This window comes from Gadus macrocephalus, chromosome 2, assembly GCF_031168955.1.
Source record: "Gadus macrocephalus chromosome 2, ASM3116895v1".
In the NCBI taxonomy this organism is placed as follows: Eukaryota; Metazoa; Chordata; class Actinopteri; order Gadiformes; family Gadidae; genus Gadus; species Gadus macrocephalus.
Genome location: NC_082383.1, coordinates 9,607,074 through 9,679,162, shown reverse-complemented (window position 1 = coordinate 9,679,162; position 72,089 = coordinate 9,607,074). Strand labels below are relative to the sequence as shown.

Below are 72,089 nucleotides of genomic sequence, written 5' to 3'. Positions count from 1 at the left end.
CACCTTAAATCGGAAGTCCTGGAGTGCCAGGAACCACCTAGTCACCCGGGCGTTGGTGTCCTTAGCGCCCGCCATCCACTTCAGTGGCGCATGGTCGGTGACCAGGGTGAACTCCCGACCTATGAGGTAATAACGCAGTTTGTCAAGTGACTTGATTGCTTGACACTTGATTGCCAGGTCCTCCTTCTCCACGGTGGAATAGTTCTTCTCATTCGGTAGGAGCTTCCGGTTAATGTGCCCGGATCTGGGACAGAACTCCTCCTAGCCCCACTTCCGAGGCGTCTGTGTGCACAATGAGGGGGGAAGCGAAATCAGGAGTTACAAGTAAAGGTCCCCCCGCAGCGTCCCGAAAGCTACCTCGGCCGTCTCTGACCGCCTGATCCGGTCGGGCAGGGCCTTCCGGGTCAGGTCGTTGAGTGGGCTGGCCAGCGTAGCGAAGCCGGGTATGAACCGCTGGTAGTACCCTACCTACCCCAGGAACGCCTTCACCTGTTTCTTGGTCGTATGGCGGGGCCAGTCCCGGATAACCGCCACCTTGCTTTCCTGCGGCCGGGTGTTCCCCCGTCCTACCCGGTACCCCAGGTAGGCCGTCTCTTCCAGACCTAGTCGGCACTTGGCCGGGTTGGCTGTGAGGCCCGCCTTCCGCAGTTCCCCCAACACGGCCCGCAGCTGCCTGATGTGGACGTCCCAGCTGTCACTGTGGATGATGATGTCGTCAATGTAGGCCGCGGCGTAGGCCTGGTGGGGCCATAGGAGCTGGTCCATCATTCTCTGAAAAGTGGCCGGCGCCCCGTGAACGCTGAAGGAGAGGACGGTGTATTGGTAGAGACCCCCCAGTGTCGCGAACGCCGTTTTCTCCTGGGCGGTCCGGGTCAATGGCACCTGCCAGTACCCCTTGGTCAGGTCCAGGGTGGTGAGGTACCGGGCTGGCCCGAGTCGCTCGATCAGTTCGTCCACCCGGGGCATGGGGTAGGCGTCGAATTCGGACACCTCGTTCAGCCTCCTGAAATCATTACAGAACCTGAACGTCCCGTCAGGTTTAGGCACGAGGATGACCAGGCTGGACCAGGCGCTGCGTGACTCCTCGATGACGCGGAGCCGGAGCATTCGGCCCACCTCCTCCTGGATGGCGTTCCGCCGAGCCTCCGGAACCCTGTAGGGAGGGACTCTCACCGTTAACCCTGGCGCCGTCCGGATATCGTGGTGGCCGGTCGTCGTTCGCCCGGGGAGCTCCGAGAGCACGTCCCTGTGCTGCATCACGACGTCATCAAGGTCGTGCTTTTGTGCCGGGCTGAGGTCCTCCCCCACCGGTACCACCGGGACTCCGCCTCGTGCCGCCAACGCCAGGGGTGCCGGTTCCGGGGGATCCACTCCCCCCTTCCACTGCTTCAGGATGTTGACGTGGTATAACTGGGTGGGCTTACGTCTCCCCGGTTGTCGTACCCGGTAGTTGACCTCTCCGACCCGTTCGACCACCTCGTATGGGCCCTGCCACTTGGCTAGGAACTTGCACTCCGCCGTCGGTACCAGGACCAGTAACAGGTCCCTTGGTCGGAAGACGCGTAGCTGGGCTCCCCGGTTGTATACCCTCGCCTGGGCCTGCTGTGCTCACCGAAGATGGTCCCGCGCCTCCTTGGCGATGTCCAGGATACCCCGTGGTCTTCTCCCATAGAGCAGCTCAAACGGGGAAAACCCGGTGGAAGCCTGGGGTACCTCCCGTACCGCGAACAGAACATGGGGAAGCAGCTGGTCCCAGTTCTTCCCGTCCGTGCTCATGGCCTTCTTCAACATCTGCTTGAGGGTCTTGTTAAATCGCTCCACGAGGCCGTCCGTCTGAGGGTGGTACACCGACGTCCGGAGCCGCGTGACCTGGAGAAGGCTAAGCAGCTCCTTCAGCACACGGGACATGAAACACGACCCCTGATCGCTCAACACCTCTCTGGCTATCCCCAACCGGCTAAACAGGAGCATAAGCCCCCTAGCTACCGCCTTGGCTATGGCTGCTCTTAGGGGTAGGGCCTCTGGGTACCTGGTGGCGTAGTCCACCAGCACCAGGATGTACCGTGTCCCCGGCTGGTTTCGGGGAGGGGACCCACGATATCCAGGGCTATCCGGTCGAACGGGGTCTCTATTATGGGCATAGGGATAAGGGGGTTCCTGACCGTGGACCTAGGGGCTACCCGCTGACGCTCGGGACACCCTTGGCAGTGCTGCTCCACGTCCCTCTTCACCCCCGGCCAGTAGAACCTAGCAAAGGACCCTGTCACGGGTTTTGTCCATCCCTAAATGCGCCCCAAGGAGGTGGGTGTGTGCCATGAAGAGTACCTTGCTGACCTAAGGTCGTGGGACCACTAGCTGTTCCGTTACCTCCCCCTCCTTCTCCACTACCCTATAGAGCAGCCCCCCCCTGGTGCTGAAGTGTCGGTGCGGTAGGCAACTCATGGAGTCACGGGTCTAACCGTCATGTGCGAGGACGTGGCTCCAGGCATGTTTCAGGGCGTCGTCCTGCAGCTGCGCACTGGCGAACTGGCCCGGCCAGGTAGTTCCCTCTCCCCCTGCTGGCAGAAAATCCGAGAATTCGGTGAGCGGGGAGCTCTCGGGCGGTGCGTCCCGCTCGGACGCCGTCAGGGTGTCCGGGGTGCCTGGTGAAAGCCCCTGCGAACCGCATTGGGCGGACGCCCCTGCGGTGTGGACCGGGGAACCCGGAGGGGTGGGTCCATTCCCGTCGGAAACCTGGTCCTCGGCTGATGTCTCCCCCGGGGTCGCCGGGCGCCACGTGGCCCCGTAGGCTGGTCGAGCGTTCCCTCCGGCTCGGCGGGGAGGCCCGGGTTCCAAAGCCGGTTGAACATCGGGCAGTCCCGAATCAGGAGCGGTACCGGCAGATGGGGCACTATTCCCGCACGGACCGTGAACACGCCGTAGGGGGTCCGGACGACCACATGAAAGGACTCATAGGTACGGGTGTCCCCGTGCACGCAGGCTACCTCCATCGGACCCCCCCCCTGCCTCCCCACCAAGTCGGGACGGAGAAGGGTCACGACGCTGCCGGTGTCCAGAAGGGCCTGCGTGTCCTGGTTCATCACCCGCGCTGGTATCGTCGGGGTCCCGGGCGCCCAACAGGTGGCCAGTAGGCAGGGTCGGCGCGTCCCTTCGTCCACGTAGGCCGACGGCATTGACACGTCCCGGTCTCCTGGGCAGAATCGCGCTACATGCCCCGTCTGACCGCATGTGTAGCACCGCCTGCCCTCGCGACCCTCCTGGGTCACCACCGGTGGTTCTGGTGGGGTTGGACGCGGAGAGGTCGTGGGTCCCCTCCGGTCCCGGCGGGGCTCTGCAGGTCACGGGGTAGTCCTGGGGCTGGCGCTCAGCTGCTGGGCCACCTGCCAGTTCTCCAGCTGTCGGATTAGGTCGGCCACCGTGTCCGGATGGTAGTGGGCTAGGACTCTCCGCACCACTGGCGGCAGCGGGCGGATGGTGTTGTCAATGAGCACCCGGTTGAGTGCACTGGGTCCCTCTCCGGTAGCCAACCACCTCCTCACCAGCCGACCGTGCTGCGCGATCTGCGTCCGCACCAGTCCCCGGACGTCGAAGCGCCAGTAGTGGAACCAGAGAGCCCTGGCCGCGAGGTTGTGCCCGTAATAGGCCAGTATGGCCTGTTTGAGGGCGGGGTACTGGCCGGCGGTCTCGGCCGAGAGGTCCTGGCCCGCCTGCTGTGCCGGCCCGGTGAGGAAGGGCGACAGGATGTGGGCCCACTGTACCTCCGGCCAGCTCTCCCTCCGGGCGGTTCGCTCAAATACCTCCAAATAGGCCTCCACGTCATCATCCGGACCTAGCTTGGTGAGCCGGCTGGTCGGGGCGGCGATCGGGGAGTCGCGAACGGTGTGCTGGGTTAGACGGAGCACCGTTTCGCGGAGCAGGGCCAGGCTCTCCGCAGAGTCCCGCTGTGCCGCGGCGACCTAACCCTGGATCTGCTGTTGGCGCTGGGCGGCGGCGGCTCCATCTGGGTTTTGCATGTCCGTGGTGTGTACTTCCCCGTGGGTCACAGTGGGTTCCGAGTACCTGCATTCTCCACCATATGTGGCACCCCGGTTGGCTGGGAGGTTGGTAGTCACGGTAAGTAAACACGTTTAAGGCGAGTATAAAGCCGAACTCTGCGTTTATTAGAAACAGGGTAGGTTAGGCAATGCGTAAGTGTCTCCTGGCTAGGGTCTCCGCGAGCCTCGTAGCCGTCGTTGGGTTGCACGCCTCCTTCTCCTTTGTCGGTGGGTCGCCTCCCTCCAGTGAGTCCTCGACTCTCCTTTAACCCCTCCACGCGCTCCTCTCGCCGGGTGTTTCCCATCCGGCTGATGAGGACCAGCTGGAGAGCGCTCCCTGTCTCTGGCACGTGGGAGGAGGCGGTACACGCCCTGCACCACCCGCCCCCTGGTGGGGAGAGGGTTGCCACAACACACACACACACACACACACAATGCATTTCGCTGCTAAAACGACAACAAAAAATACTATGGCAGAATAAAAAATTAATTCATGCATTATCATTCAACTTGAACATGTGTTTTGGGTGGTGAGTGGTGGAGGGATGACGTATGTTGGCCAACCCGGAAGTGAGCGTCGCCCTGGGTTCCCTTGACAACAAGCCAACGGGTTTTTCCATTGGATTTTGGATGATTGCAGAAAATTTTGCATTTTTGAAGCACCTCCTCAAAAACTGAGAATAAATAAAAAATAACAGTGCTCCAAATAACGAAATGTAAACCAATCCATTCTGAATGGGAGTGTTTCTCAAATTTTTCCATGCTACACAGAACGAAATGTAAAAATGTAACCCATGCAAATAAAGGCTCCATGGTCATAATAATTTAAATATAATTAATCTCCAGAGTGTGTAGGGTATGTATTATACTTTTTTCCAATGGGGCTTCGTCCACGTTCCTTGACTGTCATGGTTGCTATGGTGGTTGCTATCGACCACCCCCTCTAATCCTTACATGGCTCTAAAAACCAAGCGGCAAAGGAGCTGCCGTCAATTGTGTTGTTTTTGTCGTAAACTAGGGTCCGATGGTTAAAAAATAGACGGATATTCCAAGGTATCCTTAAAAGCCACGTTGGCTGTTTTTATTTTCTGCAGTTTTGACTTCATCTATCAACTATTTTTGAAAGCAAAACACCAAGCTCATTGATTTAACGAGGCAGGGTTATTTGAAACAATTAATTGAATATGTTTGAGAGGTCATTCCTTCTGTGTTTGCTTCCTATTTATGTCTAGTGTACACCCCTACTGTCCACAAGCACCCCCCCCCCCTCCCCATATGGATTTGGAGAATTTTTGCCATGTCCCAGTGGTGGTGGTATCATATATATGAAAGAGGGCATTCAATTATACGACAATGATCTATTAGGAGGCCAGAGCCCTAAAGGAAGTGATGCAATAGGTGACTGAGTCGAGAACAAGTAAGCTATACCTTGGGGTTTCTTATGTATCAAAAGGGGTCTCAAAGGACGCATACGCATCAACCTGTGGCTACAGCCCTACAGGAAATGACTCAGCAAGTGCTCCATCTCGTTGCACCACACCCAGTGGCTCGCTTGCAAGATTTTGGCCTGAAGTTCTTCCCAGACCTACACCTTAGCCATCCAACATGCATGTCTGAGAATCAGGCCTCTCTTTAATAATGACAAAAAGTTATGAGAGAAATACACATTCACTTTTTGTTATCTCATAAGTGGCGTGGTGCCGGCTCCTTTTGAACCTAAACCAAAGCTGCTGCACCAACTGGTGTGTCTACATTGTCATGGCCTAGGGTAACCAGACAATGAGTGAGGACGGAGGCGTGATTCTAGTTTAATAATGATCAAGGTTTACTTGATAACCCATAACAAAAAGAGATCAAACAACTGCAGTGTGGCAAGCCACGCCGCCGCATTACCTTCAAATGCAATGGCATTTTTAACGTGGACCTCCAAATGCCGCTGAAGTCTGACTGGTCGGCATGGATTAAACATGCCTTTTGGACAAAGGGGGCGGTGGAACTGACTGCAGCATGTTGTGCAGTGTTCCACTGCAGGCTTTCCACCACATGTTACAATTGAATGATGCATCTAAAAAGGATATCAAATGCATCATGTTTGAATTATAGTTCATGAACACATATCACATCTGTGAGTTCAGAAAGACATGTTTTCAACTTTGTGACGATGCCCAGCTATGCATGGAGAGTTTACAAAAATGTTTTATAATGTTACATACAAACATGAACAGTTACTTCACGTTATGCACCAAAAAGTTAATAATCCCTGGGAATTTAAAGTGTTGATACTAACCGCCATTGGTGAAAATTCACTTTGACGTAATCTAATTTAGCTTCAAAACGACAACCCAAACCAACATGTTACATTCGGTAATTTGCATCATTAATGACTTCTACAACGTTACTATTTTACGGCACTTATATTGACAAAGAACACAAGAAACCATGCATTTACTTTTTGTGGATAAGCTAATTCAGCAACTCACGGTACTCTGGACCATGCTGTCGCTGGTCTCCCTCGAATTCAAATGCAATTTGAATTTAAATGGGTGTTTAAAAGTCTGCACTTCCGTCCTGAAAGTGGAGGTGTACTGACAGTGGAGCCTGCACCGGAAGCAACCTCACAGTGGAGGTCTGCAGCCAGGTGCCTCTCCGTCTACCTGCGCTGCCGGTAGGTGACGTCATAGGCTATCAACGTGACCTTTCACGTTTGCATGCCTGCAAGATGCGCATTGTATTGTTGTTCTTTTAAGAGACGGTTAAAAGCAGGGTACGATTACTACAGGCATTTTGTTTTCAAAACCATGTAGATGTTGAAAAATACATTTATTTTTCAACCCACGACCTTGCCGCGTCCACTCCCACCAGAACCACCGGTGGTGACCCAGGAGGGTCGCGAGGGCAGGCGGTGCTACACATGCGGTCAGACTGGGCATATAGCGCGATTCTGCCAAGGAGACCGGGACGTGTCAATGCCCTCGGCCTACGCGGACGAGGGGACGCGCCGACCCTGCCTACTGGTCACCTGTTGGGCGCCCGGGACCCCGACGATACCAGCGCGGGTGATGAACCAGGACACTGTTGGGAAAAATAACCTGATGAGCACATCATATGGCAGGCACATTAATGTATAGTCGACTCTTGCTCTAAACCCAACGAACACATAACACAAACATGATAATATATAGTCAGGTCAAGGCCGGAGCTGAAGGCCCCATCTCCCAGGCAGGCAGATGGTGGACACTCAGACAATGCACCAGTATCATCTCCAGAACGGGAGAGCCACATTAATTTATCACACAGGAGACACCTCGAAGCTCTCCCCCACTAGAAGGAACACATGCAGATACTAGGGGCCTGAGAGCCACATTAATTTATCACACAGGAGACATTTTGAGAGCTCTGCCCCGTTAGGAGGAACCAAGAGATACACCTGCCCATACCAGGGCCTCAGAGCCACATTAAATTACCACACACGAGACATTTCAGGGGGGCACTCCCCGTTTTAATTTATCACACCGGAGACACGAGGAACTCTCCCTGTTACGAAGCCCTCTCAGGGCCTGGGAGCCAAAACACACCGAACCGCACACACCTCAAACGCACACACCTCATCGAGAGGAGGATACAGCATAAGACTGCATCACACAGGGACTCTTCATCTTCTTCTGAAGCAGACCTTCCACGGAGGCGAAGCTCCAGACGAACCATCAGCGCTGATTAGGGACTTAGACATATTCGATTTCTCACGCTTTATGACTCTGTATAACCGTTGCCACTTTACTTAATAAATCCAAGGTCCTCGTGCCGATAGACTTTATTACCTCTCCGTCTCATTTTATCTGGTCCAGTAGCTAGACAGACCGTTTTTCCCTACAACACGCAGGCCCTTCTGGACACCGGCAGCGTCGTGACCCTTCTCCGTCCCGACTTGGTGGGGAGGCAGGGGGGGGGTCCGATGGAAAAAACATTTATTGCGTTTTGTAGCGGGTAAAAGTTAGCAACAGGTTTGATATTTGCCGGATATTCGGTTTTTACTTAATCCGCAATCAGATTCATCAACACAATTTCAGTGCATTACGGGTGTGGTAGGTTGAGGACTGTTTAGAACACCGTATCGACAAAAATCGCAACGACATTAATTGTTACCATCGATATCTGGGCGAGAACAGCACTTCAATCTACTTTCCGGCTGCTATCTGTCTAGGGAACCTTCTACAAATTACACCCCACAGACTGGTGGCATAGACTTTACCATGGAATTGTTTCAGGCAAGAAATCACCACAAATCAATAAAAATACATTTTCTTATTCTGATTGCTGTAGTACTTGCAAATTGTGGGCTGCTACTTACTACAGGTAACACTTTAACGATATCTCACATTATAGTGAATCAGTCTGCAATTAATAGTTTAAAATATTTAGCAAAAATCTTTAAAATACCTTTTCTCATTGTGATTTGTAGTAGTTAGCACACATTTTTATTTCAAGCACATAGTACGATGTCCGTTTGTTGCATTTTGGATGGATAACATTAATGTGAATGTAGTCTTATGCAAGGCTCCTTATTTCATTCTAAGGTGTACAGTATAGTCGATTTAGTATTTTGTAAAATTTGATATAGCCCTTCTATAGTATTAATACTGTGTGTAAAATTACACTTTGTTTTAATAACGGTTGCATATTTTATTCATGTAAATGGAGTCCGATGAAAGGCCCCATGTTTAATTTTTAGTTGTAAGTTTAGGTTAAAATTGTGGATTTATTACTTTGTAAATTGTCTGTGGGGATATAGTATGGATGCTACTATGTAAGATTGTATGGAAGATTACACAATACATTTTGTTTCAACAAGGGTAATTCATTATTTAAAATAAAGGTGACATATATTGTTAATAAATCTTGTTCTTTGTGCCCTTTTTTTAATCAGAGTCCCGGCCCCTCAAAAGGTCTCTGCACGGCCCTGGTTAACAAAGTATATTTTTCTCTGTTTATATAATTCAAACAAGTTGGTCGGTATGTTAGTCAGTAGGCCTAACTGATCAATGAATAAAAAAAGTATATAAAATGTTCCAGCGAGCTCGGCCTTCATCTCTCCCTCTATTTGTCAGCTGATGTTCATAAATAATCTATTTTGACTGATGTGTTTGGTTTAGAGCTCCCCTTCTGGAGGATTCAAGTAATAACACCTCACGGTGAAGGGTTTTTGTTCATCCTTCAGAACAGTTTGTAACACTGTCTCTCTGGCACAGTAATACACAGCTGAGTCTCCAGGCTGCATGTTTTGCCCTGGCAAAGTTACTGTTTTACTGGCCTCGTCAAGGGAAAGACTGAATTTACTACTAAGGGAGTCTTTTATTTGTTTGTTCAGAGTATAAATCTGTCCAATCCATTCCAGTGCCTGTCCTTCAGGTTGTCTGATCCAAGCTGTCCACGAACCAACATCATAAGAGACCTGACAGCGGATGGTCAGAGGTTGACCAGGTCGGACAGTCAGAGGCTCTGGCTGAGTAAGCTGTTCACAGTTCACACCTGTAGAGAATAGAAGCTTTTGGTCATTAATGAGCTTCTTAAACATGAACCAATATATTTTCTTATTGATTAGATATTTTCTCATGAAGCCTCACCAGAGCCAGCAGCCAGGAGCAGCAGCAGTACAGCTACAGAGAACATGGTTTGTGTTGAAGCTGAACTGGAGGAAGATGTCCTGTTCTACACCTGACACCTTATAAGGCTCAGTGAGAGGAGAAACACCCACAGTCTTATTTGCAAATTTCAATTAGGCGGAAAATGTTGGTTGAAATGATACGCGAGCCGGGTGGGGAAGGATCACAGATCATTTACACACTTTTTTGCATTATTTGATAGTGTGTTACTTAAACCATATTACCATAATATTTAATATGAATATTTTTAAGTGTTATTAAAATTTATAATCATACACATCATTATTAATATTTGCTATTTTTTTACAAGAAATAACATGAATAAAATGTGAAATGTCACGTGAGAATAAAGGCAGTTTTAAGTTATTTTGCGTATGCTGTATGTCTTGTAGGCTATGGATCATCATGATATATGTAGGGCTGAATTTTTTGCTTATGTTAACGTCAGGTTTCTGTCCTTTTATACCATTTTATTTCCAGGTCTAAATTTGGAGTGTTGTAAGGCAAGTTATCTTTCTAATAATAAGGTGTTATATGTGTTCTGTCTTGAATTAAAAAGATATATGTCTGGCTGATGCCAGCGGTGGAGATTTAAGGTCCCATGGCATGACAATTTCACTTTATGAGGTTTTCCAACGTTAATATGAGTTCCCCTAGTCTGCCTATGGTCCCCCAGTAGCTAAAAATGGCGTTAAGTGTAAAACGAGCACTAGGTATCCTGCTCTGCCTTTGAAAAAACAAAGCTCAGACGCGCCGATTTGCAATTTTCCCCATATGTCGTCACACGCGGACATGTTACCTCCCCTTTCTCTGCTTTGCCCGCCAAGAGAATTTGGCCCGCCAATGAGACAATGAGCTACGACCATGCAAGCGCCACGTGTGTGTGTGTGTGTGTGTGTGTGTGTGTGTGTGTGTGTGTGTGTGTGTGTGTGTGTGTGTGTGTGTGTGTGTGTGTGTGTGTGTGTGTGTGAATACACACACTGTTATGCAAGTGTTGTACACTTCTTCATTACTTGGATAACCTCGGGTTCTCTGTGACTCTGGTATCTCCAACACGAGACTCGTAGTGGGGGTTATCTCAGCCATGGTTGAGAAGTAATTGGGGGAAAGGAGCTTTTGCTTTGATTCCCTGAAGTACATGAACCGCGACATGGAGGAGAATGGGATTGATGCCCGCGATTGTCTCCCGCCGGAGCCCCGCTGCCGAGGCACCACCGCCGCGAGGCACGACCTCCGTGAGGCACGACCTCCGTGAGGCACGACCTCCGTGAGGCACGACCGCCGCGAGCCACCACCGCCACGAGCCACCACCGCCGCGAGGCGCGGCGGTGGTGGCTCGGCGCTGCTCGCTGCCAAGGCGGTGGTGCCTCTGCAGCCGGCAGCGGGGCTCCAGTGGGAGACAATGTCGTCGTTCAGTCTACTTCAGATTGATGTGGAAGTGGAAGAACCAGAGACGTCGGAGAACCCGACACAACCCGTCGTTGGAGATTGATAATATTGTCTGGAGGCGCACACAGCTTTTGGCCGTGATAATATGATATAGATATCTATGTATAATATGAAATTATTTAGATATAGAGCTCCAGGACTCCCGCCGGAGCACCCGGAGTGTTCTAGGATATTTAGAGAACACTGCCAAAAACTTGGTGTGCCCCGCCATTGCGATACATCAACTGTAACAATTAAAATGTCAATGAAAAAATCCTAATGAACGTTTAACACAAATTAGGATAATGAAACACGCAAAAATATTCACACGAAATAGTTGCATGAGTTGTTATCAAAAAATATTTCTCCCTGTTTGTGTATTTCAAACAAGTTGGTCGGTAAGTTAGTCAGTAGGTGTTAAGAGTTAGCGGATGCAGGTAGGACCCAAATGCAGACAGTTCAGGTAAAGGGCAATTTATCAAATCCAATAGGCAAAAAGGCACGGAACACCGAGAACACCGGTAACACGACTCACCACAAACCACAATGATACGACGAGGAACAGCTAAAACGCATTAGGGGAGGGAGCAGTAATGGGTAACACACCAAAACAAGACAAGGAACGACTACCAGGCGACCCACAACAAGCAAAGAAAAAGAAGAAAGTCAAACCCAAATAGGGTGGGTGGAGGGGAGCCAGGAGAAGGCCTGGCCAGGGAACTGGAATGGGGCAGTGCACAGGGTGACCGGCTGGCTCGGGACCCGGAAGCGTTAAAGGAGAATCAGGACTGGACTCCGGGGCTGGGACCCGGTCTGCTTCAGGGGACACGGGGGAACCTGGGAATCCCAGGACTGTGACCCGGAATGCTGCAGGGGAAACTGGGGACTTGGGGGACTCCGGGTCTGGGACCCGGACTGCTTCAGGGGACACAGGGAACTCGGGGAACTCCGGGGCCTGGGAACTGGAAAGCTTCGGGGGATGGGGACTTGACTTTGGGGCAGGGGTCGGAAACATGGAACTAGGGGCTGGGACTGGCCTTGATCTAGGAGCTGGAACTGGGCTGGATCTCGGAGCGAATTCAGAATGTCTGCTGGGCCCATCGTGGTCGTATCATTCTGTTAAGAGTTAGCGGGTGCAGGCAGGCAGGTCGGACCCAAATGCAGACAGTTCAGGTAAGGGGCAATTTATTAACTCCAAATGGCAAAAAGGCAAGGAACACCGAGAACACAGGTAACACACACAACTCACCACAAACCACAATGATACGACGAGGAACAAGGGAAAGACAAGGGCTTCAATACAAAACACAGGGCACGCAACGAGGAACAGCTGAAACACATTAGGGAGGGAGCAGTAATCACACCGGAGGGAAACTTGACAGGATATGGGGAGAAACAAGACAGAGATACCAAAGTAAAACAGGAAACACAGGGAAACACACCAAAACCAGACAAGGAAACGGACAACCATGACAGTAGGCCTAACGGATCAAAATATGAAAGGTTCAAGCGAACTCGGCATTCGTCTCCCCCTCTATTATCAGCTGATGTTCATGAGTTTAATAATCTATTTTGAATGATGTGTTTGGTTTAGAGCTCCCCCTCTGGAGGATTCAAGTAATAACACCTCACGGTGAAGGGTTTTTGTTTATCCTTCACAACAGTTTGTAATGCTGTGTCTATCTGGCACAGTAATACACAGCTGAGTCTCCAAGCTGCATGTTTTGCCCTTGCAAAGTTACTGTTTTAGTGGAGCTGTCAACGGCAAGACTGAATTTACTACTGAGCGAGTCTTTCACTCTTTTGCCCCCGGAAGAAATATATCCAATCCATTCCAGTGCATGTCCTTCAGGTTGTCTGATCCAAGCTGTCAAGTAGCTACTAACAGAATAAGAGACCTGACAGCGGATGGTCAGAGGTTGACCAGGTTGAATTGTCAGAGACTCTGGCTGAGTAAGCTGTTCACAGTCCACACCTGTTGAGAATTGTTGTCATGAATGAGCTTTTTCAACTATTAATCAATATGTATTCTTATTGGTTGGATATTTTCTCATAAAGCCTCACCAGAGCCAGCAGCCAGGAGCAGCAGCAGTACAGCTACAGAGAACATGGTTTGTGTTCAAGCTGAACTGGAAGATGTCCTGTTTTACACTTCAGAACTTATAAGGGTGAGCAAGAGGAGAAAACCCCAGAGTACTTTTGCATAATTCAATGCGGTGTCAGATGTTGATTGAGGTGCTACGTGACATGGGACAAAGGAATCACAGATCCTTTACACATTTTTGCATTTTCTTACAATGTGTACGTTTACTTACACACTATTATTATAATCATTATTAATAATATTATTATAAGGCTGTTTGAAGATCTAAACTTCTGTCGGCCAACCTTCTTAGTTTTCTATCAAAATGTTGTTTTCCATCTTTTGATTAAATTGTATATGCAGGTCTACAATTGGAATGTTGTAAAGCATGTCATTTATCCAAAAATATCATGTTTTATGTATTCTGTCTCATGATACAATTATATATGTCTGGCTGCTGCTATGTTTTCTGGTCCCGCCGTGAAAATCTATAAGGCAACTATATAGGTGAAACAATTAAATGGTGTGCTTTCACGTTACTTTATATTGCCTCAAAGTCTAAGGCCACAGGGATATGTGAATGGTGTGTGCCTACGGTCCACACTGAACTGGGGTGAAGGCCTTACAGTGCTCTGCTCCCTCTGATTGGAACTGTGTGGACAAAGACAAGATCTTGACTTTGTGTTCCCGTGTGTATGTATCATGTATCATGTTATTCAAAGGAAATAAAAGTACATATTTTTTTGTTTGAATGCCTTGTTATAAAATGTAACAGTCAGACTGCTGCTATCTTTTTCCTGTTCCCACTCAGAGGACCTTTACAGACACTGTTTAAAGTGAAGCAAAAAAATAATATCATACAGTAATCACTCATTAATCATTATTATGATAGCAAACCACAAAATCATCCTAAAAGAAAAAAAAGCAGTATGATTTTTTCCAATTGTATATTTGCCATCTTTAAATATCAACGAATTTGTTTAGTTTTTGTGACTGGGAAGCTTTATCCAAGTTTTCTATTTGAATTCCAGCCTTGGTAATGAAGTTATATATTTTACAATGGATTGTCATACAGCCTGCATGCAACAACACAGTAAGAAAACATGGGGCAAAGTTTCTAAGATGCGTTTGAGTAGTCCATCTTTGACCATTGTGGTCACACCACGGCAGCCTAGTGTAAGTGCAGTCGGATTATTTAGCCTACGGTCGAATGGAATTATATTCTATTTCCCTTTTCATTCCGACTTTTTTTGACCTTGATGGAAAACGCCATGAGGTCAAGGAAAGATGTGAAGGAGAATGCATTGGTGCTTGGGCTGCGAATGGAGGAAAATATATAAGATGTACCTATTTTGACGTTGATCTGTGCTGGTGAACCTACAACTTTCCGAAGATGGTCTCCTAAGCGCACATGTTAAGATACTTTGCATACTTTGTCTTGCTTCATGCAGGCTATATAACCCAGGGAAAAAAATATATCTTCATTACCAAGGATCTGAAATAAAAGTATAGGCACAAAGGTGAACGGAAATGATTGTCACATCGTGAAATGTTTTCTCAAGTTTAACCTCCTGTCCATTCATATTTATCGACATGAATCCCAGTTATGACATTGTCACATGCTGGCTCTAGCATGCAACATGAAATGGGGGAGACCACGCCGTTTTACAATAATAAAATAATTTATTATAGTAAGAAGATAATTTTACATATAATTAAATAGAATAAAGATATAGAAGTGTGGTGTAAATCAGTCAAATGTAAAGTAACCCAAAGTGTCATGCAAAAGTCAGTCTGTGTGTAACCAAACAAAGGACAAAGAAAACCAACACGCCGGGAGGAGGGAGCGACCATGACTGTTGTGAAAGCAGGCTTTTAACCTGCTGCCAACACAGGCACACCTGAACTGCATCACCTATTAAGAGAGAGAGAGAACAGGCAACCCAAACAGCCAGGGTGGAGTCAAAGACTCACCAGGGTCGTCACATCTCCCCCCTTAAGACAGAAGCCCACCTAAGTGGGATTCTGCACTTATGGTATTAAAAAAAAAAAAACCCAACCACATAAGCACTACCCATCCCCTCAACCAACACCAGTTACATCAACACTCCTACCGGATCAACTAGAAACCCCCCCCATACACACACTCTCACCACTCCTCACGCACAATCAGTCACCCAACCTCCTGACCCACAGCAATTCCGGGCCCTGGAAAAGTAATCTAAGAGGGACAGGGGCATAGAGACAGCACCTACAGAGGCCGACGCTAAGGCGAAAGGGCTACGAACGACGGACGACGGACTACGGACCTACGGACTACGGACCTACGGACCTACGGACTAAGAACCTACGGACTACGGACTAAGGACCTATGGACTACGGACTAAGAACCTACGGACTACGGACTAAGAACCTACGGACTAAGAACCTACGGACTAAGGGCGACCAAATCATGGCAAAATCTCACAACATCTGACTTAAGTCCAGGCCGAAAGAAAGAACGGAGGATACGGCTGTAGTTTTTTCTAATACCTAAATGACCGAACATGCTATGGTCATCAGCCAAACCTAGCACCTGGGGACGAAACTGCTGTGGCACTACCACCTGAGTCAGTCCCATAGGCTGGACCAGAACGAGGACTCCAGCGGCGCAGTAGAACCTCCTCATCTACCAGGTAGGACCCAGACTTATGACATTTTGGATCTCTGGAGACGGGAACACTTTACCACCGGCCAGATCATTTCCGAGGATCAGATCAATACCAGATATTGGCAACTGGGGTCTCACAGCGATTTTGAATTTTCCTGACGCAATCCCAGAAGTTAACTGAATGAAATGCAATGGGGCAAGTCCAGCACTTCGCTCCACCCCCCAATGCTATAATGTCAGCACCAGAGTAAGACTGAGCTGAAAAGGGGAAAACACCTTCACATATGAGACTGTTTCGCCCCGGTATCCCGCAGGATAGTGATTGGAACTGGCTTATCCACACCCTCAAGGGAAACAGAACCTTGTGTAACAAATGGGTGTGGGGCAGGAACACCAGCGAACAAAATAACTAACCAGATCTCTGGCAACCTCAGAGTATGTTTGTCTGTCAGCTTTCCTCCAGTTTCTAAATCGCTGAAGGTGTTGTCGGGTTTTGCTACCAACAAGCACGGTGACGCCCAACTTCCACTCCCAACTTCTCCCATACCGACCAACTCTTTACCATACCGACCAACTCTTTACCATACCGACCAACTCATCTCCATACCGACCAACTCATCTCCATACCGACCAACTCATCTCCATACCGACCAACTCATCTCCATACCAACCAACTCATCTCCATACCAACCAACTCATCTCCATACCAACCAACTCATCTTCATACCAACCAATTCATCGTCATACCAACCAACTCTACAACGAGACAAATCTCTTCACAATACCTGGTGTCTAGGACAATCATTTTTCCAGTGCCCTCGCTCATGGCAGTAATTACAAATTCTACCTTCTGCCTGCCTCAAACCGCTTTTGCTCCATCTGTAATTTTAAAAGCTGCATCTGTTGCTCAAAACTAACCGCATTTTTATCAGAAATTAACACTTCATCTGAGCCATTTGGATTTGTCCTACTTGGAAATACCTCCATAATGGACCTCTCTACTAACACAGATCCAACCCGATTTTTTAGGACCTCTTTTTTAAGATCTCTCGGCAGATCAGTCAATTGATAATGTTCAGCCACTTTCCTTAACTGTTCCTTTGTGAACTTATCAAACAGTGACTCAGATGGAGACGCATAAAATTTATCCAAATCCATTTTATACTAGGAATGTTGACTAACAAGCGCTCGGATGGATATTGTGACAATTCTTTTCCAATGTTGGGAGACCAATAAGCTGACGGCTATTACGCGACAGTGTATAGCGCAGCCGGCAACTGAATACAGGTGTACCAACCCCTTTCCCCCCCCAAGACTAGAGCAGCCCCGCATCTAACTTCAGACCACGGCCCTAGCTCTTTCCTAGCTGGTCTTCAGTGTGCCCTCATGCAATTGAGTTGCAAGCAACCCCAGCGCGTTCGACACACCAAAAATAACAAACACAAAAATAAAAAAACAAAACAAACAGCGGTAAGCGCTCTATTCCTAGCGAGGGTTCACGTGTGCTCCGGTAGAATCTAACCTACTAATCTAACTATACAGCCAAGTCAAAACAAAGCATACTTACAATTAAGTTACCTTACCAAATTTTGGAAAATTGATCCCGGACGAGCCCCCATATGTCACATGCTGGCTCTAGCATGCAACATGAAATGGGGGAGACCACGCCGTTTTACAATAATAAAATAATTTATTATAGTAAGAAGATAATTTTACATATAATTAAATAGAATAAAGATAAAGAAGTGTGGTGTAAATCAGTTAAATGTAAAGTAACCCAAAGTGTCATGCAAAAGTCAGTCTGTGTGTAACCAAACAAAGGACAAAGAAAACCAACACGCCGGGAGGAGGGAGCGACCATGACTGTTGTGAAAGCAGGCTTTTAACCTGCTGCCAACACAGGCACACCTGAACTGCATCACCTATTAAGAGAGAGAGAGAACAGGCAACCCAAACAGCCAGGGTGGAGTCAAAGCAAGGGTGGAGTCAAAGACTCACCAGGGTCGTCACAACATACATATGATTGTATGACATAACTGTCGGTCATGTTGATTGAACCGCCGATTGATGAATTTCTTAAAATGTTATTTCTTAATGCTGTCCCACAATGGAATTGTGGGACAGCATTAGCTCCTTTCTTTTCCTAAAGGAAGGTCCAGTGTACCCTATACTCGATACACTCGAAAATAAAGGAAGCATTGAAGCCTTTTTCCTTAGCATTTTATTCTACCGTAGCCCAGCAGCCACTGTATTATATATAGACTGCATAGAGCAGTTTTACCACCGACTGGATCTCCCGCAGCCCACATGTGGGTCGCGGGAGATTTTAATTGGGTCGCCAACTAAATGTTTATGAGGAAATAATACTTTTTGCTTTTTACAGAAATACTATGGCACTATTTTGGCATCTATCTCTACAGTTTCAGTTTTGGCTGTCTTACTTCTTGCTGCTTAAACACCCGAATTTCTCCCCTGGGGGATTAATAACGTTTTATCTTATCTTACGTTAACTAATTGATTGATTCACTGTTTGATGACATGAAACTGCCCCTCAAATACACGCATACCTAAAATCTTTCAACAAAAAGCATGTTTTTGATAGTACTGTTTTTTTCGGCTTACCTGTTAGGGAGACTTTATAGCGGTACAATTGTACAGTCTGTACGATTTTGATTTTAACCTTTCTTTTTTAAGAGTTTGTGTTTGAGAATTAGGAACTTAAAGATATAGGCTCCCAGCAACATGATTGGTCTCACACATACGGAGCGAAAGTAAGTTAAATGCCACTGTTTGTGTGTGGTTGATGGCTGGTTTAAGCAGCCTCACCTGGCCGAGAATGGGGCTGGGTGAGGCTGCACACCTGTTGCACATTGAGTAATCAGTGTGCACAGGGTTAACCAGCAATCTCCTGACTGCCACCACCCAGTTCTACCAGTGCCAGAGATAGATGTAATGCTGCTATCCATTTGGATGGTACGCTGGTACGAACGACGAGAACGTGACGTATTTCCCTTGCGCCAGCCTTCCAGTTTGCCATTTGTGTTTCTGTCGAGCCACGAGGGGGAGTAGTAGCAGGCTAGTCATCATTAGCAACATAGCCTCTTTAGCAAACCAGCTTCAAAACAAAACTTTACATTGAATTGCACGCAAAGCAAGACCGTGCAATGCATATATTGGTGACCAGATTAAAGCAGCAATGAAATCAAGTGTGTAAGAGGTTTTAAAAACGACATTAAAACCACCAACGTGGTACAAATAGAAAGAAAATACATCTCATCCCCCTAACTATGGGCGCAGCCATCTTCTTTGCGAGTTGTACAGCTCTGCTCGCTCTACTTTGAAAGCGACGAGATACTACGAGGCGTGCCTCAGTGAAATGCCGCAAGAAAGCTGGGAGATTTGCGACTTTACCACTTCGTAAATCCAAATGGATAGCAGCATAAGTGTGTTAGCTTATGAGAGAACTGCAACATTGGCGGGCATCTTAAGGCGAGACACGGCAGGCAAAATCATCGATTTTTCAGTCAGTGGTCAATTTTGATATTTTGGACTATTTTGCACCATTAACACGTAATGTTTCACACAAAAGAAGAAAAAAGTAAAAACAAAACATTTAGGTGTTTGTTTTATTATAGTTAGTCAACTTGCGCCTCTGAATTTTACGGAAGATTCACCAAAAGTATGCTTTATTACGCACCGTTTCAAATTACAGCCGGTCTCTGTCATATGTGGTATCGTTGGAAAGCACTCGATCTGCTGCACAACATAAAACTGATATCTGATTGGCTGGACTCAATTTCCGACAAGACGATTGGTTCGAATGTATCACGTGGTATGCTCTCAAGCTTCCTGGTTAGCTTTTGCCATAAAAATCTTTAAAGGCCGTTTTCTCAAAATGAGTTTTTCCTCACACGCCAAGCAAGGAATCTCCACTTCTGTAGCACCTACATACACCAAACTTTAGAATCTTATTCTCAGCTACTATATGAAGATTTTGGGGATTTGTTGATACATCATTCATGGCCTGATGTACATGACATTTTATACATAAAAATAGGGCGGCAATACATTTTTTAAGGCATTGGCAGTATTTTCTGATTAACTGGATAATGAAAGGAGATATCCATAATCCCCTTTGTAAATATTTTTCTATTTAATATAGTAACAACATGAAAAAATTATTTTGACCCTGGCTTTTTCCAATGGTCCGATTCTTCGTTTCAAAATATATGCACATTTGCGCATATCTTAACATACAATTACAGAAAATGTCCAATGTATTTTCTTCTTCTAATCATGTGGCTAATCAACCGGTAAAGTTTCATAAAGATATCTGAATGAGCTAGGGGATGGGGCAGCGAAAAGGGCTTCACGAAGGAAAGAGGTGGACGTAAAAGTGAGGCTGGGGTTAACTGAGTGTAGGTCAATCATCAAAAAGAACCTCATGGCTGTGTGGCAGGAGGAGTCGGATCGGGAAAAGAAGGGGAGGCATTATTACAGCTTGCAGAAACAGTCAAAAAGAACTTATTTCTTATTTTAGTAAAATGAAGAAATCTTTGAATATCAACAATTGTTTAAGTCAAAACTTTTTTGGGAGGAAATTAACCAGTGTGTACAAGTTAAAATACGTTTGTGGGCAACGGTCCAGAAAATTCCAAAACCGACATAAAGACTAATGTAAATCATTCTTGATATTAAAATGTGAAACATCTTTCCCTTGCTGCCATATTTAGTCTTGCACCTGGTGTCTTTAATGCACCACTGAAGTGACCAAGTTTCACTTCTGCTTTTCAAGGGGCTTTTTTAGGCCTGTGGTGATGCTTTATGGTCCTGCCTGCTCAGCCCTGTCCTCCGCTAACGGGTTCAAACAGCGCTCCTCCTCCTCTTCCACCTAAAAATACGCCAGCTAGCATGAATTCAAGAATATGGAACACTTTCTAAATAGTTATCTTTCGGTTACATATTTAAATGGGGGAGATTCAATTATGTAACTCATCTATTGCGGCTTTATTGGTCGGACAATTGAAAACAGAAAAATATTTCTGAATTCCTTTCTCATGTTTCTCTGTATTTTTTGATTTTCTTTCCATACCTCTAAACGGGTCCCGGTGTGATGTGTGTTTGCTGTGGCCTGTAGAAGCTGGTGTCGCAGTAAGCGAGGGAAAAGCGTTCCTCCAGATACTTTGACCTATTTTGGAGCATTTAATCTACTTACATAATCATGCAAGAATGGCTTTATAGTGACTGGGTCTGAATTCTGTGATCTGCCTTTAGCAGAAACAGAGAGTTCAGTAGCACACATACGTTTTATTTACAACTTAGCCGGTTGTATATGTAAATAAATGTACATGAGAGCCTGGTCAAAAAGAAAGTCTATTCCATGCATGTCAGTCACATGTCAAAGAAATATAAATCATTTGTTACACCAATGCCATCTATGCTTACCTCAAATTAATTCACTAAGCGATTACACTTCTTTTTGTAAAATTAGGTCCTTGTCCTATCACACAATATTAATGAAAGTGAAGCAAATCATTAATGCTTAATGAAATATGAACTTTTATACCCCTTCCGCCCACTTCCTGTCCAGGGACACCGTTTTGGCCGTTATTTTTCCTTTGTTTGAGAGAAAGGTGAAACAACAGCTGCGGGTTCTTAGGCTCACCTGGGTTGGTAAAAGTATACCAAAGTGAGACATCAGATCCACAGTCACAGAGAAGAAGTACAATCAAGATACAGCGTTTAATTTGGCTGTATACAGGAAAGAGGCACAAATGAAGCACAATGCAATTCAGAATATGCATCTCTGGATTGACACAGGATCATCCAGAGTGAAGGGGGCTTAACAGTGGTATAATGAGCACATACCACAGCCTGGCGTGGTCTATTGCTTAAGTATATAATATTATTATTATGTTGTATGATGATATAATATAGATATAGAGCTCCAGGAGTCAGCAAAGGGCAACAATCCCCTCTCCTCCATGCTGTGGTTCAGTCTGACAGCTCATTGGTCAATGGGCAGCAGGCCAGCAGCTCATTTGCATCAATGCTACAGACACCAGAAAGAGCGCATTCTGAAGGGACTGAAACAGAGGGGAATTGCGGTAGACAATTTTTTTTTTCCTAAAAGCTATTTCCAGCAAACAGCTTCAAAACCATGTTTTCTGGAACTCAAATTCTATGTTTACTTGTTGGGAAAATACCATAATAATAGTCTCCTTTAAATTTTCCAGACAGCTTGGCATACATCTCCCCCTCTATTTATCAGCTGATTTTCATGAGTGAAATAATCTATTTTAAATGATGTGTTTGGTTTAAAGCTCCCCCTGTGGAGGATTCAAGTAATAACACCTCACGGTGAAGGGTTTTTGTTCATCCTTGACAACAGTTTGTAATGCTGTGTCTCTCTGGCACAGTAATACACAGCTGAGTCTCCAGGCTGCATGTTTTGTCCTTGCAGAATAACTGTGTTACTGGAGCCGTCAACGGCAAGACTGAATTTACTACCAAGAGAGTCTTTCACTCTTTTGCTTGAAGAATCAATATGTCCAATCCATTCCAGTGCGTGTCCTTCAGGTTGCCTGATCCAAGCTGTCCAATAACCAAGAGAATAAGAGACCTGACAGCGGATGGTCAGAGGTTGACCAGGTCTGACAGTCAGAGACTCGGGCTGAGTAAGCTGTTCACAGTTCATACCTGTAGAGAATGCAAGCTTTTGGTCATAAATTATCTGCTTAAACATGAATCAATATGTTTTCTTATGGGTTGGATGTGTTCTCAGGAAGCCTCACCAGAGCCAGCAGCCAGGAGCAGCAGCAGTACAGCTATAGAGAACATGGTTTGTGTTGAAGCTGAACTGGAGGAAGGTGTTCTGTTCTACTATTCACAACTTATAAGGCTGAGCGAGAGGAGAAAGACCCACAGTCCTATTTGCATAATTAAATGAGGTGGCAGATGGTGGTTGAGATGCTACGTGACCCGGGGACATGGGGGAATGGAATCACAGATCATTTACACATTTTAGCATGTTTTTTATAGTGTGTACGTTTACTTGCACACAGTTAGTACAATCATTTTATATCATTTATTTTTTTAAGGGAAATTAAGATTTACTGTTGATATTTGCTTTTCTTTAAAAAAGCATTATGATTTCAAATGTAATGTGATAATAAAGCATTTTTTAAGATCTTTACATTGTGTTATTGTTGTATGCTTTCTGTCTTGTATGGAACATCCTATATATAGTCCCACCTTTTTGGTTATTACATTTTATATGCAGGATTACATTTGGAATTTTGTAAAGTTTGTAATTTATCTAATAGTACCAAGTTATATGTATTAAATTTTGTAATACAATATGTGGCTGCTGCAATGTTTCCAGGTTCAGCTTTGAAAATAAAAGGTAACTGAGTTCAAATACGAATTTAACATGTGATATGTCTGGCTAATGCCCTTTTCTCTCCTGGTACCTGTCAGACAATCCACACGTTAAACGTCATTTTGTGAACAGAAGTATATTTTCCTATTGAAATAAAAAAATTCAGTAAGTTAGTTCTTAACTTTTTGACCAACTGATCGATTCACGTTAATTATTGTATTGCTTCTCAGCGTTACCAGACCATATTTTGATTTAGTCGAAACGGCCTATATATTGTCAGATTTCCCAACCAAGCAATGATAATCCAAATGATGATAATGTTCTAGTGATGAGTGGCTCCTTCTATTTGTCTAATAGGGTGTGCTTTCACCTTCCATTATGCTGCGTCAAAGTCTAAGGCCACGGGGAGTATGTGAATGATGTGTCCGTACAGTCCACACTGAATTGGGGTGAAGGCCTTCCAGTCCGCCTCGTCCGTCTTCTCGGGACTGCCTGAACAAAGACCTGAACCTTGAGGAATAGTTCTCCCTTGGAGAATTGAAATTCCTCACAATGTCACCTACCATGCCACCATACACCTCTGGGAGTTAAATCTGTTTTAGTCATTTTCTATGGAAGTCAATCTGTCTCATCGGATTTTGAAAATAAAAAGCCATTGAATTTGAAGCACTGAATATTTTTGCATTGAAGTAACGTATCTGGACTTTATTCCTCTGAGTATAACTCTTCAAATTTTCAACAAATGATGTTCACCGTTATTTTTCAATGTTCAAAAATATAATATTCAGCGTTAGAAAATTAGATATGCAAAATGCAGATTCAAAACTCAATGTAAAAAATTAAATTTAAGTATTTTCAACGTCGCCAAATCCAACATGCCAATTTCAGCTGCAAAATGAAATGTATGAGATTCAGTGTTAACATCCGCGGACCCAAGTAAGAGTAATCAATCCTAGATGCTAGATCGCAGACAAGCAAAGAGAGCGATAGGGAATAAGAGCGTCAATCGTTGGATACCCATCCGACTCTGATAAAGGAAGGCATGTGCAAAGCAGGTTTGAGCCATGTCCAACGACAACGACTGTTACAGCTAATACCGATGCTCCATTTGCTGCCACATGTACTTTGAAGCGTACAAAGGCCTAAAACGTAGCATTTGTTTCGTCATCGATCACTCGGAATGGGTGCATTTGTTTTGTGACAGCGTGCAATAGCACGTTGAGTGGCTGAAGCAAAACGTTTAGCCACTGTGGTGGTACAATGAGAGCGCAATGAGCGACTAGAGCCGACAGTATTGTGCACTGGGCATGAGTGGCATGATACAGATATGAGGATGACTCATTATAATCAGGTTGTTGTCGTGCACTTCTTCCTGAGGCAAGCCTTGCTTTCACTGGAACTATAGGCTGCTGCTGCTTATAGTTCCAGCGGGCTTCAGATCGCCACAGCATCACACCAAACATAGGCAAAGGGACCTCGGACCGCCCCAAATAGGTTCCCTAATAAATGGGGCTCTTTACCCACTACATTAAGCTGCATACAAATCCACCCCAATCTCTTCAATCACACACACACACTTCACGTACAGGCATTAGTTCATGTTAAAGATGTTCAAGATTGCGTGCCCTAAGGCAACGGCTACTCCAGCTCCCGATAGCGATTTGCGTTTAACTTCTATGTTAAATATGTTGTCTACACCATCACTGTCTTGTACGAGAATAGTCTATAACAGGCCGACATTTTTTGGACTACGATATTCAGTCTTTTCCGAGAATCATTCTGGAGTAACACTGCTTTTGGAACCCGAAACACGAGTAACACTGCTTTTGGAACCCGAAACTAGAGCCATTCTACACCGGCAAGACCCACGGGCCTACAAGTCAGCGGACTCTCCTCCCATCACCGGCCGACACTAGAGGCGGCTGGTGAGAGACCTAGCATGCGTCGCAAGCGGTGTGCTAGCGAGGCAGCCGAGCGGGTATCAGCGCCAGGATAAAAGCTAAGTAGAGGTTAATGGTGGATTGTCTCGGGAGAAGGGGGAGGAGGGGGGGGGACAATGTGAGGGAGGGTCCAGAAGCAACGTGTGGTTGGAGTTAAACTGTGTTACGGCTAAATGTACGGCGTGGGAGATAAACATTGGATTTGCTAAATAAAGAGTGGGATTGCAAGCCAGACATCGCCTGTTTATTCAACGCTGCACCACCGTGGGGTGAACGTTACACTGGTGTCAGAAGGAAAAGCGACGGACTGATTCTTCTCCGGTGCTTGCCATTATCCTAGCCGTCTGGCGGATCTACCACGGGGTGCCGCAGTTTGTACTGCCAACGGACATGGAGCACGGGAGCGGAGTGCGGCCGAAAGTTAAGGAGGAGGAAGGAAGCTACGGTTATGCCCTTGCAGAGGGTCTGGTGGCGGAGTTTGATCGCGCTGCGGAGACCAAGGCCCGCTTGAGGGAGACAGGGAGGCGCATGGCTTACGACGTGGGTATGAGCGGCAACAACCCCCGACAGAGCAGAGGATATGACGGAGGCTTTGTCGCAGTCACGTCGGCTCCACCACAGCATAACAGCGCAGAGAATGCACAGCCTGTGCGGCAAAGGGGCGCTGCCTATACTTCCGGGGCCCCGTGTAAAGGACCAAAGTACTCCGGTAAGGCAGACTGGCAGGTGTTTCATGCCCAATTTGAACTGTTGTCACAGGCTGCAGGCTGGTCGGAGGATGATAAAGCGCTACAGCGTTATGCCTTACGGACAACGCACGGACGACGCAACATGCCTGTTACTGCTCAGCCCAGAAGAACAAAATAATTATGAGGCTGTTGTTAGGGCTCTGCAGAGACGTTTTGGGCATTGCGAACAGCCCGGTCTCCTACGCTCTGAACTTTCCATTAGACGCAGGCGGCCTGGGGAGCCACTCCGTGTGTTCTCTCTAGCCAGGAGGGCTTATGCCCACATGCCCCCGGCGATACAGACGGAGCTCGCCAGGGACCAGTTCGTCCAAGCCATAACCCCCAGGGAGCTGCACATTCAGACCCAGCTCGCCCATCCCCGCACTATACAAGAGGCTCTGGAACTGGCTCTAGAGTGGGAGATTGTGGGGGGCGGAACCAAGGAAGGCAGCCCTGAGGAGAGTGGTCGTACAGTGAGAACCGCTACATGCACTGCCGAAGTAAAGCCTGCATGGGTGGCTGAAATGACCGAACTAATACGGGCTGTCTCCATGCATTCGCCGCAAAGTGCCACACGGCCTCGCCAACGCCCCCTGGTCTGCTGGGGATGCGGACAGCCTGGCCATCTCCTCAAACAGTGCTCCAAGCATTCCAAAGATCAGGGAAACTGCCCGGGTCCCGTATAGATGGGACTGTGCGGTTTTGTGCTGTTTCCGCAAAGGATGGAGGGGCCCGACAGCAGACGAGAACACAGAATCCACCTTGGTGGTGGGTTGGACTCCTTCCTGGAATATCTGCCATGTTCCCGTCACCATACACGGGGCTCCATGTACAGCCCTTGTGGACAGGGGCTCCACAGCAACACTAATGAGGCCAGATGTAGTTCCGGCGGGGACACAGTTGGAGCAGACAACAGTGCAGCTGAGGACAGTGACTGGTGAGTTGGCCCCTATACTTGGTAAGGGGAGGGTGACGTTGAATGTGGGAGGTCTGTCAGTGGATTTTACAGTATGGGTGGCGCAGGTGAAGGACCCCTGCGTACTGGGGCTGGACTGCTTGCCGTCTGCTGGACCTGGGGAAGAACACATTGACCTTTCCCGGGGGCCCCACTGTTAAACTGATAATACCCAGCCAGTCCCCAAAGCCACACCCCTGGTCAGGACAGCCATGGAAACACACTGCCATGACGAAAAAACCCCAGTAGAGAGAAATACCCGCCCTGTTAGCAGCTTCCTGCCACTAGTGCCCCATGCCCTCAGCAACGGTCAACCCCCCTCTGCACATGCCGATCCATCTTCCCCAGCCCAGTCAACTACGGTGGGGGAAACGGACAGGTTGTCGGCGGTGAGAGGGATATGGAGACAGAACTTTGACACACAAACGGTGCGACAGCGAGTTGAGGCAGGACAGAGACCACCCTGGGAGGAGGTGACTGGGAAATCCACTGCAACGAAAGGCATGTGGACTATGTTTGAGGCGCTGAGCGTGAGGGATGGAGTGCTGCGGGAACCTGGAAGGAACCTGCTACGGGAGAAGAAAGGTGGCAGGTGATAGTCCCCAGTTCACTGAGAGACGCTGTGCTGAGAGCATCCGCTTTGGACCGCAGGAGCAGGGCACTTCGGAGTAGCAAAAACACTCCACCGGCTTCATCAGGGGTTTTACTGGGGGCGGGTCAGAAGGGACGTAGAGCATTGTTGCCGCCTTTGCGACCTCTGTGCGGCCTACAAGGGCCCCCCAGATCAGTCCTGCGCACAACTACAACAGGCGGTGGGGGCTCCCACGGAAAGAGTAGCTGTGGACGTCATGGGCCCGTTCCCCCACACGGACGCAGGCAACCGGTACGTTTTGGTCGCCATGGCCTATTTTACAAAATGGCCTGAGGCGTACGCAATACCAGATCAGGAAGCAGAGATGGTGGTTGACTCTCTGGTAGAGGGCATGTTAAGCAGGTTCGGGGTGGCAGAAACCATTCAAAGTGACCAAGGGAGGAACTTTGAGTCGCGGGTCTTTGCCGCCATGAGTGAGCGCACGGGCATGCATAAGACCCGGACCACAGCCTGCAGCCCCAATGCGACGGCCTCGTCGAGAGGTTCAATAGGACCCTGGGAAAGCAGCTTGCATTCCTCACTGCGGAACATCAACGGGACTGGGACACGCAGCTGCCCTTCGTCCTCATGGCCTTCAGGTCCGCTGTTCAGGAGTCCACCTCATGCACGCCTGCCCTCCTCATGTTGGGGCGGGAGCTACGGACGCCAGTGGAGGTGGTCTTTGGCGAGCCCCATGTCACCCCTGCTGTTCCCCCGGAGAGAGAGTACGCCAGGAGACTCCAGGATCGGATGGAGTCCACCCATATCTTTGCCCGAGACCAGCTGGAGAAAGCGGGCATGAAACACAAAAGGAACTATGACATAAGGTCGAAGGGAAAACACTTCCAAGCTGGAGACCTGGTGTGGGAAGAAGGGACGGTGCCCCAAGTTGGACTGTCATTGGGAGTGGCCTTGTCACTTGGTGGAGTGGCTGGGTGAAGTAGTGTACCGGGTCCAGCTGCCAGGAAAGAGAAAGAAGGTTGCGCTCCACAGAGACAAGGGACTCCAAGCTTGGAGTCCCAGGCGCCCGCCCGGAGGGGCGACGGCGCAAGCGCTGCAAATTGCTGATTGAGTTGTTAACAAAATATATCCCTGTTTTATATTTCAGACAATTTGATCGGTCAGTAGGCCAAACTGATCAATGAATAATAAAGTAGATCAAATGTTCCAGAGGGCTTGGCATTTATCTCCCCCTCTATTTCTCTGCTGATTTTCATGAGTTAAATAATTAATTTTGAAAGATGTGTTTGGTTTAGAGCTAGAGGATTCAAGTAATAACACCTCACGGTGAAGGGTTTTTGTTCATCCTTCTCAACAGTTTGTAACACTGTGACTCCCTGGCACAGTAATACACAGCTGAGTCTCCAGGCTGCATGTTTTGCCCTTGCAAAGTTACTGTTTTACTGGCCTCGTCAAGGGAAAGACTGAATTTACTACTAAGGGAGTCTTTCACTTCTTTGTTCCCGGTATAAATGAATCCAATCCATTCCAGTGAGTTTCCTTCAGGTTGTCTGATCCAATGTGTCCATTGGTTAAGTGCATAGGAGACCTGACAGCGGATGGTCAGAGGTTGACCAGGTTGGATAGTCAGAGACTCTGGCTGAGTAAGCTGTTCACAGTTCACACCTGTAGAGAATACAAGCTTTGGGTCATAAATGAGCTACTTAAACTATGAATCAATATGTTTTCTTATGGGTTGGATATTTTCTCAAGACGCCTCACCAGAGCCAGCAGCCAGGAGCAGCAGCAGTACAGCTACAGAGAACATGGTTTGTGTTGAAGCTGAACTGGAGAAAGATGTCCTGTTCTACACTTGACAACTTATAAGGCTTAGCGAGAGGAGAATGACCCACAGTCCTATTTGCATAATTCAATGAAAAGGCAAATGTTTGTTGAGATGTTACGCGACCCGGGGGGCAGGAATCCCAGTTAATTTACACGTTTTTGCATTATTTGATTACCATATTACCATATTACCATTATGTATTTTTGTTTTATTCAATATTTTCTTATTTTAAAGGGTTATTAAGATTTATAATCATGCATATTTGTTTTAATACTTGCTTGCATTTAAAAAAACATTAATATAATTTAAAATATAATTTGAGATTAAAGGCTGCAACATTTTGTGTTTTTGTGCGTATGCTGTAAGTCTAGTATGGATCTTGATACTTGTAGGCCTAACTTTTTTGTTTTTTAATAACGTGAGGCTTTCTGGCCTTTTATAACATTTTATTTTCAGGTCCATATTCTGAGTTATTTTAGAAATGTTATCTGTCTAATTATAAGGTGTTATATGTGTTCTGTCTTGTGATAAAATGATATAGGCCTATGTCTGGCTGATGCTTTGTTTCCAGGTCCAGCTATGAAGATTAATAAGCCAATTCTGTTAATTAAAATGACAATGAAAAACAAAAATAACACATGTTTCACAATGATCATTTAACACAAATTAGAATAATGAATTAGGTAAACATCTTCACAAGAAATAGCTGCATGAGTTGTTAACTAAATATATCTGTGTTTTCTATTTCAAACAAGTCTGTCGGTAAGTTAGTCAGTAGGCCTAACTGATCAATGAATAATAAAGTAAATAAAATGTGCCAGAGGGCTTGGCATTTATCTCTCCCTCTGTATATCAGCTGATTTTCCCGAGTTAAATAATCTATTTTGAAAGATGTGTTTGGTTTAGAGCTCCCCCTCTAGAGGATTCAAGTAATAAGACCTCACGGTGAAGGGTTTTTGTTCATCCTTCACAACAGTTTGTAACACTGTGACTCTCTGGCACACTAATACACAGCTGAGTCTCCAGGCTGCATGTTTTGCCCTTGCAAAGTGACTGTTTTACTGGAGCCGTCCACAGCAAGACTGAATTGACTACTAAAGGAGTCTTTCACTTTTTGGCCCCCGGTACTAATCCATCCAATCCATTCCAGTGCGTGTCCTTCAGGTTGTCTGATCCAATGTGTCCAGTAGCTACTAACAGAATAAGAGACCTGACAGCGGATGGTCAGTGGTTGACCAGGTCGGACAGTCAGAGACCCTGGCTGAGTAAGCTGTTCACTGTTCACACCTGTAGAGGATATAAGCTTTTGGTCATAAATGAGCTACTTCAACTATGAATCAATATGTTTTCTTATGGGTTGGATGATTTCTCATAAAGCCTCACCAGAGCCAGCAGCCAGGAGCAGCAGCAGTACAGTTACAGAGAACATGGTTTGTGTTGAAGCTGAACTGGAGGAAGATGTCCTGTTCTACACCTGACACCTTATAAGGCTCAGCGAGAGGAGAATGACCCACAGTCCTTTTTGCATAATTCAATGAGGCGTCAAATGTTGGTTGAGATGCTACATGACCGGGGGCCAGGATAACAGATCATTTACACGCTTTTGCTCTATTTGATAGTGTGTTATTTAAACCATATTGCTATATTTTTTTATCTTTACATTTTTTTTAAGCGTTATTAATATTTGTAATCTTACATATCATTATTAATCTTTCCATGTATTAAAAAATATATAATTAATATAATTTAAAATGTGATGTGAGAATAAAGGCCCATTTAGGAGGTAAACTGTGTTATTGTGCATAGGCTGTAAGTCATGTATGGATCATGATATATGGAGGGCTAACGTTTTTTGTTCAATAACCTGAAGTTTCTTTCCTTTTATGCCATTTTATTTTCAGGTCTAAATTTTGAGTCTTGTAATGCGTATTATCTGTCTAATAATAAGGTGCTATATGTGTTCTGTCTTGAATTAAATTGATACATGTCTGGCTGATGCTTTGTTTCCAGTCCAGCTGTGAAGTTTAAAATGCCAACTCTGTCAATTAAAACTACAATTGAAAAATCTATAAAAAAGTTTCATAATAATCATTTAACACAAATTAGGATAATGAACCATGTAAACATTTTCACAAGAAATATTTGCATGAGTTGTTAACTCAATTTATTTTTCCCTGTTTATATATTTCAAACAAGTTGGACGGTAAGTTAGTCAGTGGGTCTAACTGATCAATCAATAAAGAAGTAAATAAATGTTCCAGCGAGCTCGGCATTCATCTCTCCCTCTATTATCAGCTGATGTTCATGAGTTAAATAATCTATTTTGAATGATGTGTTTGGTTCAGAGCTCCCCCTCTGGAGGATTCAAGTAATAACACCTCACGGGTGGAGGGTTTTTGTTCATCCTTCACAACAGTTTGTAAAACTGTGACTCTCTGGCACAGTAATACACAGCTGAGTCTCCAGGCTGCATGTTCTGCCCTTGCAAAGTAATTGTTTTACTGGCCACGTCAAGGGTGAGACTGAATTTACTACTAAGAGAGTCTTTCTGGTGTTTGCCCCCAGTATTTATCATGCTAATCCATTCCAGTGCGTGTCCTTCAGGTTGTCTTATCCAAGCTGTCCAGCTACCAACAGAATAAGAGACCTGACAGCGGATGGTCAGAGGTTGACCAGGTCGGATAGTCAGAGACTCTGGCTGAGTAAGCTGTTCACAGTTCACACCTGTAGAGAATATAAGCTTTTGGTCATAAATGAGCTACTTAAACATGAATCAATATGTTTCTTATGGGTTGGATGATTTCTCAAGACGCCTCACCAGAGCCAGCAGACAGGAGCAGCAGCAGTACAGCTACAGAGAACATGGTTTGTGTTGAAGCTCAACTGGAGGAAGATGCCCTGTTTTACACTTGAGAACTTATAAGGGTGAGCAAGAGGAGAAAATCCCACAGACCTTTTGCATAATTCAATGAGGTGTCAGATGTTGGTTGAGATGCTACGTGTCATGGGACATAGGAATCACAGATCCTTTACACATTTTTGCATTTTCTTATAATGTGTACGTTTACTTACACAATATTATTATAATCATCATTAATTATATTGTTATAAGGCTGTTTAAAGATCTAAACTTCTGTCAGCCTACCTTTTTAGTTATTTAACAAAATGTTGTTTTCTATCTTTTGATTAAATTGTACATGCAGGTCTACATTTGGAATGTTGTAAAGCATGTAATTTCTCCAAAAATAGCATGTAATATGTATTCTGTCTTGTGAAACAATTATATATGTCTGGCAGCTGCAATGTTTCCTGTGAAAATCTATAAGGCAACTATATAGGTGAAACAATTAAATGGTGTGCTTTCACATTATTTTAGGTTGCCTCAAAGCCTAAGGCCACAGGGATTATGTGAAAATATGTGCCTTCGGTCCACACTGAACTGGGGTGAAGGCCTTACAGTGCTCTGCTCCCTCAGATTGGAACTGCGTGGACAAAGACAAGATCTTGACCCTGTGTTCTTGTGTCTTATGTTGCTCATTATCATGTTTTGAACATGTAACAAGTATCACGTTATTCAAAGAAAATAAAGGTACATATTTTTTTGTTTGTATGCCTTATTATCAAATGTAAAAGTCTGACTGCTGCTATCTTTCCCTGTTCCCACTCAGAAGATCTTTACAGAAACTGTGTAAGGTGAAGTAAAACATTATACAGCCTGCATGCAACAACACAGTAAGAACACATGGGGCAAAGTTTCTAAGATGCGTTTGAGTAGTCCATCTTTGAACATTGTGGTTACACCACGGCAGCCTAGTGTAAATGCAGTCAGATTATTTTAGGCTGTGGTCGAATTAAATTACATTCTATTTCCTTTCCTTTCCTTTCTTTTCCTTGACCTTGATGGAAAATGGCATGAGGTCAAGGAAAGATGTGACAGAGAATGCATAGGTGCTTGGGCTGCGAACGGATAGATGCATTGTTTTTTGCTTAGAAAGGCAATTTACTGAATGAAATAACCCGGAAGTATGAAAGTGGCATGACCTTTTTTTATTGAGGTCGAGAAAAGAGGTTAGGAAAGTACATAAGATGTACCTTTTTTGACGTTGATCTGTCCTGGTGAACCTACAACTTTCCGAAGATGGTCTACTAAACGCACATGTTAAGATGATTTTCATACTCTGTGTTGCTTCATGCAGGCTATATAACCCAGAGAAGAATATATAACTTCATTGCCAAGAATCTGAAATAAAAGTATAGGCACAAAGGTGAACGGAAATGGTTGTCACATCGTGAATGGTTTCTCAAGTTCAACCCCCTGTCCATTCATATTTATCGACATGAATCCCAGTTATGACATTAATATGATTGTTTGACATAATTGTCCTGCCACAAGGAATTGTGGGACGGCATTAGCTCCTTTCCTTTCCTAAAGGATGGTCCAGTGTACCCTATACTCGATATACTCAATAAGAAAGGAAGCATTGAAGCCTTTTTCCTTAGCATTTTATTCTACCGTAGCCCAGCAGCTACTGTATTATAGACAGGGCCGGCCCTGTCCACCTGGGGGCCCTAAGCAGGATAATTTTGGGGCCCTGCTTTGCGGTTGATTCATAACCCTTACGGTTTTTATCCGTACCTCTTTGAACACGATTAGTCGCAATTATTTTCCTACTTATTAAGTATACTCACTGAAACAGTCAAAGTAAAGCCTACACACTGCATATTCGTCAAGCTTGACATACAGTATATGGATTCTCAAAATGAAGAGGTCTAAACACTGGTGTGCAGGGACGAAAACGCAAAAAAAGAAGAAGAAAAGAAAGCCCAGTATAGAGGTAAGTGACCTCAGCCATTATAGTTTCAAACTTAATATTATTGTCAGTGACGGCTGGTGGTGGTTTTGGGTGGGTGGGCTAACGAATGCATTACATTTATCAATACTTAACAGGCTTCCAGACGCCATGAGGTCACCTTTATATCTCTGTTCATAACTTTCATATAGTGTGAATGATTTTTAAACAAGAATAAGGTGTAGAGAAATGCGTGTCTTTATTTGAAGCACAATTATAAATAAAAAGAAAAATAAGGTGTTTAAAGTGCTTCACTGAGCTGAAATTGAATATTTCGAACTAAACCATTAAGCAAAATACAACTTTTTTTGTGCTTAAAGTATTAAACAATTAAAATGTTGACTGGTCTCCCTTTGGGCAAAATGCGGCTGTAGACGATCACACACTCTTTGGTAGAGACGTCTGTGTCGCCGTCAATCATGAAGGACATGTATGTGGCGTTTCCGACGTCCGCAGCTGTCTTTTGCTTTAAGGGGTCGCCTATTACCGCAATGAATTGTGCACATGCATCTCATTGCTATACGTCGGGTTGACGTTTAATCCATTTTTCTTCATGAGAATAATTTCGGATTTAAATTTGGTGAATGGCAACTCCTCTTTGGCAATGTTGTATGCAACATTAAATGTGATCATTTCCGATTCCTTAGAGAACCTTATTGTTACTGCCTGTCCTGAAATTCAGCTGGGAGAGGGGCCACTTTCTCTACACACTTGTCACGTCATGTTGGGTTATTTAGACATATGCTTTTTTAATATTTTGATACGAAACGTTGTTGACCAGCTTACAAATGCACTATTACCGGCCATATTCTGACCGCACTCCTGACAGTAAAAGCAGTGCGTTCCGTAATGCACTGCGTAATAATAAAAAGTTATATAGATGAGTCAGCATTTAATTAATTTGTGTGACAGAAACAACTAAATTTCATGGGTACATTTAAAGTTTTTCCAATTATTTAAATAAATAAATTATGATGATGTTTAAAAACACATACTACACATAAGCCATGCTGCACTTGCGCTACTGTGCTGTGATTGGTCGAAGGTCACTGTACTGTAGCTATTGTACTAGCTGCCCAAGATCTGCCTTTGGGATAAACTAATTTAGCCCAAATTGGAAGCATTTAAAGGGGGCGCGTCAGGGCACCTGTCAATCACAATGAAATGCCCGCTACTGTGCTTGGGCTGAATGACTTCAGCCCAAATGGGAAGCTGAAGGGGGCGTGTCACGATACCTGTCAATCAAAATTGAATGGAAGCTTACGCTACTCCGCTTGGGCTGAATACATTTAGCCCATTCACAGGAAAAAAACCAAGATATATCATGTATCCTGGGTTTTTCTGTCACTTTTTTGGTGCTGTTGCTGCTTTAGGTTCTACCAAAATATAAAAAAATATGTTCTAAGGTTTTTAATATTTTTTTCATTTTTACTGTAAAGTGTAGGGAGGGCTTAGCCCTGTTAGCCCATTTATATCAGCCGTCCCTGAGTATTGTGCATCACCTAATATTGCTGCCACTCAGCTATCGCTAGCTAGCGTCTGTTAACCTACTTTGCTAGCTTGCTACGTATTACTAGCTAACATAACTTCACTGATAACCTACACGAATGCAAATGTAAAATGATGACCAGTGTTTTTTTAATGGGCCAGATGCTCTCAGGCAATATTTGCAGAGCCCAGCACCTGCAGGAGAAAAGACACCTGATCCTTCATGTTCACTGTCTCTGAATTTAATACAACTAGTACTATTGTTGCTGTTTTTGCCATAATAAAGTCTAGACGAGTCAAATTCTAATGCTGCTTCAATTTGGTGCATAGAAAAGCCAGATACAACTGTTTGTAGTGGTACGTACAGTATCCATAATAGGACTTTTGTCTTGTAGTTTGAGTGTATAGTTAATCCAGTGTATGGGTCATAAACTGGAAACATTAAATTGTCCTTACAGTGTGCTCAAGAGCTTTTGCACAGTTTATGGAGTTCATCTATTGTCATGATTCGTTAAATATCCATGAACATTCTTTGTAGCATTTTTGTACTTGCAATTTATTTGATCCTTTTTGCTCATTTATTAATAGTTAATTTCATGAAAATATTCTTGAGCATCTTAATTTATGCATGGAGGTTGTTTATGTATGCATATAAGTTATTTAAAGTAATTAAAAAGAAAATGTTCTGAAACTTTTCCATTGTTTGTTGTCCATTCATCACACATTGTTTAAATGCAACGTAGTAGGTCTAGTGGGGTGAAAAACTGCGAAGCAAAGTAAAGGTAAATCATTGAATATGTGTCTTCAGGGATGTTTAGTATAGTCAATTAACAGGGCAACGCTCCACTCGCTAGGGGAACGGGAGGCGCAAAACTCATTCCGCCTAATTATTTTAAAGGGCTAGAACCGGCCCATGGGGAAAGAGCGGGAGAGAGGCAATGTCGGACAAAGGTAGCGAGCTTTGTTTAGCTTTGTCATGAACCGTATCGTCGTCATCGCGGTTGCCAGTTGGGGATCAGTCAAGCAAGCGCCTGCGCTGAATCAAACATCACGTTCCTTGCTTGTTGCCCTCTCAGCAACACCGAGCATTACCTTAACAACATGTTTAGGGTTGCCAGGTCAGTCAGAATCAGGTCATTTTAGGTTATCATGAATATGAGCTGTGTGTTTATAATGTTTAATTTCTTGTTAATTAAATTGCTTTGTGTATAAAAAAAAGGAAAAGATAAATTACAGCGCTCTTGGGGGCCCCCTGGCGGTCGGGGGCCCTATGCGGCCGCTTAATTTGCGTATAGGGAGGGCCGACTCTTGTTATAGATAGACTGCAGAGCCTCAGCTGGGTTTTTCGGCTTGTTTCCCGTTAGGGAGACTTTATAGTGAAGTTCTATTCTAATAAGTGTATTTCTACAGTGGACCGTCTGTACAGTATTGATTTGAATCTTTCCAAGTTTGTGTTCGCCAATTAGGAGCTTAAAGATATATGCCCCCAGCAACATGATTGGTCTCACAAATACGGAGCGAAAGAAAGTAAAATGCCACTGTTTATGTGTGGTTGTGTGTGTGGTTGATGGCTGGTTTAAGCAGCCTCACCTGGCCGAGAATGGGTCGGTGTGAGTCTGCACACCTGTTGCACATTGAGTAATCAGTGTGCACAGGTTTAACCAGCAATCTCCTGACCGCCATCACCCAGCATCAGCCTTTTTCCCCAACAGTGCAGTCCAATGGCGGAGGCAGCAACAGCAACAGCAACAGCAACAGGCAAACGTCTGTGGCTAGCCTCCCTTGAAATCAGCCTGGAGCAGCCCAGGCCATACCACACTTCTGCCAGCCTGTACGTCAGCCCAGGACCCCATGCTCCATGAGGGAGTTGGGGAAAGGCCCTTTTGCCCTGGGGGAAGGTGGTCCTCCCACATGCTGTTTCCGGCCGTCGGTGAAGCTACCACCAACACCCAGTTGAACCTTAACCCTGCCCGTCCAGACAGCCCTGCAACGTCCACCGAGAACTCCACCAGTCAAGGCAGCAGCCCCTGCCTCTCGTTGTCTCAATGAAGGAGGGGGAGGGTGGGTTGGCGGTCACCCTGGGGAGGTTTTGGGACAATGGGGTTTTTTATTTTTTATTTTGGGTATGGTAACCCTGAAAAGAGTTAGTTGATTGAGTTGGGTAGCGTAACCCTGGTCGAGTTTATGTATAGTATTTTTGGATGGGGGGGTCTTTTTTGGGGTATGTGGGAGTGTGTGGACAATGACTGGCTTAAGCATCCTTAACTGGAAGAGTCTGAACTCAGGGGCTGGGTTAGGCTGCACACCTGTTGCACATTGAGTAATCAGTGTGCACCAGTTAAACCAGTCATCTCCCCACACAGTTGGGCACCATTGTGATGTTCATTTACCGCAACATTTATAATAAAATGGAATCTTACACCAAGATTACACTGCATTATTGCCGAGGTGCCGAATAAAAGTCAGCTAGATGGAGTGTAGCAGCCATCAAGGTGATGTGTAGCAATGGACCTTGTTACAGCCATGTGATTTGTGAGAATAAACACACCCTTACAGACACTATGGCAAACGATTTGCCCACATTGCTTATTACTGAAACTTGTAGTATCAACAATTGTTTTAGTCAAAACTTTTTTGGGGGGGGAAATTAACCAGTACAAGTGTACAAGTTTAAAAATGCTTGTGGGCAACGGTCCAGAAAATTCCAAAACCACCAAAAAGTCAGTAATGTAAATCATTCTTGATATTAAAATGTGAAGCATATTTCCCTTGCTGCCATATTTAGTCTTGCACCTGGTGTCTTTAATGCACCACTGAAGCGACCAAGTTTCACTTCTGCTTTTCAAGAGGCTTTTTTAGGCCTGTGGTGATGCTTTATGGTCCTGCCTGCTCAGCCCTGTCCTCCGCTAACGTGTTCAAACAGCGCTCCTCCTCCTCTTCCACCTAAAAATACGCCAGCTAACATGAATTCAAGAACATGGAACACTTGCTAAATAGTTATCTTTAGGTTACATGTACAGATTTAAATGGGGGAGATAAATTACGTAACTCATCTATTGCGGCTTTATTGGGCGGACAATTTAAAACAGAAAAACTTTTCTGAATTCCTTTCTCATGTTTCTCTGTATTTTTTGATTTTCTTTCTATGCCTCTAAACGGGTCCCGGTGTGATGTGTGTTTGCTGTGGCCTGTAGACGGTGGTGTCGCAGTAAGCGAGGGAACAGCGTTCCTCCAGATACTTTTACCTATTTTGGAGACGAGAGGATGGGGAGACAGAGAGACAGAGGAGATAGGGAGACAAGGAAGATAGGGAGACAAGGAAGATAGGGAGACAGAGGAGATAGGGGGGCCGATTGACAAAGGGGATACTGAGAAAGACATAAAGAGAGTTGAGGAGATGGGGAGACAGGGGGATGAGATAGGGAGACAGAGAGACTCAGGAAATAGAGAGACAGAGAGGGAGGCAGAGGAGATAGGGATACCGACGAGATAAAGAAACAGAGAGAGGAGATAGTGAGACAGGGAAGATTGGGGGACAGGGAGAGAGTGGCGATCAGAGCAGAGTACATTGCACATTTTCAAATTAGAAGTTAAGAAGAAGGCCTATAACCTATTTCTGGACAGGGGATAAGAAGGGTCATTGCTAGCAGTCTCATCCTTTTTTTGGGGGGGGGGGGGGGGGGGGGGGGGGGGTGTTATCATGGAGCACATTCCTGAAAACAGCTCAAAACGACAATAATTTCTGTTCTAATTATGAACGCTCATGCACGGTTGCGCTGACAGTGAGCTATTTCGCGCTGAACAGACTTCAGACCGCTTTTTACAGGCTATGATTCGGACTGACGATCATTGCCTAAGCTGGTCAATAGTGACACCTAGCGGAACTTTGGGGAAATACCTTGAAGAATGGGATGAATAAAAATGCACGCGGTGGAAGGAGGTTGTTTAGTTGCTAAAAGTTGACCAACCCAATATCTTGCATCCTACATTATAGTGAATTTAGTGTAGGCCTACACATAGAAGCATTACGAGTGATTCAGAGTAATGGCAGTTGATCTTCTGGGAGAACCACTGCAGCCACTGTATTTGTCTAATAAAATACTTAAAAAGAAAAAAACCTCTATGGTCAAATCTAGTTTACGCAATGAATATATTATGTTTATATCTCTACATTTTGGGACACTCTTGTGTCTTGTCCGAACCAATAGGTCCATGGTCCGAACGAACGGTATATGCTCTGAGAAATCTTCTCCCTCCCCTTCTTCACTGCAGGCTGTGACGCATTGTGATTACGCTATTTCCAAAGAGTATTAATATAATTGAGAGAAAGATCTTCATATCCCGTTCAAATAATATATTTTCTTAAACAAGAGTGAACGTACGATCGTCTACACACATTTAAAAAACTACTTTTCTATATTATTAAACATATATTGATGACAGGCAGGCAACACTACTAGCAGGTAGGCAGATAGGAGCACGCATGGTGGAATGGCAGGCAGGTACGGGGTTGGTGATCCTGGGGCAAGGAGAACAGAGATTATGAACAGTAGGAAACAAAGAACACGAAAAGTATGGAGAAATACAAAATCAATAAGGGCATGGTGTCGCCACCTTTTGACCTTTTGACCCCAGACTTTAAAAACTTGTCCACAGGCCAGCAATGGAGAATTTGACTCTACCCGCTGTTTTATGTTTCATATACTCGACTGTTGGAGGTCATGTCCCTTTTCCCGCCCGTTCGAGATAGCTAGAGATGCCAAAATGTATACGCACGTTTCCTGGGGTCCCGGGAACGCCATATCTTGGATCTGGGGTTTCGGTTTAGGGTTAGTTAGGGTCCGGCTTTTTTTGTGGGTTCGAGACACACAATTTTCACAGAGCAATCCCAAGCTGCACACCTGGTTGAATGTCTAAAAGGCAAAGTTTCTATTTTTTCGTTATCGAATTTAGATACATTTCTAGCAACGGCTTGTGTTTCCAATGCGTTTCAATGGAGCATTTGATGATGCAGCGTGAGCCTTTCCTGTTGGGCTAGAGCTAGAGAAAAACATAGGCTTGTCACATGTTTATAGCTGTTGTTGAAGTTATATAAAGTTATGAAGTCAAAAGTTATACTACATTCTGTTGTGAGACTGGGTTTAAGGGGACGTGGTTAGTTTCAGTTTTCGAGGACGTCTGATTCAAAAATATGATATTTTTTCTGTTTTCAGATAGTCTTCTTGGGTAGTTTGATTCACCCGTATGTTTACGCTTTACATGGAAAGCTTCGGCAACAGAAGTATTCATTGTATTGCTCAAGAGTGAGCAATACATTGAATGAAAAAAACAATAGAGTGGATAGCTATCATAGTTCTCAGACTTCCGTCCGCACTCCCTATGTTTCCCGTGTTTCCGATATTTCCCGGAGGCTAGTGCTTAAGGAGAAATAACGCCGGTAAGAATCGACAAAATGGCCTGGTCGGTTCCCATTTAAAAATTACGGATCCCCTGAGATTTGCAATGGTCGAAAATATTTTGTATAATCTTAGTACAGAAGAAACGAAAATATAAAACATAAGTCTTGTCTTTTTTACATGTTTTAATGCCAAAATCTTACATATTCTACCTTCAACATGAGTGAGAAAAAAAAGATTGTTAAAAAGTGTTTAAAAAATAACACACATCAACGATTTTTATTCCCGTACGTAGACATTACTTGATCATTTGACTCAATATCTTTAGCATGGATAAATAACCAATATGTTATGCGGTTGTATATCTTTCATTTAAAATAACAGGGCATTTAGTCTCAAAATAGGTTGCATGCTTAGAATCAGCATCTGTGTTTTCATTTAAAATTGCATTTACTTGAGAGAAGCATGCACATTGTGGTGCAAAATATGTGATTACTTAATTTCTATTGTTATAACTTTCTATCTGTTATAACTGTCATTGTTGCATAGGCCTATGGCATATTATTTGATATGATGATTATATCACCATCTCCCAATGCTGTTGTGACATAGTGAACACAGCTGGTGGTGCACTTAATTATTCAGCTATTCAACTACCATTCATTTATAGGAGCTAAACTTGCACTAACCGGGCCACACCACACTAATATGAACTTGTTTTCCTACCTTTTCCATTTTTTGTGCATTAAGAGACCTAAGGACACACATTCAATTTGTTTTAAATTAAATGATTTAAGTATAGGCCACTTATTTTTGGTTCCCGTTTTCACAGACTGGAACGCCCCCTTCTTCTTCTTCTTCTTTGCCTTTCCTGTAGAAATGTGACTGTCAACAACTGGGTTAATATAACAACATTCGCTATTTAGTTTTTCTCAAACATAAGTTTCAAAATAACATCTATTCTAAGAGTATAGGACGGGTAGTGCTAGCATAGAACTAACAAAGATAGAGGCCATTCTCAAACACATGATGCTCCAAAGTACCGGAGAAGATTAATCGGCCCCAAAAAAAGTATAACAGTGTAGCGTCCTAACTCACTTCTACAACACATATGTGCAATTGTCTTTGCGCTTCGGATAACTGTGATCTGATCAGCCTATACCAGTAGAAGTATTATGTCAGCCTGCTTTTCGTGTAGAAAAGAACAATAGCCTTAATGGAACATCTATCACTGGTTCCATTCAGACGAGGTAAAATGTTAAATTGCCTCTAAATAACTTCTGTTGGGATTCTAGGAATCAGTTACAGGAATTTCATCCATTGTGAATCTTCGTTATCAGATAATTGTTTTTGCAGATTTTTGGACAAAAAAATTAACTACTACTAAAGACTAAAATCTACTAAGAACCACCCCCCCCCCCCCCCCCCCCCCAATATAATCACAGTAGTAATACTTCATATGTTTCATTTTCATGTCACACATTTTAAATGGTGTTGAAAACTGATTCACTGGCACATATTGGATATGGCTTTTGGCAGATATGCGGCTTATGGGCAGTATGTATTTGTTAGCATTCTAAGTAATTTGAGTCTTGCATGATCACCCATGCATTGATCATGGTAAGCTCATACTCTATGAATGCTTGAGCATAACGTGGTGTTAATCAGAACATTACTTCGGAACCTATGTTGACACTACTTCTTAAACATCCAATATACCAGTTAATTTGTTTAGTTTAGCTTTTTAAATTTGCTTTCAAATAATTTGACATCGTATACCAATATTATTTCCTGGATGTTTTGATACAAATATTAAATATTAGAGGTTGGACCGTTATCTTTCCTAAGAGTATAACAAACAAGGTATAGATAAACCAAAACAAATTTATTTTGTGTATGATACTCAATTAATTCACTCTTACTCGGTTGCATACAGTGTCAAAATCAAATCTATTTTTAATCAACCAATGAATTAATCTTTCCAGGTTGATGAAGAAAGGTCAGGACATTCACAATACTACAAACATTTGAATATACACCATGTCTACAGCTGTATGTCAAATATTTTACTTACAGGAGACTAAAAGAGACAGGGATAACTAAAATTGGAGTGGAGTGAAAGTAGAAAAGAAGATGCCATTCAGCATCTTAAATAACTCAAGTTTGTCATTGGCTGTCAGCATAGTAACTCACAGAACTATAGAAAGAGATCTGGGACACCGGAACACCGGTGAATCAAGTTTATTCTTAAGGACCTACTTCAATTTGTTTGTCATTCTTCCAGCATATCAATAAAATGCCATGATTATGTCTGGGCTACGGTAGAAATGTTTTAATTATCATATTTTTTTATGTATTAAAGGGTTGATAAGAGAGACCTGGTAGTTCAGTCTTTTTGTTTTGAGTTTGTTGTCAGTTTTCTTTGTTTTGGTAGTTTAATTAATAATTTAATTAGTTCCTACTTTTGTTGTATTCTTTAGGATAACAATACATTTCTTTCTATTCTATTAAGGGGAAGGTACAAAGAGTCGGAGGCCGAATGTGTGTTTGGCCAGGGTTGCGGGACAACACATAGGTAAGAAGTATCACTTTCTTATGTACAAGGAATCTTTACATTTTCTGGTAATGTAAATTACCAGAAATCAGTCAACTATTAAATCATTAACATTCCATAATCTTTACTCAATAAACCAAACCAGGCTGTATACTGTATAGGCTCCCTTGACTCCACTTTATGGTTTATATCCTAATACAATGTTTAGAATTTTCCAGGTACCATTGATATCATTTTTATTTTATTCTATATTTTTTATTATAATATTCTTTATGGCTAGTCACATAACATTATCATCATACATCAGTTATAATTCATTGCTGTAATGGAAATAGTTGCTTCCTTTGCATCCTCTGCTTCACATTACAGGATCCACTAGATGTTTCTTGAGGTCCTTCTCACTTTGTCTGAAAGATCGCAAATAATGCAGATTTAGTTTCCCCATGTTTCAAGTATTTTAGGTACATTTTTAAAACCATCTCGTTAAGCTGTAGCAAATTTCTGTGTACGCAACATCTGTTTCGCTCACCTTTATAACCGTGACCAAGATGCCATAGAAAAGGGAGACGAAGAACAGGAGGAGGAAGGTAATGGTCATCATCCAGTTGTCCTCCCCCATGTCTTGGACGAAAACCTGTTTGTTCTCGTCAAATAACACACTTTCTTCAAGAATCTCTAGGAAAGGTAATGAAAACAGATGTTGAATACATTTTAAGTGTATGGAGTACATTCTATGTTGACTTGCACGCTCAGTTTGTGTGACTAACAGAATCATCAATTATTTTATTGTTCTTATCCTACAGAGCTAAGTTGTTTTAAATTTTGTTCAGAGGAAAGCAACATAGACCTAGCAAAATGTGTAATTGTGTCAGATATTCCCATCTGAAAAACCCTATCTATTCTTTCAATTGAGAATTCAATCTAGCAACATAGATAGGTCCATTATCAAAATCACACAAGGTCTATTCAGTTGTAGACTGTGTAGAACCACCTTGATTATACACTAGGAGTCTGGCATCTGAATTCCATACTATTTATATGCAGCAATGATATAGCAAGACATGTGCATGTACACACCGGGTTTGGACATGTTCAGGGCTATGTTTCCGTTACAATGGTTCACCCTGCAGGTGTACATCTGCCCAGGTAGCCATTCGTTGGGGGAAAGAGGGAGTCGGCTTTGGATGCTGAACTTCCCCTTTGGACCTCTGTGAGGTTCAGTAGTATTGTAACTCCTGAGCTGTGTGGTGCCGTCGAGTAGCCAGGTGATGTTGATGGACGCAGGGCTGAATCCGTAAGCCAGGCACACCAGCTCATTTGGACCCTGCAGAAGCAAAGCTGAAGGCTGGCTATGGGAGAGTGATCCTGAAAGAGAATGACAAAATGTGACTGACACGAGCAACATTTAAGAATTAATATATACAAGAGTAAAGGCAAAATCTGCAACTGGACAACCGGTATCTGATGACTTCATCGGCATACGCTTTACCAAGGATATGTTTTAAAGCGACAGAGAACCGGATCTGAAATGGTAAAATAACCATAAAATATCCCAGAGGTATGTGCCCACACGCCTTCGAAATGTGGAAAATGTTAGTTAATGCACATTAATGTACATTCATTTAGTCAGCTAATGAACTCTCCGCCCCTTCCTCACTGTTTCATGTAGTTGGTTCTTTCTCAAATTCTGATCCGCCATACATTCATTGAGCTACACCTTTGGTTGCCCTGCCGTTGTCATGTGGGTGTAAGGTAATTGGTCACTGGCTTGGCTACATAGCCAAGAGGGAAAATATACCTCACTTATTATTTCTGCTTGAAGGAATCATGAAACTGATAATATGTGATATTGCAATTGAATTCATGTAAGATAATATACACATTGATACAGGTGAGCATAATTAGAAGTAAATTACAGTTTTCCGTCTGTATTATTCCGTCGACTTTCTTGTTGCAGAAGGTGATGTCCATGCAAACAGCCAATATGTGAACATTTGGTTAGTTTGGCAACCAGTTATAACTCCAAGTCTACCGAAAACAACACGGGGAATCGTAGTACTACATAATATATAAAAACAAAAGAGGACATCTGTGAAGACATCCATAAGGCGCAGTTGCAATATTAAGATCAGTGACAGTCATTCATTTTCAATTGTGTGTTCAATTGTGTGTATTACCTGCCACATTCATGTTCTTTTCAACAGTAGTGAAGCAGTGCTCTGCCCGACATGTGATGGAGTTTAGTTTCTTCCACTGGCTAGAGGAGACTGTGAGGTTGCTCCTGGTTAAAGCTCCCTCTTTAACCTCGGTCACAAGGTTGGGTGTTGTTAGCGCTTTGCCATCCAGATGCCATGTCACATTGACGTCAAACGCAGTGTGTACCACACATGCTGCTGTGACATCTGATCCTGCCTCGATGACCGTCTTGAAGCTGGGAGTCGTTAGATGAACGGATGGTGGGTATGAATAAACTGTCAGAGAAAAAAATAATTGTTATCACACATAAACATCCGATACCAATGTAGCCAGTGCAGCTTAATAAAAAACCTAAATTGGCCAAAGATTTCACTGTCTATTTGCTGCGAGCAGTAAAGGAGAAGGCAAAGGCATTCTGACCTATGTTCTTTGAGAAACAAGGTACTTGTACTTACTATCACAGATACTGATGTTTCTTGTCTCCTCCTTGCCATGTCCATATTTTGACTTGCACTGAACAGTTGGGCCCTTTTTCCACTCCTCCATTTTCAGCTGAATCTTGCTGTTGAGGGTGAATGTTTTCCCCCCTTCCTCAACACTTTGCAGCTTGTTCTGGACTGGGCTTGTTTCTGGCACACGGCCGTCCAGTAACCACTCCACACTCACCTTGTCTGGATAGAATCCACTAAGAGAGCACACCAGGCTCAGCTCCGAGGCCCAAGACTGGCCGGTCCAGACGGGGTACAGGGTGATATTTGGAGGGATAACCCGCTCCACTGGGAGACAGCACAGACTATGAGTTTTCTATTATCCGCCAAATGAAGCACCAATAGATCAATGACATTTTCAGAGTTTAATATTTGACCCCGGGGGGTCGGCTTAGCTCAGGAGGTAGAGCAGTTGTCTTGTAACCGAAAGGTTGCTAGTTCGACCCAACTCCCCCTAGAGGAGTGATGAGTGTCACTGAGCAAGACATTTAACCCTAACTGTTCCTGAAGAGCAGGTTGTCGCCTTGCATGGTTGACTCTGCCGTCGGTGTGTCAATGTGTGTATTAAACGATGTAAGTCGCTTTGGATAAAAGCGTCTGCTAAATGCCCTGATTGTAATTGTAATACACACCATTTTGCTGTCTACACCATTTTGCAGAAGGTGAAAATATACTTCACTCGTTATTTCAGCTTGAAGGAATCATTACACTGATATTGCAATTTATTTAATGTAAGATCATTTCCTGATAATAATACACACATTGGTACAGGTGAGCAAAATTAGAAGTCAATTACCGATTTCCGTTGTCCATCGACTGTCTTTGTGCAGAAGGTGATGTTCATGAAAAAAATGCAAATATGTGAACATTTGGTTAGTTTGGCAACCAGTTATAACTCTAAGTCTACCGAAAACAATACAGAGAATCGTAGTACAATGATATATAAAAACAAAAGAGGACATCTGTGAAGACCTCCATAAGGCGCAGTTGCAATATTAAGATCAGTAACAGTCATTAATTTTTCTAAGTTCACTTGTCTGTATTACCTGCCACACTCATGTTCTTTTCAACAGTAGTGAAGCAGTGCTCTGCCCGACATGTGATGGAGTTTAGTTTCTTCCACTGGCTAGAGGAGACTGTGAGGTTGCTCCTGGTTAAAGCTCCCTCTTTAACCTCGGTCACAAGGTTGGGTGTTGTTAGCGCTTTGCCATCCAGATGCCATGTCACATTGACGTCAAACGCAGTGTGTACCACACATGCTGCTGTGACATCTGATCCTGCCTCGATGACCGTCTTGAAGCTGGGAGTCGTTAGATGAACGGATGGTGGGTATGAATAAACTGTCAGAGAAAAAAATAATTGTTATCACACATAAACATCCGATACCAATGTAGCCAGTGCAGCTTAATAAAAAACCTAAATTGGCCAAAGATTTCACTGTCTATTTGCTGCGAGCAGTAAAGGAGAAGGCAAAGGCATTCTGACCTATGTTCTTTGAGAAACAAGGTACTTGTACTTACTATCACAGATACTGATGTTTCTTGTCTCCTCCTTGCCATGTCCATATTTTGACTTGCACTGAACAGTTGGGCCCTTTTTCCACTCCTCCATTTTCAGCTGAATCTTGCTGTTGAGGGTGAATGTTTTCCCCCCTTCCTCAACACTTTGCAGCTTGTTCTGGACTGGGCTTGTTTCTGGCACACGGCCGTCCAGTAACCACTCCACACTCACCTTGTCTGGATAGAATCCACTAAGAGAGCACACCAGGCTCAGCTCCGAGGCCCAAGACTGGCCGGTCCAGACGGGGTACAGGGTGATATTTGGAGGGATAACCCGCTCCACTGGGAGACAGCACAGACTATGAGTTTTCTATTATCCGCCAAATGAAGCACCAATAGATCAATGACATTTTCAGAGTTTAATATTTGACCCCGGGGGGTTGGCTTAGCTCAGGAGGTAGAGCAGTTGTCTTGTAACCGAAAGGTTGCTAGTTCGACCCAACTCCCCCTAGAGGAGTGATGAGTGTCACTGAGCAAGACATTTAACCCTAACTGTTCCTGAAGAGCAGGTTGTCGCCTTGCATGGTTGACTCTGCCGTCGGTGTGTCAATGTGTGTATTAAACGATGTAAGTCGCTTTGGATAAAAGCGTCTGCTAAATGCCCTGATTGTAATTGTAATACACACCATTTTGCTGTCTACACCATTTTGCAGAAGGTGAAAATATACTTCACTCGTTATTTCAGCTTGAAGGAATCATTACACTGATATTGCAATTTATTTCATGTAAGATCATTTCCTGATAATAATACACACATTGGTACAGGTGAGCAAAATTAGAAGTCAATTACCGATTTCCGTTGTCCATCGACTGTCTTTGTGCAGAAGGTGATGTTCATGAAAAAAATGCAAATATGTGAACATTTGGTTAGTTTGGCAACCAGTTATAACTCTAAGTCTACCGAAAACAATACAGAGAATCGTAGTACTATGATATATAAAAACAAAAGAGGACATCTGTGAAGACCTCCATAAGGCGCAGTTGCAATATTAAGATCAGTAACAGTCATTAATTGTTCTAAGTTCACTTGTCTGTATTACCTGCCACACTCATGTTCTTTTCAACAGTAGTGAAGCAGTGCTCTGCCCGACATGTGATGGAGTTTAGTTTCTTCCAATGGCTAGGGGAGACTGTGAGGTTGCTCCTGGTTAAAGCTCCCTCTTTAACCTCGGTCACAAGGTTGGGTGTTGTTAGCGCTTTGCCATCCAGATGCCATGTCACATTGACGTCAAACGCAGTGTGTACCACACATGCTGCTGTGACATCTGATCCTGCCTCGATGACCGTCTTGAAGCTGGGAGTCGTTAGATGAACGGATGGTGGGTATGAATAAACTGTCAGAGAAAAAAATAATTGTTATCACACATAAACATCCAATACCAATGGAGCCAGTGCAGCTTAATAAAAAACCCAAATTGGCCAAGAATTTCACTGTCTATTTGCTGCGAGCAGTAAAGGAGAAGGCAAAGGCATTCTGACCTATGTTCTTTGAGAAACAAGGTACTTGTACTTACTATCACAGATATTGATGTTTCTTGTCTCCTCCTTGCCATGTCCATATTTTGACTTGCACTGAACATTTGGGCCCTTTTTCCACTCCTCCATTTTCAGCTGAATCTTGCTGTTGAGGGTGAATGTTTTCCCCACTTCCTCAACACTTTGCAGCTTGTTCTGGACTGGGCTTGTTTCTGGCACACGGCCGTCCAGTAACCACTCCACACTCACCTTGTCTGGATAGAATCCACTAAGAGAGCACACCAGGCTCAGCTCCGAGGCCCAAGACTGGCCGGTCCAGACGGGGTACAGGGTGATATTTGGAGGGATAACCCGCTCCACTGGGAGACAGCACAGACTATGAGTTTTATATTATCCGCCAAATAAAGCACCAACAGATCAATGACATTTTCAGAGTTTAATATTTGAATATACACCATTTTTCTGTGTACATGTAACCAAAAGAAAACTATTTACAGCGTGTTCCATAACCTTCCTTTTAAGCTAGGGGGCGTTGTTCAATCACAAGTAAACGAGTCGCTGGAGGAGGAGGTGGAGCGCTGTTTGCACACATGTTAGAGCAGAACAAGGCTGAGCAGGCAGCGGGCAGGAGCATAAAGCAAGATCACTGGCATAAAAATAGCCCCATGAAAAGCAGAAGTGAAACTTGGCAGCTAGAGTGCTGCATTTAAGACACCAGGTGCAAGACTAAGTATGCCAGCAAGGGAAATATGCTTCACATTTTAATATCTCAGAATTGTTTTCATGACTTTCAGTATCATTTTCTTCTCTCTACCATAACTATGTTGCAATTCCGAGTAGTAAGGTAACCACCTGTATGATTTAAACATGATCAGTTGAGTGCTGGAATTTAGTTAATTAATTCCATGAATCTCTTTAGGTCAGCAGGTGGAACATCTCAAATAAACTCTTCTGAAGTATTGCTAAATAATACTTACAAACCCTTTTACCTACATATAATTTTTTCAGAATCATTGTTTTCGTAGATTGAATTGCTTTGTCGGAGCAAATAGTCTTTTTTAAGGTCATCTTTCTTCGTATCGTTTTTAATGACAGATGAAAAAAATGCCATTAACACTTCCTTCATCTGATCTAAAATAAATATAAGAAAATGAAAGGAGAAGCATTAATGTCAAATAAGTTAAAACTGTGTCCATTAGTTATTTTCATGGTTTTTATGATTTTAATTTCCAGAATTGATTAGTATTGGCAATGACATAGTTATTCATAATGTACAATCATTTAGAGATTACTTGGCTGAGAAATGAAAGTACCAGAATAATTAGTGTAGTGCCCAAAGCCTCTCTGTACCTTGATGGCAGTGGTTCCAATGCTGTAGACCAGTGTGATGAGGAAGAGGATGATGAAGGTGTTCAATGTGCTTTGCATGCTATCTTGTTGTCCATCCACAGCGTTACTCCATTGGCTTTCAGTCAGGACAAGAAACGCTGGTCGGGAGAGGGGAGCGTTAATAAAACACTACTTGATAATTTACTCTTGATGATTTTACATTTCTTCACATAAAGATCACAAAGAAATATTAAATGATGGTCCAGCATATATCAATGCTTGATACTCAACTTCTGTCACTGGTATAATTGGTATGACTAATTATATTTTCCAGCATGTATAGTGTCCCGCAAAAATAAATATTATTTTTTAGATATGTAGATGGTTTAGTTAAATATACTATTCTTTGTTATCAGTTACTTGTATATAATCAGATGGTAACACAATAATAACAATGCACCAAGACTTGCTTTTTAAAGACCTCTAATGTACGGTAATGTGGTTGAACATAGCTAGTTTGTTGTAGTAATTTGGAGGAATTGAATTGATTTGAAGAGTCTACACTAATTGAAGAAATTTCTTCTTCAGGGCAAGACCCAGTAGAGGTAAACAAAGCACACAGAAACGAGACAAAACAATTAAAAACATGTGAACAATCTTAAATGTCGAGTTTTCGTTTTCTGAGAGGGATGGGTGCTCTGCAAACTGCCAACGAATGCTCAACTTCAATGAAGTAGCCTGGAATAACTGATGGATGTAATGCCTAACTCATCGGCCATGTGTCTTGTATCAATTTATATTATAGAGGCCTATGTATATTATATGATATATTATCTACTATCAATTTGCATTCATTCATAGGTAAAATGCATTGATTAACCCTGCTACATTGGACGAACATTAACAAGATTTAAAGTTCAATGTTTTTTTTTATTATTTTGATTTTGAATCAGCATTTTAAAAAAACAAACATGCAGCATTACATCACACACAGAAAAACAACATCTACTGGGGCAAGCACGTAGAAGGACCCAGGTTCATGTTGATAATGTTAACATTGCCTGATGACTTTTCAGTAATTAACTTGACAATGGGTTGGTTTTTGGAATCCATAGACATGTGGTAGACTTCGCATCTAAACACTCTGCCGTCTTTCCAACCATCAGAGCTAAAGGTAAGTTGGCCATAAGTGGAAAACAAGTCACCGTTTTCAATAACGTTTGTTGTTTTGTGTGAATAAAGAGCACTTCCATCTATTGTCAAATTATCAACCAGCCAATGCACCAAAATGTCCGCGGGGTAGAAGTCTTTCACAAAGCAAGTCAGGGTCATGTTCGTGCAACTTAAATCATCTACTGGAGGGAGCAGATAAACGGATGGAGGAACTCTATTTCGTCCTGCAAGTATGAGAGAACAATTAGCCTATGCTATGTATTACACAGAGTTTTACCCAAAGACAAAATCAGTTTTTAAATAAATAAATAATTATTTCAGTCAACATATTTAGCCTCTTTTTAACCGCAATAAATAATCACTTGATTTTGATTTTGATAATCATGCATAGGCCCATTATTTAGGGCTATGGATTAAATCAGAAAAATATTCTAAATCATATAGCAGTTTTATCATTCGTTTATATAATCTGGAAACATGTACTCACCATTATTCTTCACAAAGTCTTTTCTCGTTGGAACCTCTATTGAATCTTTAATCGAAGCCTCACAGTACCAACTCATTCCTTTGCTCCATTCATCGTACGTTATCCTGGCTGTGGCAATGTACGTATTTGAACTTGGACTCTTCGGAGTGGATAACACCTCACCACTTTCATTAAACCATTTAACTTCCACGGGATCACTACTGTGGACCTTGCAAACAAGGTCAGCATTATTTTCCAAATACATCGTCTCAAGTGAGATTGGCAAGATATCGATTTCCAATTTTGTTGACGTTGGTTCTATTGTTGGAAAGAGAAAAACATCAGTTTCAAGTCCCCTCAACAAGGTTGCCTAAAACATTTGTTTGAATTACTTTTAATTCATATTTACTCACCGACACATCCCCCGCCATAGGTCAGATGAGCATCCACTTGCTCTTTACTACTTGCAAACCTACATGTGATATTAGTTCCATCATCCTTCCAGTGATTTTCCTTCACCTGGATATAGCTTGCTGCATTGTAGAAAGTCGCAGTCTCGTTATTTTGACCCTCAGAAGAAGTGCTGCTTTCAGATGGATCGATTTTCTTGCCGTTTCTCAACCATGTGATCGTATAATCCTTTGGTGAAAAATCTGCGGCAAAGCAGCCGAAGGAAACAACCTGGCTGCCTTCAGTCTCAGAGATCAAGATACTCAGAGCTGGCAACTTATGAACCACCACCACCACTGTAAAACAGTATAACATGATCGATATGTGGACGATACAGAGGACAATAAATACAATGAATACACTGTATTCAGTGACTGAAAATGTTAAAAACTGTTTGGACGATCGGACTTGCTTGTCCAATTAAACAATTGTGCATAAAATGTCAACATAGCATGACATATAGCTTCTTTGTGAGCAGTAAATAATACATGGAGAAAGAGGGAGGGAAAAATATCCAGCAGAGATGAGATAAATAAAAGTCATTAGTAAAGTAGAAGTAGTCGTAGCAGTAGTAGAAGTAATAGTACTAGTAAAGTAGAGTTGAGGACCAACCGTCGGGTAAGCAAAGTAACTATGCAGTAGGCCTATGTATTGCAAAGGCTGAACAAGCATGTAACGCACCAGCGGTAGCCTCTGCCCTCCAGCGATACACATTTTAATCTATATCTGGCAAAGACATTGCTAGTCTAACTCCAGATCAAAAAGATGTAGGCTATATAGGCCTCATAGTAGGCATACTATGCATAGCAATAGAACAGGCTAAGGATTGTTCCATCATTTGATTTATTGAATGCTAACACAATATATTAATATAAACTGTATCACAATAATGGTAGCAGATTTAACTCGATTTATGTCATAATTCATCTTAGTGAATAATAATAATATTTTTTTTGTCAAATTAATGTATTATGATACAATTTTAAATTGTAAGACAATACAATATTAAACCATTAAACAATAAAAAAAAATTGATAAGCCAACTCGGAACTATATTGCAATAATGGTAGCAAATTTTAACTCGACTTAGCCTATGTCATAACATCAATAGCATAATATAATTTTTGGTCAAATTAATGTATTATGATACAAATTTCAATTGTCAGACAATACAATATCAAACCATTAAACAATAAAAACTTGATGGACATAATCCTACCTTGTTCGAAACCATAGGCCTTGACAGTTCCGCCAGCGTGTATCGCGGAGCAGGTAAAAGGCTTCTGGGTGTCCCAGTCCTGTCTCCTGACGCGGATCTGGCTGACTCCTGTATACTGGTTATCTTTCTTAGAGGTCGGGTACTGAACGGCGTCTGCCAGTTCGCTTCCTCCAAACTCCCATTTAAACGTGAGTGAAGCCGGCGTAAAGCCAGTTGCCATGCAGCCAATAGTGACTTCTCCCGTCCCTGAGCCACACTGGACCAGCAGAAAGACATTGGGGGCTAGCACCGCTAGCAAGGAGAGAAAGGCAGAGAGAGAAAGGCACATGGAAAGAGATACAGAACAAGATATTTGTAATTAATACACATTATATATACATTTAACATTATCTTACTTTTGAATTATCATAAGAAAACAGATATTTTAGCATCAGGTTTACAAAAATAAGCTTTTGGACAATGACCAAAAAACCAACTAAAATATTTCTAAAACCGTTACTATATAGGCCTACCGGTATATAGGCCTACCGGAAATCAATTTGTATTTCTATGGCATTATTTACTGTTATTATTGATTGATGATGATTCATGTATTCATGTATATATTATATGTGACATATTATTACTATTACTTAAAATGAATATTATTGGTATTATAAAGCATAAAAACAATGCGGTTGGAAGATTACAGCTGAAACAATTTGCATTGTTATTTGTTTAAAAACATTTGTTACCCTTGCCAAAGTCGAATGGTGTAAAAACGTTATAATTGCCCTTAGCGACTGCTGTTAAATCATTAATTAATTAATTAATACAAATCGTATAATGCTTTTGTTTTCATTTTAGTTGCATTTCAAAGTCAACGTTTAATATATTGTGCCCATAACTTAAGTGCAGTCAAATAATGAATGCATAAAACATACACATAACAAATGCAATTCCTATAAAATGTAAGACAAAAAAAAAGACTTAAAAACTACATAGTTAAAGTGGGCTTACCTCCTGTAACAGTGACCAAGGTCCCTTTACCCCAGTAGTCAAAGCCGTAGTCACAGTGAAATAAACTGACTTAAACCTCTTAGAATAACTAAAAAATTAAGGGGTGCGCTTTGTTCCAAATTATTAAGGTTTAAAGTAATAAAAAAGGTGTATTACCTGAATCAGAGACAGTCACAACTGTTCCTTTTCCCCAGTAGTCAAAGAAGAAGCACAGTGGTTCATATCAATAGCACCACCGTGCAAAAATACAGCCTAGCTCCACTCTGGCTTTCTCTGGTCAGTCAATGCAACACAAATTTTTCTTGAACATTTGAAAGTACTATAAATAAAATGCCGGTGATTGAACTGTTATGAAATTGAGACCAATTCCTTTTTCTTAACACATTTTCTTTTTCAAAATACAATTTACAATTGTATTGTTATAGTAGCAGAAAGCCGGTATAAACAAACCTGATGTAGTTGGTCGTTTTTCATATTTTCTTTGTGAAACTCCAAATAGCAAAGAAAGGCTGTTTAATCATTCTCTTAAAGCAGTTAAGAAAAGGTAAAAGGCATTTGAGCGTTTGGCAGACAGGAAATAGCATTTAACATCCCTAGAGATATATATTTCCTGTTTGTTTTTGTGCCCAACGTTGTCTGACTCAAGGAGAAGTCTCAGGAGAGTTTAGTTGTTTCAGGAAGCGAATGGTGGGAACGTGAGTGAGAGCTAGAGAGAGGAGTATGCTGTATTGGAATACAGATAGCGTAGCTTACTGTTATCTAATATATTTGGGTTAAGGATAGTTAAGATTGTACTGACAACAGAGAAAGTTCCATGCAACAACAAGATTTCAGAGTGAGACTTAGTCTTCTGGATTAGAAGCAATAATAAACAAAAAGTTAACCCTATTTTGTAGGGAACCTTTGAACATCATTAGAATTTAATCTGAACATGTCTGTTGCAAAAACAAGTTATCTTCTAAGGAGTACATTGATGGCCGTTATTGCTCCAAAGGAATACATCGCAGCCCATCTTTATCTGATACAGGATGCAGCGCATCCTGTATCAGGATCGCATCAGTGCTCAGACGAATTCCGTTTGATACATAAATATATGTCAAGGGCCTGCCTGACATCCCAAGGGCCCGCAATCCAGACAAACATTATGGGGTCTCTTGCTCCCTTCAGCTTCCCTGACGTCACCAATTGTTTTTCACAAAACCGTTAACGGATTAGGCCAGTTCCGTAAAATCCCAGGTTAATAGTTGATATTGTCTGTCCAGATGTAAATAAACCATGATATTTTTCAACTTCCCCCCTATCAAGTTATTTCCCTGATTAGGAAGTTGGCCAGCCAATACAGACGGTGTTGTCCGATTATAATTCTGAACGAAGTTTCAGCATTTTATGCTGAGCGATAATTCAGAAAATGTCATAAACTCGTGACCGTTAGTTAAGGAGGGGGTGTATGGATTGAGCCATTGCATTCTGTATTGTGGTAACCTGTAACAGACTGAGATCTTTCAACACACGGGACATGAATCATGAGCCCTGATCCATCAGTATCTCACTGACTATTCCCACCCTGCTAAACAGTAGCATCAATTCTCTCGCCACCTCCATGGTTGTGGCGGCGCGGAGAGGATCGGCCTCCAGGTAGCGGGTCGCGTAATCTACCATTTCTAGAATATAGCGGTGGCCTCACTTGTCTTGGGGAGGGGGCCTACGATGTTTAACGCCAGTCCGTCGAATGGGACTTCTATCAGGGGCATGGGTATCAGGGGGTTACGTACCGAAGGTCTCAGGGCGGTGTGTTGGCATCCGGGGCAGGCTCGGCAGTAGTCCTCTATGTCCCTCTTTACCCCAGGCCAGTAGAACCTGTCCAATACCCGGTCCCTGGTCTTATCCACCCACAGATGAGCTCCCCGAGATGTGAGTGGGCCATGTATAACAACTTGCTCACGTATGTTCGTGGAACAACCAACTGTTCCTTCTCCTCCCCCCTCCTCTGTACTACCCTATACAGTAACCCCCCCCCCCCCGTGTGCTGAGGTGTGGGTACTGCCGGCCACCGAGTCCCTTGATATTCCCTTGTGGCTCTGCACGCGTCTCCAGGCGTTCCTCAGGGAGTCATCGTCCGATTTCTCGACTTCTCGGGGGAAGTCCAAGAACTCAGTGAGGGGCGAGCTCTCTCTTTCGTCTGGCGGGGGTGTCCGATCGGAGGCGGTCATCGTGTCCGACGTGCCTGGGGGAACAGACCCAGTGAACGAGGTGTGAGGCCGGCGTACCACCGCTCTCGCGGGTCTCTCTCTCTCTCTGGAGACTCGTCGCCGTCGGAGTCGGAATGGGATAGCGGGGCGTGGGCTGCGGTCTCACCCTTTGTTGTCGGGGTCGAGATGGGCGGATTTCTGCCCCTAGCAGTCTCTCAAAAAATGGGGCATTCCCGTCCAATTAATAGGGATGTGGGCAGGTTAGGCACCACCATGGCCTGGACCCTGATGGTCCCCTTCGGGGTTTGTACGGCGATACGGCTCATGGGGTATGTCTCAACTTTGCCGTGGATGCAACCCACCTCGACCACATTGACCACACTTCCCGAGTCGAGGAGGGCATGGGTGTCGTGCCGTCCCACCCTTATCGGCAGGCTCAGGGAGACGGTTCTTTCATGGGACCAGCAGGTGGTACAGAGGCAGGCTCCTCCTCTCCGGTCGGACAGGGTGGCCGTGTGCATGGACACGTCTCTCGCTCCAGGGCCATGGCGTGCGAGGTGGCCCTTCTGGCCACAGCTATAACATCTCTACTCCTCTCTCGGAACCGGAAGGGCAGTTGCTCCGCGGGTCGCGGTGGTCTGAGCCGGGTAGGCGGGAAGAGCGGGGGCGGGGTCTGGGAGACCGGGGTCTCTGCGTTTGTCCGCTCCGTTCGGTCCGCGTCTCACTCCCTCCGGGCTAAGGGCTGTTCCTCCGCACAACCGCTGGGTCAGCTGGTGGTTCTCAAGGAGTTTGAGGAGGTCGTTCACGGATCGGAGTTGGTTCCCGGAGGCCCAGCGTTTGTTATCCCGGTAGGAATGTTGGGCTTCCCCGGTTAGGAAGGACGCCAGGATGTCGCCCCACTGGTCAGACCTCGAGGTACGCCTCGATGTCGTCGTCCGTGCCCATCTTGGTCAGCCGCTTCGTGGGGGGCGGCGTGGGCAGGATCTCGGACGAGCTGCTCGGCCATCCGGAGCATGCATCTGCGCAATGTGTCGATTTCCTCGTCCCTCGTCACGGGTTGTTATGCGGGCTGCATCGTGGTATGGCTTGGTTCAGCCAAGGGGTCGCGTTGCCCGCGTCCTCCATCAACGTGGCGACCCCCTCGTCGTCGGCGGGTAGTTCTCGATTTATTTGTGCAGCCCAGGGACAACACGAAAAATGCAATACAACTTAGGTTCTTCCTGGATGGGGTATAAGCAGGGACGTGAACAGGGGGGTTGCTCAGGTTGCTTGGGCAACTGCCTATATGCCCTCGACTCAGGTTGCCCTTCCGACGAAAAAAAAAATATATGTATATATATTTTTTAATCATTTAATGGATGCAGAATTTCATGTAGGCCTAGATAATAAAAATCGCCACTCGAAACATTTCATAAAGTAAGCGTAGCCTCATTCAATTCCGTTCGGGCACTGAGAGTGAAAGTCAGTAGGGGGAGGGCAAACTCTGCCGCGCGGCAACAGCCGCTTTTGCCGCCTCCCCTCTGCCGCCCTTCCCCCGTTGAAATGAATGGAGGGGGCGAGTTGCCGCGCGGCGTGTGAAAGCTGCTTTACGTAGCTGCAGCGCTGCACACGACCGGAACACCGGCACCTGTGAGACGACTGCCTTGATGTTCTCGGAAAAGGTGAATTTGAGATGTATAACAAACAAACAATCATCATCACGTTTTATGAAATGAATTACAATCTTCATAAATCCAGGCTCAGTTTGCCACGTAACGTTTAGCCTAAATAATCAGACAGCTCGCTAGCTTGCAGACAAGCAGCCCGTTATCATATAGTCTACACATTTTTTGGTAGGCAAACTAAGTTACATGTCTGCTGATAGTTAGTTTCTAACATTTCGTTTTAACAAGAAGAATAAATGATGGAAGTAATGCATCACATGAATTCTTTCATTCAAAATGGTTCATGCCTAAATCACTATTTTGGGTATTGTTTGTTATTGTTAAGTGAAGCCGAAATGCCCAGTGAAAAGAGGAGGATTCAGGAGAGAGAGAGACAACTAAAGGAGGCAGCAAAGAGGAGCACATCACTACAGGGTAGTGATGTGCTCCGAAATCCGAAATCAGTGTGGTCAAGTGTGTGACATTTAAAATGTAAATTTGACTTCATAGGATGTTGTTTAATTATGTTTGTGTTCATGTTATGTTCTTCTTCTTCAAGTCATGTTTTTCTGCATTATCGTTAGTAGTAGTTATTTCAGTGTTTTACTTATTTGTATTAATATATTAATAAAGACCCTGTTATTCTCAGTCCTTCAGATAGCCTGTGAGTTGTTGTTTTTTTTTGGGGGGGGGGGTGCCCTTTTTTCAGGTCAGAGCAACTGCCCCTCAAAATTCCTGTGCACGTCCCTGGGTATAAGAGTGAGGGGGCCTCCTGGTCAGGTCCGTCTCCGGCTCACTCCTGTCGAAGGGAAGCGTTCGGTTGTTAATATAACATGCAGCGTTCGTCCGCTATCGGGACTCTCTGCTACCGGTCCACTCTCCTGTCTCTCTCGTCTCCAGCCCTTAAGACCCTTTACCCGTGCCCCTCTCCCAGGTGCCCCCAATGCCCGTGATTGCTTGGGCATGCTTAATGGGCGATCCAGCGCAGCTGCGCGGAGGTGTATGCATCTCCCGTTTACTACCTGTCCGCGGGGAGGGCGCTGTCCATGGTGCTGGAGCGAGCTGCCACAGCCCCTGAAGCTGGCACTAGCAGCCAGCCTCGTCAAGCCACACTCGACCAGGCAGGCGTTCAAGCGAGTGAGATCATGGAAATGTTATTATTTGATCTTAAAATGCACCGTATCTTAATGAAATCTTAATGAAAGACATGTTTTAAATAAAAGAGACATTGAACTCTCTCTAAAGTGACATTGAAGTCTATTATGTATATTATTCATTGAATCACTCATCACCCGTCTTTTACTTGAATTAAATTATTTCGAAATACTTTCTCGGAAAAAAAAAAAAAACGCTTGACAGCCCTAATACAAACATTCAGTCGAGGAGGAGATAGAAGATGAACCTTTTAAATTGAGCAGAAATACTTTTTACTGTACAGCTAGTAATTAAATGTACTAAGGGGCTGTATTTAAAGCTCGACACCGTGAGAGCGCACCTTTCCAACGGCTGGCAACACAATCAGCCAGGAGCGGGCCTGTCTGTTACCAGACAAGGCAGACAAAACTTTATTGTCTGTCGTAACAGAAAATCATCTTTGACGTGGCTCGACATACAAAGATGAAAATGTACTGATAGGCATTCATACAACACCATTGATCTCTGAGAGCACACACAGTGTGTATAGATCTTAAAAGAAGTACAAATATTAAAAACTGTAAAAATAACTAAATAAAAGCTGTGGATATGTGTAAAGTGTAAAGTGACATGCGTCAGGGTTCCTTTGTCTATTGTTCATTGTTTATTTAAGCTGTTTATGGCAATGGGTATGAATGAGTTTTTGTGTATGTTTTTCTTAGATAGGGGATCTTTCTAAAAATAAACTGTTGAGTGACTGTTGTCATGCAGTTTGCGCTCTTTGGACATTTGTTCATCAGTTTTTCCCTTTTTGTTATTATTATTGTTCCATTGTTATGTATTTATTCATTATTATAATTAAGTGCCCTCAACTAGGCCCCCATGCCTAGGTCTTTGTATATTTATTTAAAATGTACATTCTCTCTCTCTCTCTCTCTCTCTCTCTCTCTCTCTCTCTCTCTCTCTCTCTCTCTCTCTCTCTCTCTCTCTCTCTCTCTCTCTCTCTCAATATTTTGAACGATACCCTGCTCTATTTTAACACATTAGCTGTGTTCGAAATTGTTCCCTATTAGCTCACTCACAAATCCCCATATAGTGTTTATGATATAGTGAACTATAGGGAACGAACAAACGAGAATTCGGACACAACGCTAAACATTTCTAAACGTAATTTGGGTCAGTAAATGACGTATAGAAAACACGACTGCATTGCGTTGTGGTATACGGGAGTAACATGTAGGGAACATCGTATGTAGAATAGAATATAATCTTTAGTTGTCATTGGGTTAAATACAGTGTATTTACACAACAAAATGAAGGTGCAGATCTTGTTCAGTGCTTTTTTTTTTTTATTAAAAAGAATAAATAGAATACAGTACGAAATATTAATAAATATATAACAACAATAACCCCAATAACCCCTCCCCCTGCCTTCCAGTTAAGGCACATTTAAGTGTCCGACACCCTCCCCTCCCTCCCAGACAACAACCCTCCCGCCCACACATGTCTAAATAGCAGCAGGTCCAGGAAGGTAAGCATAATGAGGAATGTCCAGAGGTAGTGGTGATTGTTCATGTGGTTATTTATGTATTGCACAGGGGTTTTTGTTTGTTTAGTGTACGTATGGCCCAGGGGAAGAAGCTGTTGGTTAGTCTGGTGGTGCGTGATTTCATTGACCTGTATCGCCTGCCAGAGGGAAGCAGATCGAACAGGTGGTGAGCAGGGTAAGCAGCGTCTTTTAGAATGGATCTGGTCCTGTTTCGGCAGCGGAAGCTGGCCAGCTCTTCCAGGGAGGGCAGTGGGCAGCCTGTGATCTTCTGAGCTGTGCCTATGACCCTCTGAAGTGCCGTCCTGTCTGCCGCCAAACTCCCAGCATACCATGCTGTGATGCAGTAAGTGAGCACACTTTCAATGGTTGACCGGTAGAAGGACACCAGCAGCTTTTGTTCAAGATGTTTTTTTCTGAGAATTCTCAGAAAGTGTAGTCGCTCCTCGGCCTTCTTTTTTATTGCTGTTGTGTTTGTGAACCAAGAAAGCTCCTGAGAGATGTATGTTCCCAGGAACTTGCAGGATGGAACCCTCCACGCAATCCCCGTTGATGTGCAGGGGGGCATGGGCTGGGCTGTGTCGTCTGAAGTCTATGATGATTTCCTTAGTTTTTGATGTGTTTAGTTGGAGGTTATTTGCTGAACCCCATGCTGACACTGTTCACTCAAATTTGGGGTAGGCCTACTTCATTGTTCACTATAAAGTGAATGAAATTAACCAGGGTTAGGGTTAGAATTCGAACACCTCCACAAAATGGCGAGCACCCACAATCCCTTGCTCAACACGATAACGTGTCCAGAACTAATTCAATGGGAGGCGAGTGCCACACTCGAGGCCACGGGTTGGTGGGGACGGGCCATGAGGCCATGTACATAGGCTATGTCTATGTTTGGCACCACATCCACTTTTTATAGAGAGGAAAGTAACAATCACTACTGAGATTGATTCCATACTTATATATAGAAAAGTCTTCAAATCAACTAGTATTACTTATTATATAACAGAGAGCAATGAGGTTGTAATGGATTATTTCGGCCACCATATTTCTGGAAAATATGTAATCTAATAATGTGGGAACCAATGATGTTTCAGGGGGTGTTTTTTTTGGTAATTTACTCCCGTCAACTTGCACTGCGTTAAAAGTTAGACAGAGTTATTTTGGGAATCCGCCTGACCATGTCTTATCATACACCATGGGGAAATGAAGTAACAATCCCCTGCTTCTTTCTTGGACCATTTAGAATATTTTTCATCGCAGGGTATGGCTTACTACCAGCGCAAACCGCTCTGGTGACGGGACTATGGGCTATGTTTAGGTCAAGGAATTCTGCACCCTAACAGCGAAAGGCGTTATGTTGCCTTGAACCTCCTAGGGATATCGTACAATAGTAAAGGCTGGCAACACTTACTAACATTGATCTTCACTTCCTATTTGTTTTGTATAACCGGACATTGACATTGGATACAACATTTTTTGATTTTAGAATGGAAAAATGGGACAACAGTAAAAAGCATGTTAAAAAAAAATACATTTTAGAATCTGGGGATATTCAAATGGACATGAAAAAAACAATGAACTAACTAGTTCATTGTTTTTTTCATGCCCAATAGATTGTCCTAGAGCTCGAGGTAGGGTTTTACACCAAATAGGACTCACACCAGGTAGTGTTATGGTTCCCTAACTACCTGTTTGCTCCTGCCCTAATCCACACTTTGTGAGAATCTGAATGTCCTCCCCCACTCCACTGCGGTTCTAGGCTGTGGTCAGGCAACTCTTTCTTGTGTTGTTAGTCAACATGTGTCGATGGGGAACTTGCATCTCCGCAGCATAAGATGGAAACACCTGGAGTGAACACATTTCCTGTGGATGACGTTAAATGGAGGTCTGCTGCCACAATAGTAAACATGTTCATGTCAATATGTTCTCTTGTACAGCAATATATCATTTGAATATAATTGAAAAGGATTAATTAATATATAAAAGATAAGAAAACATAGCTTTATGAATTACCTGCATGCATAACCATGCTGTAAAAAATCGATTGATACCCTTTTCCCTTTTCATAGGCCTATGTTGATAATGACAGATATTGCATATCACACACTGCATCTACAACCATAAAGCCGCATCGTAAACCTAGGTTTCAAATCATAAACATATGCATAGATATTTTACCGCAATAGATTAGCCCCTTCACAAATCCCATGCAAATAATATGAAAGTATTCTTATCCATTTCCCTGAGTGACATGTCTAACACAAGGATGTGTTCTCTGTATAGAGGATAAGAGTGAGGGCTTTTGCACAACAGACCACATCAGTGATCAGAGTAAGAGGTTTTTGTACGAGGATATATCACTGTGTCCCCCCCGTATATACACTGTGATACATGTAATGACAAAAACCTACACAACGGACTTGCCTGCTTAAGCGAAGGCTATGTAAGTCTCTATTCATTACTTTATTAAAACTGTACTTGTTTTTAATTTAGCTTAAAATTGGAAAATTATGTTTGTACATTGATATTTAACAGATTACAAAAAAAGGACATTACTCACAATATATTTTCTGCTTCAAATGAAATTGGAGGTTTTGCGTTATTTTGTAATGGATTATCGATTGTATAATTATTGTCATTGCCCATATTCTTAGTATTATTACAATTATATTGATATAAATGTCTATCTTATATTTGTATTTAAAAAAATATATTGAATACGGTTGATGAAAAAATACTTACTACTACTAATTGCTGTTGAGGATTTTTTTAATGTTATTATTCGACCGATTTCATGTTCAATGGGATAATAAAGCAAAAAATATGGAATCGATAAACATTAAGGTAACACTTTACAAAAACAATACAACAATTATCTATTTATTTACATTCGTTAATACAGCATTAAGCATAACTAACAATTAACTCACAGTTAATTAACAGTTTGGTTAATCAACTATCGGTCTAGTAATAATTTACTAATGGTGTTCATGTTAACTAAGGTATTATTTAATAGGGATAGCGTTAACCCTATTAAATAACACTTTAACTAACATGAACAACATTAGTAAACATGTATACCATTAATAAATTATTAATAGACCATTAGTTAACTGTAAATTCATGTTTATTACTGCATTAGCTAATTTTTATATATGGTAGATTATTGTTTTACCATATATTATATATTATTGTAGATTAAGTGTATCATGTTTCATTTGATTGTCGTGCATGCCCCAACAGTGCCATCAATATTACAGGCAAGGCAAGGCACCTTTATTTATAAAGCACTTTTCATACACGAGGCACACTCAAAATGCTTCACATAAAATAAATTGAAATAATACAATGAAATATTATTGTAAGAGCCATGAGGGACTAGTTTAATAATATATATTTTTTAAACGGTTACAAATTGTTGATTCAAAAGATGTGTAGCTCTAAAATGCCTAGTTACATAAAAAAATATATATACATTTATGTGCATTTGGGCTTCTGACTAGATAAATATATTTATCTAAATATAGATATTATATTTAAAATATATTCATCTCAATGTATTTATCTACGTAAATATATGTGTCTAGCCAAAAATTACAGAAATGTTATCCTTTTTACACTACTTCCCTGTTTGGTTGTGATGAAAGAATAATTGTAATCCATTGTGGTATCTTGTTTTCGGGCTAGGTATGTTTCGGAGAGGGATAATGTTCCACATGTGAATATTCAGAGACAAAAGGTAAACAAGCTTGCACTCAGAATGTGGTTCATATAGCATCACCCGAACACAGGTAAGAATTAAGTTTATAATGGAAATGCGCGGAATGGGTAATAAGCCACGCCTATGTGTTCTGATTCATCCAGGTAAACCTTCGGTCGGCCTTGGCCTGGGCGGAATGGCAAGAGGCCATACCTGGAGGTTCTGACTTATCTCAAACCCTTAAATATATGTAGATAGTGTTGTGTTGACCACTCTACTGTAATTGTGGAAGAAAGAAGCTATTCAGAACGGCTTGTAAGGCTAATCACACTAACACTTGGTGGTATACTATGTCTCCTTTAATCCAACAAGTAGCACAGAAGAAAAGGTGGAAACTACACAATGAGTGCCACTACAGTTAGAATTCACGTTATATGTTTTGGGAATGTGGATTGTTTTTGTAGTCCAGTAGTAGAAGATTGATTACATAAAAAAAAAAAAAAATCATAATCACCCTGTCGAGAAAATACAAATGAAATGTAAACACTTTCAAAATACCAATTAAGTTTCAAGCGTTTAAAGAACATTCAATATTCCTCTTCTCTGGGTTGCAATTATTAGAATGTAAGCACCAATACACGGACATACACGCATGTTAATTGGCTATTTGGTTACTTAAAGGATCCCCACTGATGCATGGCAATCAGCCCATCTTCTTGGGGTCCGCACCTGACATACTGTACATGACACAGTACGTGTGAAAACTTAAATTGCATTAATATACATTAAATTACATAAATAATCATTTATATAAAAAATGTAAACCTAACGTTGATATGAAAGAAATTAAATAAAATAAATAAAAAATTACATTCCTATTCATAGCCAGTCAACACAGATGATTAGGTAGAATACACAAAAAAATGTATAAATATAGCTGATTTTATTCAACCCACATGAAGCAGAACACAAATATTAAACACTAGTCCAGAGTTATACCTCCTACTATTCAGTCTGGGTTTGATGTCCACTGATTACCTTGAAGCATCGTTGAGCAAGATTCCTCTCTGGTCCTTAATTACCTGTATCTGAATTCACTGCATCTCACTTTGGATAAAAGTGACTGCTCAATGACTGATTGGTAGAAGGCAGAATGGTAACGCTCATGGTATTAAAGCTTAAAAGTATTGATGTGATTAATGGGGTTAAATTGGATCATTATTTCCCTGTAATGCAATCTCAATCTATATTCTGTACTGTGTCTATAGCACAATAATCTCTTTAGCACAATACAAAAGAGCTGAGTCCTCAGCTTCAGACTCTTCTCATTTAAGTAAGCCTCCTCTTGGCTGCTGTCTTTGGTGAGGGTGAACTGCTCTTGAAGAGATGCGGCAAAAGCTGTTCTAGTTCCACCGATCAATTCCAGGCCATGTCCAGACTTCTGGCAAATCCAGTGAAGAAAAGTGAGAGCGAATCCGGTCACCCGACAGGACAGGGTCACCTGTCCACCTTGCCCTTTGACCACTGATTCTGAGGAGGTGAGTTGCTGGCCCTTTGCCGCTGAAAAAGGAAACAAAACCCCACAGAATTTAGATAAGGAGAGATTGGATGAAGGTTCTCCTTTGTCCTCCCCATTTGGCTGAGTCAGGTGAAGTTCACCTGAAAGAAGGGCAACTAGGAACAAACTATCTGAGACTTTTATGGGGGAACAGACCCAGGACCCAGGGCAGTCGAAGATTGATGCCAACGATTTGATCTGGGAAATATACGTAAGAGTCAAATGGGAGGAGTCTGTGAATGCATTTTTGTTATCACAGTTGAAGTTGGTGGGCCCTTCTTTGGAATATGTAAATATATTAACACTAAGGGCCCTATTTTAACGGTCTGAAACGCAAGTGGGAAGCGCAATGCGCAAGTAGCTTTGTGGACGTTTCTACGGCGCTATCGCTATTTTACAGGCGGATAAATGACACTTGTGCCACGGCGCAAGTGTCAAAAGGGTTGGTCTGAAGCAGCCTAATTACCCGTAGGTGTGGTTTGGGCGTAACGTGCAATGAACCAATCAGAGCGTTTTCTCGCATCCCCTTTATGAGCGATCAGCGCTTGTTCCATTGCGGATTGCTATTATGATGGCGGATTTGCCAGGCGCACGCCAAGAAAGGTTCACAACAGATGATGTCCAGAGGAGGGAGAAAATAATTTATTTTTCGGCTAAATTTCCTTTAAATCTTTAAAAATGAAACTTTTCATTTTTCTTCATTTTTTTTTCCATTTTTTTTCATTTACGCCTACGAACATTTGGACAAGTCGAATAAAAAATGCCTCAAGGACATACTATACTTTCCGATGTTTTGGGCTCACTTTCTCTGAATCACAAGGTTATGAATGCATGGTAATAATTTTACAATGTAGCTAAACAATAGAGCGGAGATGTCATTAGTTTGCTTACCTCACTATATACGATGCAGCTCCTCTGACAGATGAGCTCTCCTCTCCTGTGCTGCTGCTGGGGCATTTGGAAGTAATGGCATCGGCACATGCAGTTCAGCATCACGTCTCCTTAAGTCCTCTAATCTATCCTCATTAATGTCATCGACACATCCATGATTCATGGCAATGTTGTGTAAAACACAACATGCCACAAAGAATGCTGCGACTTTTTTAGGACCATACTGTAAAGTACCACCTGACCTATCCAAACACCTGAAGCGCATTTTCAGTATTCCGAATGTACGTTCAATTACACTGCGTGTTTGTGTGTGTTTCCTGTTGAATACAATTTTGCGCACTGTTGCTGGTATGAGCCATGTCTTCAACGGATAGCCGTTGTCCCCTAACAGCCACTCATCCAAGGGAGGATTCCCCTCGAAAATGGCAGGAATATATACATGAACCCTTCCGGTTTATGTATATGAGTGCGTTTACTGATGGGGCACATAGCTGCACATGGGTGCAGTCTATAGCACCAAGGACGCCAGGGAACCCATACTTGGTCCAAAACTCCTGCTTTGTTCTTTCCTGGCTGTCAGGTGTAACGGGGAATTTGATGTATTCCCCAGCATGTCGGACTAGACCTGACATAACTGCATGTATAGCCAAACTTATTGCCGATTGTGAAATGTGTCCAATAGAACTAAGGGGATGCTGGAACGCCCCAGATGCATAGAAATGCAGTGCGCTGTAACTTTCACTGCAACGGGGAGGGCATAGGGACAGCGTGCATCAGTCCCCAGCTTATCTGCCAGGAGATGGCAGATATCTGTAACAGCCTGACGGGTCAGGCGTAGCTTACGCCTGCATTCCTCCTAACTTAGGGAGCGATAGGTGTGTCTACGCCGGTAGACCCTCTCCCCCCGGCGTCTGATCCTCTGTCCCAAGATGTATTCCATTCCACTGTGCAATAGAAAAATTATGAGCAACCTCAACTTAACTGGTAAGTTGCAGAGTAAGGTTTTAAATGGACTTACAGAAGGTGATTTCGCTGTCTTCAGAATTTATTTTGCAGTCTTCAGAATTGTGGTTCCTGATTCTTGACGAGCAACCCACTTTGACAGTTGTCCTTGCATACATGTGTCTCTTGCCACTATTGGTCAACCAGGTTAATTTGATCCGTCATTACGCCTGCTACAATTCGCGTGAATAATTTGAGTAAGATTTGTGCCTAGTTATTTTATCTTTATGGACACCACACTGATTTTCCTTCTGTGGTAGTATTTTATTTTCCATAATTATGTATGGTTTGCAAAAATGGGAACTGCTGTCCGTGTAGATGAGAGAAGCAAAGTTTATGCGCGAGGTGCTCAAGCAATCCGTATGCATCGCATGCACATGTATGCATGCGCCCTTAAAATAGCATCTGAACAACGCGCCACTGACTTTAAACCAGGTATTTCCTGGTATGTGGCGCAATTGTATTCAGAAACTGCAAAATACCGTTTGCGCCAGAACACGCCTCCTCCTTTCGCCGAACCGCCCCTTGGGGCGCAAGATCATTCCCTAATTTACTGGCGAGTGGCGGTGGTGGGAAAAGAACGCTCTGCGCCAGTTGTAAACTAGCAATGACACATGCGCCAGTGACTAAGTCACTTGCGCCAGATGCAAGATAGGGCCCTAAAAAGGATTATTCCACAAAGCTATTCTAAACATTCATTCCCGCGGTAACGGGGAATGAATCATCCCATCATTTATAATTAATCCCCTGGGGGAAATTCTTTCTCTGCATTTAACCCTTCCGGGAGTACTACTAGTACTACACTTGGAGCAGCGAATGTCCAATCCAACCATTTCTCCCTCAACTCTTCTTTCTTGGCCAAGAGATCTCTCTCTGCCTCTCTCCTTCTTCTTCACACTCTCCTTCTCCTTCGCGCTCTCTCTCTCTCTCCCCCACACTCTCTCCCCCACACTCTCTCGTTCTCACTCTCTCTCATGAGTTAGAGCCAAAATCATGTCGTCCCTCCCCGCCCACCTCTTCCACCGCAGAACAGCGTGAAACAGGAGCACCAGAGAATTTTTTTCACCAAAACCGACTCACAGAGCATTCATTGCTACTAGTGACCACCGCAAAATGAATGAAAAAACGATGCAATGACACCTAGCCTATACTGTTTTCGACCGGGATATTCAGGTTTTATATTTTTCACATGCCCCTTTGCTAAGACAACAGCTGACAGCGTATTTTATGCTATAGCAAGGTTTATTGCCACTGCTTGAGTTTGCGAAAGAAGGGACAGTTCGCTATAATAAATCAACTTTTTACCCACTTCCAACCAAATATATGAAAGACCCAGCAGGCCTTTCCCAAACTTCTAAATTAGTTTTGTGCACCAGTTTCCTTGCTTTTATTTGGGCGCTAACTACAGCATCAGCATGTGCCCACGATTCAGATCTGTCCAGCATCACCACAAGAGAACACTAATCAGAGCAAGACGTCTATTCATTAGCTCTGTTAATCATGCTCCTCTCTTAGAGCTGCACCTGCTCCTCCAATTAGTCATGCCACCCAACCCAACTGATGTTAGACATCACACAGGACATCACACTTAAAAATCTAGACATTAAAAACGCTTTTCTACCATCACACTTAGACATCTGTTAGTAAATATCCCTTGTCTAATATCACAGTTAAAAATATGTTGGGTAATACTCCTGAAGAAGTTAGTATAATTTAAATCAGGGTGCAGTTTCAAACTCTGTTTCTTCCTAATTGACCATAGAGCCAAGACACAATGTTCAATCCTTTATGTGCGGGCTCCTGTAGGATATCCCCACAACCAACCCCATCCTGCTAAATGGATGACCCTGTACTTGTCACTCTCATACTCCATGTTTCTATGTTTCCCATTATGTGTCACTCTCTCCCATAATGTGTTTAATTAATCACAAACCACTGTATATCAAAACACATGACAATGGCAGGGCTTTCAGATACCTTCCAATCATTATCTGTTTTGTAAGTTAAACATGCTAAAAACACTGTTTCCTATTGGATAACAGTTATACAGAAAAGGCTAATCACACACCTATGCCGCTTTTCCACTGCATGGTACCAGCTCGACACGACTCGACACGACTCGACTCAGCTCGCATTTTTTGCGTTTCCACCGCGGTACCATGGTATCTGGTACCTGAAGTGGCTGCTTTTTCTAGTACCTACTCGCTCTAGGTTCCAAGCGAGCTGAGCCGATGCTAAAAGGTGACGTCGGCAGACGGCCGGCGACTGATTGGCCAGAGAGTGTGACGAAGTCACGAGAGCGACATGGCAACCATGCTGGTAACATCCATAGCAGCGCCGCAGCCAACATGTTCCACTTCTCCAACTTCTTCAACATGCCAGCTAATAATAGTAATGCGATCGATGTCCTCCATTGTTGTTATGTGGGTTCTGTCCATGTGTGGGTTGCGTATGTGTTGTTTGCGTCGCGTACACAAATACGTCACGGCCCTTTCGCGCAGCCGACCCCGCCCACGTCCAGGAGGTACTATTTGCGGTGGAAAAGCACCCGTGCTGCTACCGTGTCGAGTCGTGTCGTGTCGAGTCGTGTCGAGTCGAGCTACATGTGCGGTGGAAAAGCGGCACTAGACTCTCTCCAGGTTGGACAATTGTTTGGGCGTGATATCTAGGTAAGATTGGCACCCAGACCTTAGGGGTATTCCAATCAACCAAGCTAAAGGCAAAGCCGGGCTTATTTTGCTTAGCCTCGCTACTTTCAGCTAGAGTTCCATTCCATTAACGTGACTTAATGGAATCTCCACTAAGTAACTGTCAGGTTTACTTGAGCTGTGTTTTAGAGAAGTCCATCTGTCGGAAACAAGGGTACCATCAGAAGGTTCCGCCAAGCCTAGTCCTCACGATTTTGTAATACATTTACATATAACAAGTACAAAAAGTACAAAAAGGTATATTTTCCCCAAGACTCTAAGATTAAATGATGCAAATAAAATAATTGGAAATTGTCACCCACATCAATTCCATTCAGGGAAGTTTCTCGGCAGGCAGCCGATACCACTTCTGCTGAGATAAATAATATTGTTATGGTGCGTTCACATCGCTGGAAATTATGGGGAAAACATTTTCACGACGCTGGAAAGTTCTCGTGAACGACACCTCAATGCGCTCTTATGATTCTACTTCCGTTTGGCAACTGGGGCCAGATTTTGATAGCAGAGAGTTGCCCAGTTGGTGACGTATGGTTTACTCGTGATGCGCATGATCATGGTGGACATTGAACGTTTTACTCAATATAAAAGAATCAACCATCATATCACACACTTGACTATTGATTGACGTTGTAACCGTCTGTTGGTATCGACTGCTCAGTTTTAAACGTTGTGTTCTGGTAAACCAGCTCTGGATAAGGGCAAGTGTAGCCTTCCATACAGTGGCAATACAATGTGATTATCAGAAATAAAAGCAAAAGGATAATAGACCAACAGCTATATAAAAGCATTCATAAAGTAG

General features: G+C 43.5%; 2 gene segments (V, D, J or C); both read right to left on the bottom strand.

Annotated features, from left to right (window-relative positions):
• Window positions 1-43,715: 43,715 nt before the first annotated feature.
• Window positions 43,716-54,974, bottom strand: LOC132474494 (immunoglobulin heavy constant mu-like; the record flags this gene model as incomplete). The annotated part of the segment is given in 13 exon segments: window positions 43,716-43,971; window positions 44,094-44,239; window positions 44,642-44,929; window positions 45,742-46,035; window positions 46,216-46,536; window positions 47,045-47,068; window positions 47,295-47,588; window positions 47,769-48,089; window positions 48,598-48,621; window positions 48,848-49,141; window positions 49,322-49,642; window positions 53,921-54,211; window positions 54,920-54,974. Coding segments are annotated over 13 exon segments (2,682 nt in total), but the record flags the coding sequence as incomplete, so codon positions are not given.
• LOC132448390 (Ig mu chain C region-like) lies at window positions 51,522-53,475 on the bottom strand. The segment is given in 3 exon segments: window positions 51,522-52,009; window positions 52,273-52,569; window positions 52,665-53,475. Coding segments are annotated over 3 exon segments (1,041 nt in total).
• Window positions 54,975-72,089: the final 17,115 nt, after the last annotated feature.